Source organism: Arachis ipaensis, chromosome B3 (genome assembly GCF_059453495.1).
Source record: "Arachis ipaensis isolate K30076 ecotype BB chromosome B3, ASM5945349v1, whole genome shotgun sequence".
In the NCBI taxonomy this organism is placed as follows: Eukaryota; Viridiplantae; Streptophyta; class Magnoliopsida; order Fabales; family Fabaceae; genus Arachis; species Arachis ipaensis.
The window spans coordinates 82,768,381-82,840,469 of record NC_142438.1 but is presented as its reverse complement, the minus strand read 5'-3'; the positions used below and the strand labels follow the sequence as shown (position 1 = coordinate 82,840,469).

At 38.8% G+C, this 72,089-nt stretch overlaps 4 non-coding genes across 4 annotated transcripts; 2 read left to right on the top strand and 2 right to left on the bottom strand.

Moving 5' to 3' along the window:
• Positions 1 to 9,989: 9,989 nt before the first annotated feature.
• LOC148571356 (small nucleolar RNA R71) lies at positions 9,990 to 10,093 on the bottom strand. Its single transcript, XR_015907825.1, has one exon. It is a non-coding gene; the product is annotated as a small nucleolar RNA R71 (small nucleolar RNA).
• A 13,671-nt stretch (positions 10,094 to 23,764) lies between these two features.
• Positions 23,765 to 23,872, top strand: LOC148571355 (small nucleolar RNA R71). The gene has a single exon (XR_015908449.1). It is a non-coding gene; the product is annotated as a small nucleolar RNA R71 (small nucleolar RNA).
• Positions 23,873 to 49,010: 25,138 nt separating this feature from the next.
• On the top strand, positions 49,011 to 49,117 carry LOC148571354 (small nucleolar RNA R71). Its single transcript, XR_015908526.1, has one exon. It is a non-coding gene; the product is annotated as a small nucleolar RNA R71 (small nucleolar RNA).
• Positions 49,118 to 55,876: 6,759 nt separating this feature from the next.
• Positions 55,877 to 55,984, bottom strand: LOC148571353 (small nucleolar RNA R71). Its single transcript, XR_015908878.1, has one exon. It is a non-coding gene; the product is annotated as a small nucleolar RNA R71 (small nucleolar RNA).
• Between the last annotated feature and the right edge of the window lie 16,105 nt (positions 55,985 to 72,089).

Sequence of the window (72,089 nt, the reverse complement as noted above, 5' to 3'; positions counted from 1 at the left end):
GCTTCAAGCCGACAATCTCCGTGGGATCGACCCTTACTCACGTAAGGTTTATTACTTGGACGACCCAGTGCACTTGCTGGTTAGTTGTGTGGAGTTGTGACAAAGAGTTGAGATTACAATTGTGCGTTTGTTAGTGCCATTGATGATCACAATTTCGTGCACCAAGTTTTTGGCGCCGTTGCCGGGGATTGTTCGAGTTTGGACAGCTGACGGTTCATCTTGTTACTTAGATTAGGTAATTTTATTTTATTTTTAAGCTTTTTATTTCTTATTTTCAAAAAAAATACAAAAAAAAATTTTCTTCTTTTTTGTTTTTCCCAAAATAATTTTCAAAAAAAAACCAAAAAAATTAACATAATCATAAAAGCAACAAATTTTTATGTTTCTTATTTGAGTTTAGTGTCAATTTTTAAGTTTGGTGTTGACGTGGCGGAAATTGGCGAGTCAAGAAATTGTTATAAGAGATACGTTGCAAGTACAGTTCTTAACCAACCAAAAATCCACTTATCAATTTAGATGGGTTGTCACAAAATTAAAATTAAAATACTGGGAGTATGAATCCCAGGTCGTCTCCCAACGAGTTGCAGAAAAACGTGCTATTTTATTAATCAGATGTTTTCAAAAATGGTTTGAGTTGATAAACAGGAAATTAAATTAGAGAATTTATGTAATTTTAAATAAAAACCTTGACCGGGAGTAGATTAGTTGGAAGCCCTATTCTTGTTGGAGTACTCTCAAGATTAATTGATGATTGAAGGTTGTTCTGCTTAGTTATCCCTTACTAGGTAGAGAAAAGTCAAGCAAGTTGGAAAGCTATTTCTATTCACAAGTTCCAATCCTCTCCCTTGGAAAGGATTAGTGTCAGTGACTAGAGGACAATCCAACAATAAACCCAATTACAATTTTTCTCTTGAGCATTCCAACTCAAGGTCCTCCTTTCAATCAACTCCCAATCAAGTTATGGAACTACTCGCTCATTATGAATGTAAACTTCACAAAATAATAAAAAGAAATAGAGAAAGACATGAAAGATAATAATCAAAAAGATCAATTAAAAATAAAAATAGATTTTGTATTAATAAATTCTAAAAATAATCCAATAGTAATCTGAATAAATTAAGGACATGGAAGAGTAAGAGACAAATAAGGAAAACAAACTAGAGTAATGAAGTCTTGGCGGAGGTAATAACTCTTCTCAATATCCCAGTCTAAGTAGCAAATAAAATCAAAATCCTAAGAACTATGAATGTGTAAAGAGAAAACCTAGAGGAGGAGTAAAATCAGATCTAAAACTAAAATTATGTGGAATGAATATTGTCCTGTCGTCTGGTGTGCGAAATCGTGATCATTCCATTCCTTGGTAACGGCGCTAAAAACTCAATACGCACGTTCATGATCTTATATCTGTTTCACAACTTCGTACAACTAACCAGCAAGTGCACTGGGTCGTCCAAGTAATAAACCTTACGTGAGTAAGGGTCGATCCCACGGAGATTGTCGGCTTCAAGCAAGCTATGGTCACCTTGTAAATCTCAGTCAGGCGGATTAAATTGTATTAAGAAATTATAGTGGATGAAAATAAATAAAATATAAAATAGGATAGTGGTACTTATGTAATTCATTGGTGAGAATTTCAGATAAGCGTGTAGAGATGCTTTCGTTCCTCTGATCTCTGCTTTCCTGCTGTCTTCATCCAATCCTTCCTACTCCTTTCCATGGCAAGCTTTATGTAGGGCATCACTGTTGTCAATGGCTACATCCCATCCTCCTGTGAAAATGGTCCAATGCGCTGTCACTGCATGGCTAATCATCTGGAGGTTCTTGATCATACTGGAATAGGATTCACCCTCCTTTTGCGTCTGTCACTACGCGCAGTACTCACGAGTTTGAAGTTCGTCACAGCCATCCCTTCCCGGATCCTATTCGAAATACCACAGGCAAGGTTTAGACTTTCTGGATCTCAGGAATGGCCATCCATGGGTTCTAACTTATACCACGAAGACACTAGTAACTCGGACTCGGTCCCCTGTATTAGATATCCAAGAGATATCCATTCAGTCTAAGGTAGAACGGAAGTGGTTGTCAGGCACGCGTTCATAAGTTGAGAATGATAATGAATGTCACGATCATCACATCCATCATATTGAAGTACGAATGGATATCTTAGAAGCGGAATAAGTTGAATTGAATAGAAAAACTGTAGTACTTTGCATTAATCCTTGAGGAACAGCAGAGCTCCACACCTTAAGCTATGGTGTGTAGAAACTCTACTGTTGAAAATACATAAGTGATAAGGTCCAGGCATGGCCGAACGGCCAGCCACCCTAAAGGTCTAAGATAGCATAAAACTAATCAAAGATCCTCTACAAAGATAGTAAAAAGTCCTATTTATACTAAACTAGTTACTAGGGTTTATAGAAATGAGTAAATGATGCAGAAATCCACTTCTGGGGCCCGCTTAGTGTGTGCTTGGGCTGAGCTAAAAGTTTACACGTGGAGAGGTCATTCTTGGAGTTGAACGCCAGTTTGTAACGTGTTTCTGGCATTGAACTCCACTTTGCAACTTGTTTCTAGCGCTGAACGCCAGACTGCAACATGGAACTGGCGTTCAACGCCGGTTTGCGTCATTTAAACTCGGGAAAAGTATAGACTATTATATATTGCTGGAAATCCCTAGATGTCTACTTTCCAACGCAATTGAAAGCGTGCCATTTGGAGTTATGTAGCTCCAGAAAATCCACTTTGAGTGCAGGGAGGTCAGAATCCATCAGCATCTGCAGTCCTTCTTCAACCTCTGAATCTGATTTTTGCTCAGGTCCCTCAATTTCAGCCAGAAAATACATGAAATCACAGAAAAACACACAAACTCATAGTAAAATCCAGAAATGTGAATTTTAATTAAAAACCAACAAAAATATAATGAAAACTAATTAAATCATACTAAAAACATACTAAAAACAATGCCAAAAAGCGTATAAATTATCCGCTCATCACAACACCAAACTTAAATTGTTGCTTGTCCCCAAGCAACTGAAAATCAAATAGGATAAAAAGAAGAGAATATACTATAAATTCCAAAATGTCAATGAAACTTAGCTCCAATCAGATGAGCGGGACTTGTAGCTTTTTGCCACTTGAATAGTTTTGGCATCTCGCTTTATCCATTGAAGTTCAGAACGATTGGCATCTATAGGAACTTAGAATTCAGATAGTGTTATTGATTCTCCTAGTTTAGTATGTTGATTCTTGAACACAGCTACTTTATGAGTCTTGGCCGTGACCCTAACCACTTTGTTTTCCAATATTACCACCGGATACATAAATGCCACAGACACATAACTGGGTGAACCTTTTCAGATTGTGACTCAGCTTTGCTAAAGTCCCCAATTAGAGGTGTCCAGGGTTCTTAAGCACACTCTTCTTTTGCTTTGGACCTTGACTTTAACCGCTCAGTCTCAAGTTTTCACTTGACACTTTCACGCCACAAGCACATGGTTAGGGACAGCTTGGTTTAGCTGCTTAGGCCAGGATTTTATTCCTTTAGGCCCTCCTATCCACTGATGCTCAAAGCCTTGGATCCTTTTTATTTCCCTTGCCTTTTGGTTTTAAGGGTTATTGGCTTTTTGCTCTTGCCTCTTGGTTTTAAGAGCTTTTGGCTTTTTCTGCTTGCTTTTTTCTTTTTTTTTTTCTATTTTTTTTGCCATTTTTCTTTTTTTTTCTTCGCAAGCTTTCTGTATTCACTGCTTTTTCTTGCTTCAAGAATCAATTTTATGATTTTTCAGATTATCAAATAATATTTCTCCTTATCATCATTCTTTCAAGAGCCAACATATTTAACATTCTTAAACAACAACTTCAAAAGACATATGCACTGTTCAAGCATTCATTCAGAAAGCAAAAAGTATTGTCACCACATCAAAATAATTAAACTAGTTTCAAGGATGAATTCAAAACCATGTACTTCTAGTCCTTTTGTAATTAAAACATTTTTCATTCAAGAGAGGTGATGGATTCATAGGACCTTCATAACTTTAAGGCATAGACACTTAAATACTAGTGATCATGAAGACAAAAACATAAACAGACATAAAGCATAAAAATCGAAAAACAGGAAAATAAATAAACAAGGAGATTAAGGAATGAGTCCACCTTAGTGAGGGTGGCGTCTTCCTCTTCTTGAAGAACCAATGGTGCTTTTGAGCTCCTTGATGAGCGGATACTTTATACGCTTTTTGGCATTGTTTTTAGTATATTTTTAGAATAATCTGGTTACTTTTAGGGATGTTTTCATTAGTTTTTATGTTAAATTTACATTTCTGGACTTTACTATGAGTTTGTGTGTTTTTCTGTGATTTCAGCTATTTTCTGGCTGAAATTGAGGGACTTGAGCAAAAATCAGATTCAGAGGTAGAAGAAGGACTGTTGATGCTGTTGGATTCTGACCTCCCTACACTCAAAGTGGATTTTCTGGAGCTACATAACTCAAAATGGCGTGCTTCAATTTGCGTTGGAAAGTCCACATTCAGGGCTTTCCAGCAATGTATAATAGTCCATACTTTGGCCACGTTTAGATGACGTAAAAGGGCGTTGAACGCCAGTTCTACGCTGCTGTCTGGAGTTAAACGCCAGAAACAAGTCACAAACCAGAGTTGAACGCCAGAAATACGTTACAACCTGGCGTTCAACTCCAGAAAGAGCCTCTGCACGTGTAACATTCAAGCTCAGCCTAAGCACACACCAAGTGGGCCCCGGAAGTGGATTTATGCATCAATTACTTACTTCTGTAAACCCTAGTAACTAGTTTAGTATAAATAGGACTGTTTACTATTGTATTAGACATCTTGGGACGTCTGGTTCTTAGATCATGGGGGCTGGCCATTCGGCCATGCCTGAACTTTTCACTTATGTATTTTCAATGGTAGAGTTTTTACACTCCATAGATTAAGGTGTGGAGCTCTGCTGTTCCTCAAAGATTAATGCAAAGTACTACTGTTTTTCTATTCAATTCAACTTATTCCACTTCTAAGATATTCATTCGCACTTCAACCTGAATGTGATGAACGTGACAATCATCATCATTCCCTATGAACGCGTGCCTGACAACCACTTCCATTCTACCTTAGATTGAATGAGTATCTCTTGGATCTCTTAATCAGAGTCTTCGTGGTATAAGCTAGATTGATGGCGGTATTCATGAGAGTCCGGAAAGTCTAAACCTTGTCTGTGGTATTCCGAGTAGGACTCTGGGATTGAATGACTGTGACGAACTTCAAACTCGCGAGTGCTGGGCGTAGTGACAGACGCAAAAGGAGGGTGAATCCTATTCCAGTATGATCGAGAACCTCAGATGATTAGCCGTGCTGTGACAGAGCATTTGGACCATTTTCACAAGAGGATGGGATGCAGCCATTGACATGGGTGATGCCTCCAGACGATTAGCCATGCAGTGACAGCGCATCGGACCATTTTCCAGAGAGGATTAAAAGTAGCCATTGACAACAGTGATGTCCTTACATAAAGCCTGCCATGGAAAGGAGTAAGACTGATTGGATGAAGACAGCGGGAAAGCAGAGATTCAGAGGAACGAAAGCATCTCTATACGCTTATCTGAAATTCTCACCAATGAATTACATAAGTGTTTCTATCCTTATTTTCTATCTATTTATTTTTTATGTTCGAAAACTCCATAACTATTTTATATCCGCCTGACAGAGATTTACAAGGTGACCATAGCTTGCTTCACACCAACAATCTCCGTGGGATCGACCCTTACTCACGTAAGGTTTATTACTTGGACGACCTAGTGCACTTGCTGGTTAGTTGTATCGAAGTTGTGAATGAAAAACGATTTATTAAGACGTGCGTATAGAGTTTCTGGCGCCGTTGCCTGAGATCACAATTTCGTGCACCAAGTTTTTGGCGCCGTTGCCGGGGATTGTTCGAGTTTGAACAACTGACGGTTCATCTTGTTGCTCAGATTAGGTAATTTTCTTTTTGTGTTATTGTCAAAAAAAAAAAATTTTTCAAAAATCTTTCAAAAATTTTTCCTTTGTTTTCGAAAAAAAAAAAATTTTAAATAAAAATGTTTTCAAAAATATATTTTTCTTCAGAATTTTTAAGAATGAATTCTAGTGTTTCATGAAGCATGTTGAAGCCTGGCTAGCTGTAAAGCCATGTCTAATTCTTCTGGATAGGAAATGTCAGGCGTGTCATGTCTGAGTTACATACTAAAGCTTGGCTGGCTATTAAGCCATGCCTGACCCTTTGATTGGAGCTTTAGACTAAAGAGCATAAGATTCCTGGAATTCATATTAAAAATTTTGGAATCCTTATTTTTCTTTTTCAAAATGATTTTCAAAAAAATTAAAAGAAAATACAAAAAAATCATAAAATCATAAAAATCAAAAAAATATTTTGTATTTCTTCTTTGAGTCTTGAGTCAGATTTAATGTTTAGTGTCAATTGCATGTTCATCTTGTATTTTTCGAAAAAAATTCATGCATTCATAGTGTTCTTCATGATCTTCAAGTTGTTCTTGGTAAGTCTTCTTATTTGATCTTGATGTTTTCTTGTTTTGCATCTTTTCTTGTTTTTCATGTGCATTTTTGCATTCATAGTGTCTAAACATGAAAGATTTCTAAGTTTGGTGTCTTGCATGTTTTCTTTGCATATAAAATTTTCAAAAATATGTTCGTGATGTTCATCATGATCTTCAAAGTGTTCTTGGTGTTTATCTTGACATTCATAGCATTCTTGCATGCATTCCTTGCTTTGATCCATAACTTTCATGCATTGCATTATTTTGCATGTTTTTCTCTCTCATCATTAAAATTTCAAAAATAAAAAAAATATCTTCCCCTTTTTCTCTCTCAAAAATTCAAAAATTAGATTTGACTTTTTCAAAAATTTTTAAAATCCAATTGTTTCTTATGAGTCAAATCAAATTTTCAATTTAAAAATCTTATCTTTTTTAAAATCCTTTTCAAAAATCAAATCTTTTTCATTTTTCTCATTTAATTTCAAAAATTCCAAAAAATATTTTTCAAAAATCTTTTTCTTATCTTTATCTCCTAATTTTCGAAAATAACATCATCAATTAATGTTTTGATTCAAAAATTTAAAGTTTGTTACATGCTTGTTAAGAAAGATTCAAACTTTGAGTTCTTGTGAATCAAGTCATTAATTATGATTTTAAAAATCAAATCTTTTTCAAAACTAATTTCAATCATATCTTTTCAAAAATATCTCTTTATCTTATCTTTTTCAAAATTTGATTTTAAAATATCCTTTCTAACTTCTTATCTTCTTATCTTTTCAAAATTGATTTTCAAATTTGTTTCAACTAACTAACTAACTTTTTGTTTGTTTCTTAGCTTTTTCAAAACTACCTAACTAACTCCCTCTCTCTCTAATTTTCGAAAATATCTTCCCTCTTTTTCAAAATTTCTTTTTAATTAACTAATTATTTTAATTTTTTATTTTAATTCTCGAAAATTACTAACCTTTTTCAAAAACTATTTTCGAAAATCACTAACTCTTTTTCAAAAATTATTTTCGAAAATTCTCTCTCTCTTATCTCCTTCTATTTATTTATTCATCTACTAACACTTCATCTCACCCAAATTCGAACCCCCTCTTCCATCTGTGTTCGATTTTTTTCTTCTTTTTTTCTTCTACTCACACAGGGACCTCTATACTGTGGTAAAAAGGACCCCTATTTATTATTATTATTATTATTCTGTCCCTCTTTTTCATATGAGCAGGAGCAAGGACAAGAATATTCTTGTTGAAGCAGATTCAGAACCTGAAAGGACTCTGAAGAGGAAACTAAAAGAAGCTAAATTACAACAATCCAGCAAGCACCTTTCAGAAATTTTTGAACAGGAAGAGGAGATGGCAGCCGAAAATAATAATAATGCAAGGAGGATGCTTGGTGACTTTACTTAACCTAATTCCAATTTACATGGAAGAAGCATCTCCATTCTTGCCATTGGAGCAAACAATTTTGAGCTTAAACCTCAATTAGTTTTTCTGATGCAGCAGAACTGCAAGTTTCATGGACTTCTGATGTTTGAACTTTTGTTGATATAGAATTTTCCTCAAATGAATGAATCCTCGTTGCAAGTATAGTTCTACACCAACAAAGAGTCCTCACATGCAAAAATATTGGTTGTCACATGTAACAAACCCCAATGAAAATTAACCGGAGTATTAAGACTCCGGGTCGTCTCACAAGGAGTTGCAATGAAGTGCTTAATTATTGGCTATGAAAATGCAAGGGGGGTTGATTTGATATTTGACAAGAAAATATAAATGACAAGAAGAGTAAATCAAGCAATTAACTAAAGAAAGCAATTAATAAAGAGAGACATTCATGGCAAGGGTTGAGATCATAGGCTTTCTATCCTAGTCATGCATGATTAACTCGTCTTATTTAGTCAACTCCAACAAATTAGGAGAATGTCAAACAAGATTAACCAATCATGTCATAATAATAAACAAGAATTTATCTCATTACGTCAACTCCAACAAAAAGGGAGAAAGTCTAACGAGACTAGCTAATCTCAATCCAAAAGTCCTAACCAACTTACTAATTAAACTAGCAAAAGATTAGCGTCAATGGAAATAATCTTCCATAAGTCCTAATCAACTCACTAATTAAATTAGCAAAAGATTAGCGTCAATGGAAACAATACTAGCTAACAACTCTAGATCACCAACATGAGTTAGGTTTTCATGACTCAAGATTGCCTAATTACTCTTTCCAAGCCAAGAATGCTCAAAATCTACTCTAACATCCTACCAAGCATTTTATCAAACACTTGGTAGGCATAAAAGTAAAGCATAGTAAATTGATGACAAGAGTAAAATCTAACAATAATTGAATGTAAGAAATCAAAAATAACAATCAAAGGAAATAAGATCTAAATGAATTACTTCAAATTACACTAAAAGAAAATAGGATGAACAAAAGTAGATCTACAAACAAAGTAGAAGAAAGTAATAACAACAATGGAAGTATGATAAATGTTACAACAAGGACTTAAGAAGAAGGAGTAGAAGGAAACATGAATTAAAACTTAGATCTAAGAACTAAACCTAATCCTAATCCTAATTCTAGAGAGAAATGAGAGCTTCTCTCTCTAGAAACTAAACTAAAGCATAACGAAACTAGACTATGAATAAGTGTGTTGACTCCCCTTCAATCCTTGGCTTGAATAGCATCAGAAATGAGTTGGGTTGGGCTCAAAGTGCTTCAGAAATCGCTGGGGGCGATTTCATCTTTAGTGGGCCGAGCAGCATCGGCGCGTGCGCGCCCCTATACTCGAAGCAACATATGGCAAATTTTATATCATTTCAAAGCCCCGGATGTTAGCTTTCCAACGCAACTAAAACCGCCTCATTTGGACCTCTATGGCTCAAGTTATGGTCGTTTGAGTGCGAAGAGGTAAGGCTTGACAGCTTTACGGTTCCTTCATTTCTTCATGAGTTCTCCCACTTTGAATGCTTTTCTCCTCACTTCTTCCATCCAATACTTGCCTTATAAACCTGAAATTACTCAACAAACACATTAAGACATCGAATGGAATTAAAGTGGATTAAAATCATCAATTTTAGGGCCTGAAAAGCATGTTTTCACATTTAAGCACAATTCAAGGGAGAATTACAAAACCATGCTATTTTATTGAATAAATGTGAGAAAAGGTGATAAAATCCCCCAAAATAAGCACAAGATAAATCACAAAATCGGGGTTTATCAACTTCCATCTGAAGATCCTTTTCAGTTCTTAACTGAATTCTTGCAGATATGTGATACTGTTAAGACTAATGGAGTAGATCCTGAAGTCTACAGGCTCATGCTTTTCCCTTTTGCTGTGAGAGACAGAGCTATAATATGGTTGGACTCTCAACCTAAGGATAGCCTGAACTCTTGGGATAAGCTGGTTAAGCCTTTCTTAGCCAAGTTATTTCCTCCTCAAAAGCTGAGTAAGCTTAGAGTGGATGTTCAGACCTTCAGACAGAAAGAAGGTGAATCCCTCTATGAAGCTTGGGAGAGATACAAAGAACTGACCAAAAAGTGTCCTTCTGACATACTTTCAGAATGGACCATCCTGGATATACTTTATGATGGTCTGTCTGAATTGGCTAAAATATCATTGGATACTTCTGCAGGTGGATCCATTCACCTAAAGAAAACGCCTGCAGAAGCTCAAGAACTCATTGACATGGTTGCTAATAACCAATTCATGTACACTTCTGAGAGGAATCCTGTGAGTAATGGGACGTCTATGAAGAAGGGAGTTATTGAAATTGATACTCTGAATGCCATATTGGCTCAGAATAAAATATTGACTCAGCAAGTCAATATGATTTCTCAAAGTCTGAATGGAATGCAAGCTGCATCCAACAGTGCTCAAGAGGCATCTTCTGAAGAAGAAGCTTATGATCCAGAGAACCCTGCAATAGTAGAGGTAAATTACTTAGGTGAACCTTATGGAAACACCTATAACTCATCATAGGGAAATCATCCAAATATCTCATGGAAGGATCAAAAGCCTCAACAAGGCTTTAATAATGGTAGAAGAAATAGGTTTAACAATAGTAAACCTTTTCCATCATCCACTCAGCAACAGACAGAGAACTCTGAACAAAATACTTCTAATTTAGCAAATTTAGTCTCTGATCTATCAAAGGCCACTGTGAGTTTCATGAATGAAACAAGGTCCTCTATTAGAAATTCGGAAGCACAAGTGGGCCAGCTGAGTAAAAGGATCACTGAAATCCCTCCTAGCACTCTCCCAAGCAATACAGAAGAAAATCCAAAAGGAGAGTGCAAGGCCATTGATATAACCAAAATGGCCGAACCCAAAGAGGGAGAGGAGGACGTGAATCCCAAGGAAGAAGACCTCCTGGGACGTCCAGTGATCAATAAGGAGCTTCCCTCTGAGGAACCAAAGGAATATGAGGCTCATCTAGAGACCATAGAGATTCTATTAAACCTCTTTATGCCATTCATGAGCTCTGATGAGTATTCCTCTTCTGAAGAGAATGAGGATGTTACTGAAGAGCAAGTTACCAAGTACCTTGGTGCAATCATGAAGCTGAATGCCAAACTATTTGGTATTGAGACTTGGGAAGATGAACCTCCCTTGTTCACTAATGAACTGAGTGATCTGGATCCACTGACATTGCCTCAGAAGAGACAGGATCCTGGAAAGTTCTTAATACCTGTACCATAGGCACCATGACCTTTGAGAAGGCTCTATGTGACCTTGGGTCAGGGATAAACCTCATGCCCCTCTCTGTAATAGAGAAACTGGGAATCTATGGGGTGCAAGCTACTAAAATCTCATTAGAGATGGCAGACAATTCAAGAAAAGGTTGAAGGCCTTTACATCCCTGCTGATTTCATAGTTCTAGATACTGGGAAGGATGAGGATGAATTCATCATCCTTGGAAGACCCTTCCTAGCCACAGCAAGAGCTGTGATTGATGTTGACAGAAGTGAATTAGTCCTTCAATTGAATGGGGACTCCCTTGTGTTTACAACTCAAGGTTATCCTTCTGTAAACATAGAGAGGAAGCATAAAAAGCTTCTCTCAAAACAAAGTCAACCAGAGTCCCCACAGTCAAACTCTAAGTTTGGTGTTGGGAGGTCACAACCAAACTCTAAGTTTGGTGTTGAACTCCCATATCCAAACTCTAAGTTTGGTGTTGGGAAGTCTCAACAATGCTCTGAACATCTGTGAGGCTCCATGAGAGCCCCCTGTCAAGCTATTGACATTAAAGAAGCGTTTGTTGGGAGGCAACCCAATTTTTATTTAATTATATTTTTATTAGTTATATGTCTTTATAGGTACATGATCATGTGGATCCACAAAATAAATAAAAAAATTGAGAACGAAATAAAAAATAGAAGAAGAAAAATCACACCCTGGAGGAAGACCTTACTGGCGTTTAAACGCCAGTAAGAAGTATCTGGCTGGCTTTCAACACCAGAACAGAGCATGGTTCTGGCGCTGAATGCCCAAAATGGGCAGCATCTGGGCGTTTGAACGCCAGAATTGCACCCTGGAGAAGAGCTGGCACTGAACGCCTAGAACAAGCATGGTTCTGGCGTTGAACAACAAATGGGCGTTCAACACCCAGAACAAGCACCAATCTGGCGCTGAACGCCCAGAGTTGTGTGCAAGGGCATTTTGCATGCCTAATTTGGTGCAAGGTTGTAAATCCTTGAACACCTCAGGATCTGTGGACGCCACAGGATCCCCACCTACCTCCACGCACTTCTTCTCACCCCTCTTTCACACAACACAACCCTCTCTTCCCCTTCTTGGCCAAAACACATCTCTCTCTCCCTCTCCTCCATTTCTTCTTCTTCTTTATCTCTTCTTTCTTCTCTTGCTCGAGGGCAAGCAATATTCTAAGTTTGGTGTGGTAAAAGCATAAGCTTTTTGTTTTTCCATTACCATTGATGGCACCCAAGACCGGAGAATCCTCTAGAAAAGGGAAAGGAAAGACAAAATCTTCCACCTCCGAGTCATGGGAGATGGAAAGATTCATCTCCAAAGCTCATCAAGACCACTTCTATGATGTTGTGGCCAAGAAGAAGGTGATCCCCGAGGTCTCTTTCAAGCTCAAGAAGAATGAGTATCCGGAGATCCGACATGAAATCCAAAGAAGAGGTTGGGAAGTTCTAACAAACCCCATCCAACAAGTCGGCATCCTAATGGTTCAAGAGTTCTATGCCAATGCATGGATCACTAGGAACCATGATCAAAGTAAGAATCCAAACCCAAAGAATTATATTACAATGGTTCGGGGGAAATACTTAGATTTTAGTCCGGAAAATGTGAGGTTGGCTTTTAACTTGATTATGATGCAAGGAGATGCACGCCCCTACACTAGAAGGGTCAACTTTAATCAAAGGTTGGACCAAGTCCTCATGGACATATGTGTGGGAGGAGCTCAATGGAAGATTGACTCCAAAGGCAAGCCGGTTCAACTAAGAAGACTGGACCTCAAGCCTGTGGCTAGAGGATGGTTGGAGTTCATCCAACGCTCCATCATCCCCACTAGCAACCGATCTGAAGTTACTGTGGATCGGGCCATCAAGATCCATAGCATCATGATTGGAGAGGAAGTAGAAGTTCATGAAGTCATCTCCCTTGAACTCTACAAAATAGCCGAAAAGCCCTCTCCTTGGGCAAGGCTAGCTTTTCCTCATCTTATTTGCCATGTATGTTACTCAGCTGGAGCTTCCATAGAAGGAGACATTCCCATTGAGGAAGAGAAGCCCATCACTAAGAAAAGGATGGAGCAAGCAAGAGAGCCCATTCATGGATCTCAAGAGACGCATGAAGCTCATCACCATGAGATCCCGGAGATGCGTCAAATGCATTTTCCTCAACAAAACTATTGGGAGCAAATCAACACCTCCCTAGGAGAATTAAGTTCCAACATGGGACAACTAAGGGTGGAACATCAAGAGCACTCCATCATCCTTCATGAAATAAGAGAATATCAAAAAGCAATGAGGGAGGAGCAACAAAGACAAGGAAGAGACATAGAAGAGCTCAAGGACATCATTGGTTCCTCAAGAAGGAAACGCCACCATCACTAAGGTGGACTCATTCCTTGTTCTTACATTCTCTGTTTTTCGTTTTCTCTATGTTAAGTGCTTATCCATGTTTGTGTCTTCATTACATGATCATTAGTATTTAGTAACTTTGTCTTAAAGTTATGAATGTCCTATGAATCCATCACCTCTCTTAAATAAAACTGTTTTAATTCAAAAGAACAAGAAGTACATGAGTTTCGAATTTATCCTTGAACTTAGTTTAGTTATATTAATGTGGTGACAATGCTTCTTGTTTTCTGAATGAATGCCTGAACAGTGCATATGTCTTTTGAAGTTGTTGTTTTAGAATGTTAAATATGTTGGCTCTTGAAAGAATGATGACAAGGAGACATGTTATTTGATAATTTGAAAAATCATAAAAATGATTCTTGAAGCAAGAAAAAGCAGCAAAGAACAAAGCTTGCAGAAAAAAAAAAGAAAAAAAATGGCAAAAAAAAAAATATAGAAAAAGAAAAAGCAAGCAGAAAAAGCCAAAAGCTCTTAAAACCAAGAGGCAAGAGCAAAAAGCCAGTAACCCTTAAAACCAAAAGGCAAGGGTACTAAAAAGGATCCCAAGGCTTTGAGCATCAGTGGATAGGAGGGCCTAAAGGAATAAAATCCTGGCCTAAGCGGCTAAACCAAGCTGTCCCTAACCATGTGCTTGTGGCGTGAAGGTGTCAAGTGAAAACTTGAGACTGAGCGGTTAAAGTCAAGGTCCAAAGAAAAAGAAGAGTGTGCTTAAGAACCCTGGACACCTCTAATTGGGGACTTTAGCAAAGCTGAGTCACAATCTGAAAAGGTTCACCCAATTATGTGTCTGTGGCATTTATGTATCCGGTGGTAACACTAGAAAACAAAGTGCTTAGGGCCACGGCCAAGACTCATAAAACAGCTGTGTTCAAGAATCATCATACTGAACTAGGAGAATCAATAACACTATCTGAACTCTGAGTTCCTATAGATGCCAATCATTCTGAACTTCAATGGATAAAGTGAGATGCCAAAACTATTCAAGAGGCAAAAAGCTACAAGTCCCGCTCATTTAATTGGAGCTATGTTTCATTGATAGTTTGGAATTTATAGTATATTCTCTTCTTTTTATCCTATTTGATTTTCAGTTGCTTGGGGACAAGCAACAATTTAAGTTTGGTGTTGTGATGAGCGGATAATTTATACGCTTTTTGGCATTGTTTTTAGTATGTTTTTAGTAGAATCTGGTTACTTTTAGGGATGTTTTCATTAGTTTTTATGTTAAATTCACATTTTTGGACTTTACTATGAGTTTGTGTGTTTTTCTGTGATTTCAGGTATTTTTTGGTTGAAATTGAGGGACTTGAGCAAAAATCAGATTCAGAGGTAGAAGAAGGATTGCTGATGCTGTTGGATTCTGACCTCCCTGCACTGAAAGTGGATTTTCTAGAGCTACAGAACTCAAAATGGCACGCTTCCAATTGCATTGGAAATCAGACATTCAGGGCTTTCCAGCAATGTATAATGGTCCATACTTTGGCCGAGTTTAAATGATGTAAAAGGGCGTTGAACGCCAGTTCTACGCTGCTGTCTGGAGTTAAACGTCAGAAACAAGTCACAAACTAGAGTTGAACGCCAGAAATACGTTACAACCTGGCGTTCAACTTCAGAAAGAGCCTTTGCACGTGTAACATTCAAGCTCAGCCCAAGCACACACCAAGTGGGCCCCGGAAGTGGATTTATGCATCAATTACTTACTTCTGTAAACCCTAGTAACTAGTTTAGTATAAATAGGACTGTTTACTATTGTATTAGACATCTTGGGACGTCTGGTTCTTAGATCATGTTGCTGGCCATTCGGCCATGCCTGAACCTTTCACTTATGTATTTTCAACGGTAGAGTTTCTACACTTCATAGATTAAGGTGTGGAGCTCTGCTGTTCCTCAAAGATTAATGCAAAGTACTACTATTTTTCTATTCAATTCAACTTATTTCGCTTCTAAGATATTCATTCGCACTTCAACCTGAATGTGATGAACGTGACAATCATCATCATTCCCTATGAACGCATACCTGACAACCACTTCCGTTCTACCTTAGATTGAATGAGTATCTCTTGGATCTCTTAATCAGAGTCTTCGTGGTATAAGCTAGATTGATGGCAGCATTCATGAGAGTCCGGAAAGTCTAAACCTTGTCTGTGGTATTCCGAGTAGGACTCTAGGATTGAATGACTCTGACGAACTTCAAACTCGCGAGTGCTGGGCGTAGTGACAGACGCAAAAGGAGGGTGAATCCTATTCCAGTATGATCGAGAACCTCAGATGATTAGCCGTGCTGTGACAGAGCATTTGGTCCATTTTCACAAGAGGATGGGATGCAGCCATTGACAAGGGTGATGCGTCCAGACGATTAGCCATGCAGTGACAGCGCATCGGACCATTTTCCAGAGAGAATTAAAAGTAGCCATTGACAACGGTGATTGATGGACGGAAAACTGTCTCTCAACAAATCTCCCTTCGGCAAGTGTACCGAATTTGTCGTCAAGTAAAAACTCACAATAGAGTGAGGTCGAATCCCACAGGGATTGATTGATCAAGCAACTTTAATTAGAAGAATGTTCTAGTTGAGCGAATCCAGAATTTGGGTTGAGAGTTGCAGAAAATAAAATGGCGGGAATGTAAATAACAGAAAAGTAAATGCTAGAATTAAAGGACTGGAAGTAAATGACTGAAAATAAATTGGAGAATTGTAAATGGGAATAGGAGATTTGCTCATAAAAGTAAATGGCAGAAATTAAAGAGAATGGGTAAGATCAGAGATGGGGAGTTCATTGGGCTTAGGAGATGTTGCAATTCTCCGGATCAAGTTCATTTTCATCTCTTCCTCAATCAATGCACTCATTGATCTCCTTGGCAATCTTAATTGATTGAATTACAATTTCTTGTAATTCAATCTCTCAAATCTTGATCAATAGCCAATTCCTTGGTCAATTGCTCATGAAAAGAGATGAAGTATGGTCACTGATTATACCACATGCATTTCCCAAATCAAGTATTGAGAGGGTTATAGTCACATACCCATCCAAACCCAATTTGGTCCAGCATGAGAAAGCATTTCTAGCTTGATCTCTTCATTCCTCTTTCAAGGTTCAGAAGAGATCGAAGTTTGAATAGCTTCTTTTCCAAGATAACTACTCAATTGGATGAAGATCGAAAGCTTTCAAGTGAAATCAAGAGAAAAGATAGAAGAAGAATAATGAAAAATCCATCAAATTGCAATAGAGCTTCCTAACCCAATGAAAGGGGTTTAGTTGTTCATAGCTCTAGAAAATGAAAACAAAGATGGAGAATACATCATAAGACTAGAAATTGCAGAGAAGGTAAAATACAGAGAGTAGTTCTCTTTTCCAACTTTCAGAACCCCCCCCCTTTTAACAATTCAAAGCTACTCCTATATATATTACTTCTCTCAGCTTCTAGTTGGCTCTTCAAGTCTTGGGCCTTTGGATCTTGAGTTTGAAGCAGTTCTCTTCTTTATTTGGGCTTGGCTTTACTTGCAGAGAGAAAATGTGAAGTGGGCAGAGACTTTAGCTCAGGACGTTAGGGGTGTTAACGTTTAGTGAAAATAGAAGTTCGAGAACGTTAGTGACAATCAACTTTCTCACTAACGTTACTAAGTAAAAGCCACGTTAACTTCAACGTTAGTGGCATAAACGTTGCCAATAACTTTGAAAAGCCCCCTTTGTTCCCACGTTAGAGCCCACGTTAACTTAGTTAACGTGGCTTTTTAACGTGGGCTTGCCATCCTTCGAGAACGTTAGTGACACTCAACATTGTCACTAACGTTCCAAGGTGCCCCTATGTCTCACGTTAGAGTCCATGTTAACTAGGTTAACGTGGCTTCTAACGTGGCCATGCTTAGCCATCCCCAATGTTAGTGACAATGTTTAGTGTTACTAACGTTGGCCATTCTTTCACTCATCAACGTTAGCTTCCACGTTGACTAAGTTAACGTGGAAGTTAACGTGGCTCCTTGGGGGGTTATGTGGTTGCTTCCAACGTTAGTGACAATGTTGGGTGTCACTAACGTTGTCGACCACTCTTGCTTCTTACGTGGTATATTTCTCCTTAGGCCAATGTTAGTGACAATGTTGAATGTCACTAACGCTAGCGTTCCTTCCCCTTTTTAACATTAGAGGCCACGTTAACTAAGTTAACGTGGACTCTAACGTGGCCACTTATGAGCATTTGCCAACGTTAGTGACAATGTTCAGTGTCACTAACGTTGGCTCAACTTCCCTTCTCCACGTTAGAGTTCACATTAACATAGTTAACGTGACTCTTAACGTGGTCAATGATGGCTTTGAGAGCGTTATTGGCAATCACTTTTCTCATTAACTTTACAAGTTACCTCCCATTCCTTGCTTCCTTTGGTCCTGAAATCAAGCAATAGAGCGCATCAAAGTTCTAGTCCAAGTCATGGGCAATGCAACATACAATTTGTCACTAAACTTATGCAAAACCCTCATGAAATAATGTAAAATGCACAATGTATGCTTGAATCAAGGTGTAAGTGAATATCTACCCAAAACTAGCTTATTTCCTAAGAAAATGCATGAAACTAACCTAAAAACAGTAAAGAAAAGGTCAGTGAAACTGGCCAAGATGCCCTGGCATCACAACACCAAACTTAAAGCTTGCTTGTCCCTAAGCAAGTACTGGAACAAGAGAATGATGAATGGAATGCCAAGAGCAATGAGTCATTCTTGTGGAAGTCATATCACTGATTTTATGGTGGTTTCATGCATAGCAACTTAGGTTCATTCCTGGCTTTCAGACCTTTATCATGTCTTAAAACACTCACTTTGCTTACATCCCATGAGACTTTTATTCATTGATCCCTTTATTGTCATTTTAGAGGTTATTGGTGTTCTTAGGCTAACTGCTCTGTAAGGGGGCAACTTTTTAAGATAAGCTTTCAGCCAACACTCCCGAACCAGTTGGTTCAAGGTGCTAGGTGTTGAAGCACCCCTAAGGACTTACTCCCTCAAGTCTCTCCCCCATACATACACACCATAGGCATATAGTTCATTTATTTTCCTTCTTGAGACCTTAGTGTCCAGCACCTCTTTGGGTTACTAAATGCTCTGTGGTGAGGGTTACTCTTGATAATGGACTTTCAGCTGATAATCCCGGGTTAGTTAACCCAAGTTACCAGGTGATAAAGCACCCCTAAGAGCTTATTCATCCAAGTAGATCCCTCACACAGGAACACCACAGACACATATCTTAAGATCAAAACCATTGGTGCCTAGCCTTATTGCTTACTCTTTTTCTTTTGTTTTTCCACTTTCATTATTCTTTTCTCTTTCTCTTATTAGGATCTTGTCATATACTTAGTCTCATGAGTATATTCAAAGTAAATTATTCAGGCCAGATAGTTGTCATCCCACCTTATGGTTGAACCAACTTAGCTAACTTATGATCATACCACAAACTCATGAATGTACTCCATAGTGTGAACTCCACTCTGGTCTTTTGAAACATAAACATTCTCTCTTCATTTGATTAAAAGGGACAAGCATACAAGTAAGTAAAGTAAGGATGCAGTGACATAAAGACTAGCACACAGAGACTTTCTTCAATAGCAAAAACTTAAAAGACATAATTGAAAAAGGTTTAAACATAACATGGAAGCAAGTTCTATTTCATACAAGATCTTCCTTATTTAAAGCATAGAAAACATGGACCAAAAAGAACTCCACCACCTGTCATTCATGTGGATGCCCATGCTCCCATCCTTGCTTGTCCTCATTGTGTCTCTCTTGAGTGCTTGTACTTCCACTTCCCTTGCCTTTTCCAAGCAGCTTCTTCCAGAAACCACCATCTTCCATCTTCTTCTTGAGTGTCTCCTTTTGCTGTTTCACTTTCCTCTCTTCTTGTTCTACAAAATCTTTTTGGACCTCATCATATGTAGGGATGGCATAGTGTAGCTGATGCATATTACTGGTCATGTAGTTCAACTTGGCTTGAGTGTTCACATAGAACTCCTCCCTATGTAGTTTCCTTCCTTCATTGAGTACACTGAACTCATTGAAAGTTTTCATTTGGGCTATCTGCCACTGGTTGAGTTCTTGCAAGTGCTTCTCTTGAAGCTCTTTCCTCTCATTCACTTGGTTGATGGCTTGAGTGAGCCGGGAGTAGTGTTCCTGCTGCTGCTCCATTTGTTGTTTTTGCCATGCTTCCTGTTGGCTCAGCCAGTTGGTTTGAAGGTTCAGTATTTGCTCTTGTCCTTCCATATGTCTCATCCCCAGATCCTCAATGGCTCTTAGAAGGTGATTCATGTTCAAGTTAGCTGGATCATAATACTCTCCTTGTTGATATTCCTCCTGATGAAGTTCCTCTTGGTGAACTCTTTCTTTTGCTTTTGGTTTCCTTATTTGTGGCCTTCTTTGTTGCTGAGTAGGTGTAGTATAAACCAATCACTCGAGTGTAACTGGCCTCCTTGGGTTCACCCAGTCTGGGTTGCTGTCCTCAAATACTACCTTGGCCTTGTTGCATAAGCGGAAAATGGTGCTGGGGTACCAAAGCCTGGCACCTGAATCAACCTTCTCAGCCGAATCTTGAATCCCCTCGGCGATGAGCTCATTCACATTGATTTCCCCACCTTGTATTAAGCAATGCACCATAGTATCTCGATTGATGTTTACCTCTGAATTATTTGCAGCTGGTAGAATGGACCTCCTTACGAGTTCAAACCACCCCTTGGCTTCAGGGCTCAAGTTTCCCCTCTTGATGAACTTGGGTCTCCCATCTGTGTACCTCTCCCAGTCAGCTGCTATAACATAGATGTCTGACACTATCTCTGAGAGCTCATCATTATCAGGGCTTCTACTTATCCTTGCCTGATAACTGTCCTCATCAAAATGAGGTGATTTCAGGTGAAGAACTCTTGTTATGGCATTTGGGCTGAAGTCCACCTCCTTTCCTCTCACGTAACTTTTGAAGGTTGGGGCCTTGGTTTTATCTTCTCTTACTACATTTGCATAAAATTCTTTGATGAGGTTTCCATTGATCTTCCCCTCTGGACTTGTGAGCAATTGCCACCCCCTCTATTCGATTTTCTCTAGAATTTGTGGTAACTCATTTGCATTGATTTGGAAGATTAACTCTGGCAATATCTTTCTGGCCCTTATCCGTTCGAATTCACGTTCATGAAAGGAAGTTTTGAATTTCTTCTCATCGAAAGGAACACTCTCCATGGGTTCCTTCCTCTTTTGCCTCTTTGAGCTTGATGATGCCATGAATTTAGTTGCTGTTTTGAGGGGGGGTTGGAGGATACGGATAGATGAGGAATAGGTTGGCTAGGACAGAGTGTGATGAAGGGGGTTGAGCAAGCCGAAAGTATGAAGTGTGGAGAGTGGGAATTTGAGTGTGAGGAATGACCATATACTAAGGTTCACTTATATAGGGAGATCATGAGTGGATGGAAGGTGTGGATTGTAAGGATTTTTGCTTGATGGACGGTCGGGGTTGTGTATGAAGGAAGGACAAGGATCATCACTTAATGAGAGTGATTGGTTCGGTCTTCAAGGATCTTCCTTCTCCAATGTTGCAAGGCAACGTTTCCCCATGCGTTCCCTCTTGAGACATGTGTGTAGTGCTCTTTATTAAGTGGCGGACTCTCCCACCATTTAATTGTCCAATCCATCCCTTTTTATGCTTCTTTTCTTTTCCTATAATGATTTAAAATAAGGAAATTAATATCATAAAAATCAAACTCTACGGCTAGAATAATAAAGAGAAGAAAAAGAGTTTGTTTATTTATGAATTTCAACTAACTAACTACTTGTGTATCCTTATGCATTTTGGTGGCACCATGGGGTGACACCAAACTTAGTTTGAAGCAATGTGATGAAAAGTTTTGTTCAAAGCTCCCAAGACTAGCATGCATCTTGGTTTGCTTTGAACACCAAACTTGTTCTTCACTATATACTGCATGATAAAGATTTCACCAAGTGTTTGTCAAGTTTGAGTTGAAATTCATAAACATTGATTTATCCATTATTTTAAAAACATATAAAACATGGGTTGCCTCCCATGAAGTGCTTCTTTAGTGTCACTAGCTTGACGTTTTTCCCTCATCAGGGTGGTTGGTAGTGCTTAAAGTCCTCCCCCCTTGCTGTGGACTTATATCCATTGGTTGGATCAATGATCTCCACATGTTCCAGGGAAAGAACTCTGTTGATAGTGAAGACCTTAGGTAACTATGATGGTACAGTGGGGAGATTAGGGGGAATATCTGGGAAGTAGGCTGAGACAACTCTATCCCCTGGAGAGAAGTCTTCTGTAGGGATATTCTTGTTCCTCCACCTCCTTGGTACCTTCTTCTTTGTTTCTTTTGAGGTTGCCTTCCCCTTGGTGACCTCTTTTTCTAAAGGAGTTATGATGCTGTCTTTACCTGCCTCTAGAGGTTTAGGTTCCTCCAATTTTTTCTTGAGCTGTGGCAATTACTGTTTTTCTTGTTTATCAATTAAGGAGATCTCAGAATGAACTGGCTGTGCTTCAGTGCTTGTCTCCTCCTTCAGTGTCTCATTATCATTTGTGCTTAGTTCCTTGTCCTCTTGATCTGTTTCTTGTGAGAGTTTGAAAACATTGAAGCTGAGTCGTTCATCATGGATTCTCAATATTAGCTCCCCTTTCTCTACATCGATAAGTGCTCTGGCCGTAGCTAGGAATGGTCTTCCCAATATGATTGGGTGAGTGTGACTCACTTCCATATCCAGGATGACAAAGTCTGTTGGGAGAAAGTATTTCCCAGCCTTTAGCAAAACATTTTCCACCACTCCTATTGGTTGCTTTTGAGTTTTGTCAGCCAGTCTGATGATTACATCTGTGGGCATCATCTCATTGATCTGCAGCCTCTTCACCAGGGATAAGGGCAGTAAGTTGATGCTGGCCCCCAAATCACAAAGTGCTTTATCGAACATAATTTCACCTATGGCACAAGGGATGTGAAAACTCCCTGGGTCTCTTCTTTTTGTAGGCAACTCAGGTTGAATAAGGGCACTACATTCCTTGTTCATCACTATAGTCTGGCCTCCTTTGAGTGAGCTTTTCCTGGGAAGAAGTTCCTTCATATACTTGATGAATGCAGGCATTTGTTGAATTGCCTTGATGAATGGTATGTTTACATGCAGAGATGCAAACAAGTCTAGGAACCTTGAGTATATTCTCTTTCCTACAGCACCATTGAGCAGTTGAGGGAAGGGAGCATAGAGCTTCAGCAACTCTTGTTGTGAAATTTCTGGTCCTTGGTGATTTCTATCCTCCTCCTTTGTTGAGTTGTCTTCAGGTTGTTTGCAAAGTTTTCCTTGCTTGTCTTCAGTCTCTTGATCACTCGTAGTGACCATTTTGCAATCTTCCCATCTTACTTTCTTTGCTTCTCCCTTGGGGTTTTTCTCCGTGTCACTTGGGAAGCTATCGGTGGGTTTAGAAATCTTCTCAGCTAAATATCCCACCTGGAATTCCAGCTTCCTAATGGTCTCTCCCTGGTTCTTAATATTGGCTCACACTTCCTCTTTGAACATCTTATTTTCTTGAATCTCTTGGCATATTCCTTCAAGTAGGGCTTCAATCTTAGAGAGCTTGTCATCAATTGATGGATGATTCGGAGCAGATGTGTTATTTTGGTTTTGATAAGCATATGAAGAAGTGTTGTTGTGGGGGTGGGTGTTGAGACGTCCTCTGTGTTATTTTGCTTCTCTGTGTGGAGTATGGATCATAGTTTTTCCTTGGTGAATTCCCAATGTAGTTGGCCTGCTCCTGACTCCCCTCTGCTTCTTCATTCACTCCTTCTTGGGTTGTTGCTGAAGTTGAGATTGCTGCTACTTGGTTCATCTCCATCTTCTTGGTGAGGTTAGCCAGCTGCTAGGTAATGAGATTATTTTGGGCCAACAGAGCATCTACATTGTTTAGCTCCATTACTCCTCTTGTGTTCCCTCTTTCGGAAGCATAGAAGTAGTCGTTCTCTGCTACTGTTTCAATAACATCTATGGCTTCCTCAATAGTCTTCTTTTTGTTCAAAGATCCTCCGGATGAATGGTCTACGGCCTTCTTTGACTCATAAGAGAGCCCTTCATAGAAAATGTGCAGCTGCACCCATTCGTTAAACATGTCTGGTGGGCACCTCCTTGTTAGGTCTTTAAACCTCTCCCATGCTTCATATAGAGTCTCACCATCTTGTTGCCTGAAATTTTGGACCTCAGCTCTCAGCCTATTGATTCGTTGAGGAGGGTAAAATCTTGCTAGGAATTTGTTCACCACGTCTTCCCATGCTGTCAAGCTTTCCCTTGGGAAAGATTCCAACCACTTGGCTGCCTTGTTCCTAAGTGAGAATCGAAATAAGAGCAGTCTATAGGCGTCAGGATGAACACCATTAGACTTCACTGTGTCACATATTCTCAGGAAGGTGGTTAAATATTGATTGGGGTCTTCTTGAACACCTCCTCCAAACGAACAGTTGTTCTGAACAAGGGTGATGAGCTATGGTTTAAGTTCAAAGTTGTTGGCATGGATTGTTGGCTTTTGGATGCTACTTCCACAATTGCCTGGGTTTGGATTGATGTAAGAGCCCAAAACTCTTCTATCCTTCCCAGCATGATTTGCTATACCTCCTCCCCCATGGTTGTGATCCTCTTCTTCATGATGGTTTTCCATGTTGTCTTCCATGTTTGGTTCAAATAATTCCTCTTCTTCCATAGCACCAACCACTTTCTTTCCTCTTGCCTCCCTCCTTAATCTAAGGAAGGTCCTCTCAGGTTCAGAATCGAAGGAAGTTGAAGCCCCGCTTCTTCTCTCTGTCATACAACCATCAAGTGCAAGCAAGAAAAGATAGGTGCAGAAAGTATTTTTGTTAGAATTACTGTTAGTTGTGGGTAATGCAATATATCAAACAGTTAGTGGGTTAGCAAACAGAATTAAAAATAACAAAGAAAAACAAAAGAGTAGATGGGGAAGGGAAGAAGTTTAACTAAAACAGAAAGTAAATCACTCAAACAAAAAATGAAATTCACAAAATAAAAATGCTCAATCTAGTGATCTTCCAATTTAATCATTGTTGATGCACAATCAATCCCCGACAACGGCGCCATAAACTTGATGTACGGAAAACTGTCTCTCAACAAATCTCCCTTCGGCAAGTGTACCAAATTTGTCGTCAAGTAAAAACTCACAATAGAGTGAGGTCGAATCCCACAGGGATTGATTGATCAAGCAACTTTAATTAGAAGAATGTTCTAGTTGAGCGAACCCAGAATTTGGGTTGAGAGTTGCAGAAAATAAAATGGCGGGAATGTAAATAACAGAAAAGTAAATGCTAGAATTAAAGGACTGGAAGTAAATGACTGAAAATAAATTGCAGAATTGTAAATGGGAATGGGGGATTTGCTCATAAAAGTAAATGGCAAAAATTAAAGAGAATGGGTAAGATCAGAGATGGGGAGTTCATTGGGCTTAGGAGATGTTGCAATTCTCCGGATCAAGTTCATTTTCATCTCATCCTCAATCAATGCACTCATTGATCTCCTTGGCAATCTTAATTGATTGAATTACAATTTCTTGCAATTCAATCTCTCAAATCTTGATCAATAGCCAATTCCTTGGTTAATTGCTCATGAGAAGAGATGAAGTATGGTCACTGATTATACCACATGCATTTCCCAAATCAAGTATTGAGAGGGTTATAGTCACATACCCATCCAAACCCAATTTGGTCCAGCATGAGAAAGTATTTCTAGCTTGATCTCTTCATTCCTCTTTCAAGGTTCAGAAGAGATCCAAGTTTGAATAGCTTCTTTTCCAAGATAACTACTCAATTGGATGAAGATCGAAAGCTTTCAAGTGAAATCAAGAGAAAAGATAGAAGAAGAATAATGAAAAATCCATCAAATTGCAACAGAGCTTCCTAACCCAATGAAAGGGGTTTAGTTGTTCATAGCTCTAGAAAATGAAAACAAAGATGGAGAATACATCAGCTTTTGAGGAGGAAAGAACTTGGCTAAGAAAGCCGTGACCAGCTTATCCCAAGAGTTCAGGCTATCTTTGGGTTGAGAGTCCAACCACACTCTAGCTCTGTCTCTCACAGCAAATAGGAAAAGCATAAGCCTGTAGACCTCAGGATCAACCCTATTGGTCTTAACAGTATCACAGATCTGCAGAAATTCAGTTAAAAACTGAAAAGGATCTTCGGATGGATGTCCATGAAACTTGTAGTTCTGTTGCATCAGAGAAACTAATTGAGGTTTATGCTCAAAATTGTTTGCTCCAATGGCAGGAATTGAGATGCTTCTTCCATGTAAATTGGAATTAGGTGCAGTAAAGTCACCAAGCATCCTCCTTGCATTATTATTATTTTCGGCTGCCATCTCCTCTTCCTGTTCGAAAATTCCTGTAAGGTTGTCTCTGGATTGTTGTATTTTAGCTTCTCTTAGTTTCCTTTTCAGAGTCCTATCAGGTTCAGGATCTGCTTCAACAAGAATCTTCTTGTCCTTGCTCCTGCTCATATGAAAAAGAAGAAAATAGAAAATAATAGGGATCCTCTTTGCCACAGTAGAGAGAGGTTCCTTTGTGTGAGTAGAAGAAGAAAAGAATGTAATGTAAAGAAGAGAAGAGGAAAAATTCGAACACAGAGAGGGAGGTGGTGTTCAAATTTTTGGATGGGAGAGAAGTTCGAAATTTAATTAAAATAAAAATTAAAATTGAAAGTTAGATTTCGAAAATTAAAGTTGAAATTAAATTAAAATTAAAATAATTAGTTAATTAAAAAGAAATTTTGAAAAAGGAGAGAGGAAATTTTCGAAAATAAGAGAGAGATGATTAGTTAGGTAGTTTTGAAAAAGATATGATTGAAACAAAAAGATAAGATTGATTGAAAAAGTTTTGAAATTTGTTTTTGAAAAAGATATGATTGAAATTTAAAAAGATATAATTGAAAGAAAAAGATAAGATTTGAAAATCAATTTTAAAAAGATAAGAAGTTAGAAAAGATTTTGAAATTGAATTTGAAAAAGATATGACTGAAATTTTAATTTGAAAAAGATTTGAAAAGAAAATTAAAAAGATTTGATTTTGAAAATTAAAGTTGATTACTTGAGTAACAAGAAACTAAAAGATATGATTCTAGAGTTTAAAGATTGAATTTTTCTTAATAAGCAAGTAACAACTTGAAATTTTTCAATCAATCATATTAAATGTTAGTAAAGATTTTGAAAATTAAGAAATAAAATAAAAAAGATTTTGAAAATCAAATTTAAAAAGTTTTTGAAAATATGAAGGTAAAATGAAAAAGATTTGATTTTTGAAAAAGATTTTGAAAAGATAAGATTTTTAAATTGAAAATTTGATTTGATTCATAAGAAACAATTAAATTTAAAAACTTTTTGACTAAATCAAATCATATTTTCGAAAATTTTGAGTAAAATAAGGAAAAGATATATATTTTTTTTATTTTTGAATTTTTAATGAAGAAAGAGAAAAACATGAAAAAGACTCATAACATAAAAATTATGAATCAAAACACACAATGCCTGCAAGAACACTATGATTGTCAAGATGAACACCAAGAACACTTTGAAGATCAAGATGAACATCAAGACTTATTTTTGAAAATTTTTAATGAAAGAAAAACATGCAAGACACCAAACTTAGAAATTTTCAAACTTTAGAAACTAACAACACTACAAGAAAACACGTTTTTTGCCACGCTTTTAAAGCGTGGCGAAAAGCTTAAAAAAGCGTGGCGATAGCTTTTCGCCACGCTTTTTGAGCTACCGCCACCCTTATGAAAGGGTGACCTATCAAAGGGTGGCGGTTGCTCTATCGCCACGCTTTTTGCAGCCTATTGCCACGTTTTTTGTTTGCCACACTTTTTTACAAACTGCCACTTGTAAAAGCGTGGCTATGGGTGGGAAATACGGCCACGCTTTTAAAGCGTGGCGATAGGCATAGATATGGCCACGCTATAAAAGCGTGGCAATAGGGTAGATCTGGCCACGCTTTTCAAGCGTGACAGTAGACCAGATATGGCCACGCTATAAAAGCGTGGCGATAGGGTAGATTTGGCCACGCTTTTCAAGCGTGACAGTAGACCAGATATGGCCACGCTTTTAAAGCGTGGCGAAAGCGTGGTAGTAGAGGAGATTTGGCCACGCTTGAAAAACGTGGCGAAAAAGCTTAGATATAGCCACGCTTTCTAAGCGTGGCAATAAACAGAGATATGGCCATATATGGCCTCATTTTTAAAGGGTGGCGAAAAAGATGGCCAGTAACCTAATTCCCTTTTTAATCTCCATAAATATATAAAACCTAGTATGAATTCATAGATAATTTTATAATTTAGTCAATAACCAATTATCAAGTAATCCAACTTTCATAAAATTGTCACCAAAATAAGTGTGTGATCACATAACAACATACACTAACAAAATACCAAAAGTGAAAATCATAACTACTCATGAATTCCTAATACATGAATTAGAATTCCTAACAACATACACTAAAAATGCATATGAAAAACAAGAAAAGACACAAAACAAGAAAATATAAAGATCAAACAAGAATACTGGCCAAGAACAACTTGAAGATCATGAAGAATGCAATGCATGAAATTTTCGAAGATAATTTTTAGAAAATTATAAAGAAGCAATTGACACCAAACTTAAAACTTGACTCAAGACTCAAACAAGAGACACAAAAATATTTTTGATTTTAAAATTTTGTAAAGTTTTCTTTTTTTTTTGAAAATTAATTGGGAAAAATGAAAAGGAAGAATTTTTTTTTGTATTTTTCGAAAATAAGAAATAAAAAGCATAAAAATAAAATAAAATTACCTAACCTGAGCAACAAGATGAACCGTCAGTTGTCCAAACTCGAACAATCCCCGGCAACGGCGCCAAAAACTTGGTGTGCGAAATCGTGATCATTCCATTCCTTGGTAACGGCGCTAAAAACTCAATACGCACGTTCATGATCTTATATCTGTTTCACAACTTCGTACAACTAACCAGCAAGTGCACTGGGTCGTCCAAGTAAGAAACCTTACGTGAGTAAGGGTCGATCCCACAGAGATTGTCGGCTTGAAGCAAGCTATGGTCACCTTGTAAATCTCAGTCAGGTGGATTACATTGTATTAAGAAATTATAGTGGATGAAAATAAATAAAATATAAAATAGGATCGTGGTACTTATGTAATTCATTGGTGAGAATTTTAGATAAGTGTGTAGAGATGCTTTCGTTGCTCTGATCTCTGCTTTCCTGCTGTCTTCATCCAATCCTTCCTACTCCTTTCCATGGCAAGCTTTATGTACGGCATCACCATTGTCAATGGCTACATCCCATCCTCCTGTGAAAATGGTCCAATGCGCTGTCACTGCATGGCTAATCATCTGGAGGTTCTCGATCATACTAGAATAGGATTCACCCTCCTTTTGTGTCTGTCACTACGCCCAATACTCGCGAGTTTGAAGTTCGTCACAGCCATCCCTTCCCGGATCCTACTCGGAATACAACAGACAAGATTTAGACTTTCTGGATCTCAGGAATGGCCATCCATGGGTTCTAACTTATACCACGAAGACACTAGTAACTCGGACTCGTCCCCTATATTAGATATCCAAGAGATATCCATTCAGTCTAAGGTAGAACGGAAGTGGTTGTCAGGCACGCGTTCATAAGTTGAGAATGATGATGACTGTCACAATCATCACATCCATCATATTGAAGTGCGAATGAATATCTTAGAAGCGGAATACGTTGAATTGAATAGAAAAACAGTAGTACTTTGCATTAATTCTTGAGGAACAGCAGAGCTCCACACCTTAAGCTATGGTGTGTAGAAACTCTACCATTTAAAATACATAAGTGATAAGGTCCAGGCATGGCCGAATGGCCAGCCACCCTAAAGGTCTAAGATAGCATAAAACTAATCAAAGATCCTCTACAAAGATAGTAAAAAGTCTTATTTATACTAAACTAGTTACTAGGGTTTACAGAAATGAGTAAATGATGCAGAAATCTACTTCCAGGGCCCACTTGGTGTGTGCTTGGGCTGAGCTTAAAGTTTACACGTGGAGAGGTCATTCTTGGAGTTGAACGCTAGTTTGTAACGTGTTTCTGGCGTTGAACTCCACTTTGCAACTTGTTTCTGGCGCTGAACGCCAGACTACAACATGGAACTGGAGTTCAACGCCAGTTTGCGTCATCTAAACTCAGGCAAAGTATGGACTATTATATATTTCTGGAAAGCTCTGGATGTCTACTTTCCAACTTAATTGAAAGCGTGCCATTTGGAGTTCTGTAGCTCCAGAAAATCTACTTTGAGTGCAGGGAGGTCAGAATCCATCAACATCTGCAGTCCTTCTTCAACCTCTGAATATGATTTTTGCTCAGGTCCCTCAATTTCAGCCAGAAAATACCTCAAATCACAGAAAAACACACAAACTCATAGTAAAGTCCAGAAATGTGAATTTTAATTAAAAACTAATAAAAATATAATGAAAACTAATCAAATCATACTAAAAACATACTAAAAACAATGCCAAAAAGCGTATAAATTATCCGCTCATCATCATCTCTGCGTGTTCCCTGGCTCTAATATGCTTTTTTGGGCCGAATACTGGGTCAAAACAAGGCCCAAAATCACCCCCAGCGAATTCCACAGATTCTGCAGATCGCGTACGTCACGCGATCGCGTTATCCAGCGTTTTGCCTTGCCACGCGTGCGCGTCGTCCTCGCCTTCACGTCACTTGTGCAGTTTCCAATCCGCACGGTCGCGTGAGCCATGCGTCCGCGTCACTTCTCGCTGGTCATCTCCTTAATTTCTTGTGTTCCTTCCATTTTTGCAAGCTTCCTTTCTAATCTCCAAGTCATTTATGCCCTATAAAGCCTGAAACACTTAACACACAGATCACGGCATCGAATGGAATAAAGGAAAATTAAAATACAAAACTAAAAGTCTCTATGAAGGAAGTTTTCACCCATGAAGTATTTTTAGGGAGGAATTATAAATGCATGCTAATCATATGAATAAGTGGGTAAAGATTTGATAAAACCGCACAATTAAGCACAATATAAACCATAAAATAATGGTTTATCAACCTCCCCACACTTAGATATTAGCATGTCCTCATGCTTAGTTGAAGGAGATTAAATAAATGAGAAGGAACATGTAAAACTCATGCAATGCAATGCAACCTATATTTGTGAATGCAACTATATGATTTTTGTCCACTTGGTCAAAAGTAAATAAGCTCTTCAAGACAGTCACGGATCAAATTCCACTAATTCAATTCTTATACAGTAAGAACAGATAAAAATGCAATAAGGTAGCTCATGAAAGCAGGGAACATAGAATTTAAGCATTGAACCCTCACTGATGATGTATGTATGTTCTAATCTCTCTAGTGTATAGGGTAATCACTCTATCCTTCTCTAATCATGCTTTCTAGTTTTTGTTTTTCACCTAACCAATCAACAACATTTAATATACCAATGGAAACATCATGAGGTGTTTTCAAGGTTGTAACGGGGCCAAGGTAAGGGTACGGGCATATATATGGCTAAGTAAGATTATAAATTGAATCTTTAATTAACCCAAGCTTTCACCTAACACACATATATAAATTCTATATAACTTAAATTTCATACCTAGCTACCCAAAATTTCTCTTTCACATTCCATGCTCATGTATCAACTTTTATTTTAAGGTTATCATATATGCATTGATCCTTGAATTTTTAACTTAGCATTGGGGTAATTTTGTCCCCTTATTTATTTATTGACTATTTTTGGATTTTTTTTAAACATAAACATAAAAATAAACATAGGTTATCAATGCACATAGATTTTTTATTCTTATAGTTTCACATGAGTAGGTACCCAAATTTCCATTATATCATCATGACACATTCCCTCATTATCTTTTGTTCCCACAATTTCTCATACTTAATTAACACACACAATTCTATCTTAAGCCAACCAAGGATTCAATTGGGATATATAATTGTTTTTCCGCTTAAGGCTAGTAATGTGGTAAAATGCAGAACAAATGGGATTTAAAGGCTCAAAGTGGCTAATAAAGGTAATTGAAAGGGTAGCTTAATTTGGATAAGTGAGCTAAACAAATAATGGCCTCAATCATATGGCAGGCATATAAATATATTAAACATTGGACATATAGGATGAAACAAAATTTAGATTACAATCATAGAGAAGTAAACACACAAAAATAAAATAATTATGGTTAAATAATGTAACCATGTATAAAGGCTCAAATCTCACAGGTTGTGTGTTCTTTAGCTCAAAAACCATGTTCCAAATATAACATCAAGCAAATTTAATATAAAAGTTTAGATTAAAATTAGTGAAATTTGTTCTAAAAATAGGGTCTTAGAAGAAATTACTGTCTTTTCAATCAAGTAGAACATGCATGTAACTAATCTATTACTATGCAATTTATCTTATTCTATAAAAGAAAAACTAACTAAATATCCTATTTTATTGGTGTTAGGGAAGAGAAATTACCTCCGGAAGTCAGGTACTGACCGACCTCCCCACACATAAGGCTGGTAGCAGTATCTCCACAGTCGGGACCGTCATGGCTCCATGTGCTGGTAAAGGAAGTGGAGTCCGGGGTGTGTGAGTCCTTGAAATTTTCCATAATCAGCTCCTTGAGGTATGTGAATTGGCACTTGTTACGGCACTCTCTAAGCTTTGCTTTCTGTTCCTGCCGATCCAACCTTTCAAGAATCTGATGGAGCAGTTGGTTGGTTGTAGGTGCTTGTAGTGTTGAAGGAGGAATGTCTTCAGCCGGTTCAGTAGGCTGGCTTGTAGTGACTGCTGGAGGTCTGATATATTTCCCGTTAGGGACATACTGATCATCCCGTGGAAGCATGGCTTTGGTGTCCCCAGCTCTGTAGGAGATTCTGGCTACTGAGACAAGATCTGAGACCAGGGCGGGAAAGGGTAAGTTGCCCGCAATTTGTACGTGTCCCATAGCATTCTGGATGTGTCTTGGTAGGTTCAGAGGTTGATCTGTAAGGATGCACCATAGTAGAACGGCCATGTCTGCAGTAAAGGAGGACTCGTGAGTGCTCGGAAAGACGTAATGGGACATAATCTGTGCCCATGCGTGAGCCTCCAAGGTAAGTGCAGAAGCCAATATTCCCTTAGGATGGGAACGATGGTATCCGTAGATCCATCTGCTGCCAGGTAGGGCGATAACTCTGAGAACAGCGTCCCAGTCAAATTGGTACATCTGGCGCTTGAGTGCGGCTTCTTGAAATGCGTCCAATCCTTCTGGAGCAGGGGGAAGATCTAAAGCTCATTGAATGGCCTCCTCTGTAATGGGGACTTGCTTCTGTCGGACATAGACAGACTGCAGGGTTGGCAGGTGGAAATTGGAGTAGAACTCAACTACCCAGGAAAGATTAACCTGCCGTGGTTATCTCTGTAGGAAACCCCATTGTCTTCGTTCGATTTGCGGCTCAACAAAGGTAGCAATATTGGGCGGGAGGATAAGAAGGTATTCGTTGTTGTAACTCTGTTCTGCCAGGATGGGGAACATCTGCTCACAGTAGCGATTGGGAAATCGCGCAGTGTCCTTTGCTGGGAAGGCTTTCTCTTTTTCATCAACCTTTATAATCCTCTTAATTCTTTTTGTTGAGGGCTTTACTACAGTTGAAGAAGGCTCTACCACTAATGCTCTTTTTGTTCCTCTCCTTGCTGGTGGTTTGGGAGTAGCTTTCTCTTTTCCTTTCTTGGTGGCCATCCTGAAAAGGGAAAAAAGAAAGTAACTTTGAATTCAAAGGGATAGAGTAAGGAAGAGGATGGTATAGGTGATAATCAATGCACAGGAAAGAAGGATGTCGTTAACACAAGGTCATGACTACATGTGAAAAGTTCATCAAATGAAATAAAGTAAGTGCATTTTTTTGGTAATTAGATGCAAGATGTTTATTGGCATGCTGGCAAAGGCATGAGTAGCATAGATCAAGAATTAATTACTTAAATATGTTATCACTCGTAAAAAACTGGCCATCACATTTGTATTGACAATTATCTTCAATGAATAAAATATGAAAGGGTTTTGTGAAAAACAGGCATTAGAATAGTAGAATGGAATAATCTAGAAAAATGCATAATGCCATATGGGTTTTTTCACAAACATATAGCATGCATGATGAATAAGCTATTGAAATTGTTAAATTGAACATGCAAGCAACCCTTAAAAGTTAATATATAATTGCCAAACAATTTTGCAACAATCCACAAGCATATAATAAAAACAATGACCCAAATAAATTTCTAAAACCAATTAAAAGAAAAAGAAAGAAAAAGAAAACATGGATAAGGAAAGTAAAAAGAAAAAAAAAGTAGAAAACATTAAAATAAGAAGGATAATAAAAAAGTAAGGAAGGAAGAAGAAAAGAAAAACCTTGATAATGGTGGTGAGAGAGAAAGTAGAAAGTGAGAAAGAAGGAAGTAGGAAGGAAAGGGGAAGAAAATAATGAGGAGGGAAAAGAAAAAGTAGGATTTGGGGAAGAGAAAGATGATATTTGGCAAATTAGGATAAGCTGTGCGGCACAAGCGACGCGGACGTGTGGGGTACGCGTTCGCACGGATGGCGCTTAAATGAATCGACGCGGTCGCGTCGGTCACGCAGACGCGTGACACGTTTTGTGCTACTGGCGCGAGGGCAGCCTCGCGCTCGCACAACTCTCTGTTCAGAACTCGTTATTTCCAAATTCCAAGGTGACGCAGTCACGTGGTTGACGCGATCGCGTGAGTGGCTATTATTGGGATATGACGCAGACCATGCGTCCGCGTGGTAAGGCTTGTGCGTCTAGCACCAGTCCAGCACCACTTTAGCACAACTTTCGGTCGTGCACCCTTTCTTACGTCAATTTTCAGGCCACGCGTCCGCGTGGGTGATGCGGACGCGTGGGAGGCATGTTTCCCATGTGACACGGACGCGTCAGCAACGCAGTCACGTGGGGTGATTTGTGCCAAAGGCACGCCTCCAGCCACGCTCCTGCGTGATTCTCTTTTCGATTTATTTGCTTTCGTACTATCCTGCGACGCGGACGCGTCGGCGACGCTGTCGCGTCGCGACCCAATCTTTCTTTTTTTTTATGCAAAATGCAGATGAAGATGCAAACTAAATGTGCTAATATCGAGAAGAGTTATTGAAAAACAAAACTTAAGAAGAAGGAAAGGAACGATCATACCATGGTGGGTTGTCTCCCACCTAGCACTTTGCTTTAACGTCCGTAAGTTGGACGCTCCACTAGCTCAGTCTTCAGCTATAGGTGGATCTTCCAAGAGGAAGAACTCGAGTTCCTTGTTTTTCTTCAGCTTCTCGCCATGATATAGCTTTAAATGATGTCCATTAACTTTGATGAATTCAGAGCTTGAAGGATGACTTAGGTGAAAAACTCCGTACGACTCAGCCTTCTCTACTCTATATAGACCTTCCTATCTTGATCTCAACTTGCCTGGCATTAGCCTCAGTCTAGATTTGTAAAGGAGGACTAAGTCCCCAGGTTGGAACTCTCTCCTCTTGATGAGCTTATCATGTACAGCCTTCATCTTTTCCTTGTACAACCTTGAGTTCTCATAAGCTTCTAAGCGAAGGCTTTCCAATTCTTGCAGTAGTTGCAACTTCTTTCAGCTCCGGCTTTCTCAAATCCCATGTTGCAGTCCTTTACTGCCCAAAAGGCTTTGTGCTCTACTTCAACTGGGAGGTGACAGGCTTTTCCATAAACTAAGCAGAAGGGGCTCATCCCAATGGGTGTCTTGTATGCAGTTCTGTATGCCCAGAGTGGATCTTGTAGCCTGGTGCTCCAGTCTCTTCAATGAGGTTTGACTATCTTCTGCAATATACGCTTTATCTCTCTGTTTGACACCTCGGCTTGCCCATTAGTCTGAGGGTGGTAGGCTGTTGCTACTTTATGAATTATCCCATGCTTCTTCAGTAATCCTGTTAGTCTCCTGTTACAAAAATGGGTGCCTTGATCGCTCACGATTGCTCGTGGTGATCCAAAGCGACAAATAATATGGTTTCTAACAAAGGAAACAATAGTGTTAGCATCATCAGTGTGGGTAGGAATTGCTTCCACCCATTTAGAAACGTAATCTACCGCTAACAATATATAAAAGTAACCATTAGAATTTGGAAATGGACCCATGAAGTTAATGCCCCAAACATCAAAAATTTCACAGAAAAGCATAATTTGTTGAGGCATCTCATCCCTCTTAGATATATTACCAAATTTTTGGCATGGAAAACAAGATTTACAAAATTCAGTAGTGTCTCTAAAGAGAGTAGGCCACCAGAATCCACAGTCTAAAATTTTTCTAGCTATTCTTTGAGGGCCAAAATGTCCTCCACTCTCAGATGAGTGGCAGGCCTGCAAAATGGACTGGAATTCTGATTGAGGCACACACCGTCTAGTTACCTGGTCAGCGCCATATCTCCATAAATACGGTTCAACCCATATATAATATTTAAACTCGCTTTTCAGCTTGTCTCTTTGATGCTTAGTAAAGTTTGGAGGAAAAGTGCGGCTAACTAGATAATTAGCTACAAGTGCATACCAAGGGACTACCTCAGGTACTTCTTGTAGGTTATCAAAAGGGAAATTATCAGCTATAGGAGTGGAGTTATCCGTAATGTGCTCAAGGCGACTCAAGTGGTCTGCCACTAGATTCTGGTTACCACTCCTATCCTTAATTTCTAAATCAAATTCTTGTAGTAGCAGTATCCAACGTATAAGACTTGGTTTGGATTCTTTTTTAGCTAATAAATACTTTAGAGCTGCGTGGTCCGAGTACACTACTACTTTCGTACCAAGTAAATAGGCTCGGAATTTATCCAGAGCAAAAACAATAGCAAGAAGCTCTTTCTCAGTAGTAGTGAAATTAGACTGAGCGGTGTCTAAAGTCTTAGACGCATAAGCAATTACAAAGGGGTCCTCACCTTCACGTTGAGCCAGCGCTGCTCCTACTGCATGGTTGGAAGCATCGCACATGATCTCAAATGGCTGGCTCCAGTCAGGTCCTCTCAGAATTGGAGCTTGAGTCAGGGCAGTCTTCAGCTTATCAAACATGTGTTTGCAATCCTCACTGAACTCGAACTCAATATCTTTCTGCAGTAGTCTGGATAAGGGAAGTGCTACCTTACTAAAGTCCTTAATGAGTCTCCGGTAAAAACCTGCATGGCCAAGGAACGAACAGACTTCCCTCACAGAGGAGGGGTAAGGTAAACTAGAAATAACATCCACCTTTGCCGGATCTACAGAAATTCCAGTATTGGACACAACATGTCCTAGTACAATACCTTGTCTTACCATAAAGTGACACTTTTTAAAATTCAATACAAGGTTTGTACTGACACATCTATCTAATACTCTAGATAAACTATCCAAGCAAAGGCTAAATGAATCACCATAAACGCTAAAATCATCCATAAAAACCTCCATACAGTCCTCAATAAGGTTAGAGAAAGGACTCATCATACACCTTTGGAAAGTAGCTGGTGCATTGCACAAGCCAAAGGGCATTCTCTTGTAAGCATAAGTCACAAAAGGACATGTAAAAGTGGTCTTCTCATGAACTTCAGGAGCTATATGAATCTGGAAATAACCTGTGTAACCATGTAAAAAGAAATATTGTGATTTACCTGACAGGCGATCCAGCATTTGATCAATGAATGGAAGAGGATATTGGTCCTTACGAGTGGCCTGGTTTAGGCGCCTGTAATCAATGCAGACCCTCCAGGCGTTCTGTACTCTGGTTACTATGAGCTTCCATGCTCATTCTTCACTGTAGTGACTCCAGAATTCTTGGGCACCATTTGTACTGGGCTTACCCATTCACTGTCTGAGATGGGGTAGATGATATTTGCCTCCAGTAGTCTGGTCACTTCCTTCTTAACAACCTCTAAGAGAGTGGGGTTCAGTCTTCTCTGGGGTTGACGAACAGGCCTTGCTCCCTCTTCTAAAAATATTCTATGTTCACAAACTTGAGGGTTGATGCCTACTATGTCTGCCAAACTCCACCCAATTGCCTTCTTGTGCCTCCTCAGCACACTGAATAACTGCTCTTCTTGTTGAGAAGTGAGTTCCCTTGCAATGATAACTGAAAACTTCTTCTTGTCCTCAAGGTAAGCATATTTGAGGTGTGGAGGGAGGGGTTTCAATTCTAACTTCTGCTCATGGTCAGGCTCTAGATTGTTTGGAGCTGGTGACAATGGTAAAGTACTTTCATTGTCCCTAGAAAGTGTCCCCACACTCGGACCTTGTCCTATGTACTTCTCTTCGAACTCCTCCTGGTGAACTTCAGCCACAGTTTCATCTATGATGTCACACTGGAAGATAGAATGATCTTCCGGAGGGTGCTTCATAACTCTATTTAGATTGAAGCTTACTACTCAGCCGTCTATTTCAAAAGAGTATGTTCCTGAAAAAGCATCCAATTTGAACTTCGAGGTCCTCAGGAATGGTCTTCCGAGTAGGATTGATGATGGCTTCTCTGAGTCATTTTGGGGCATCTCTATGATATAAAAATCAATGGGAAATATGAGCCCCTCAATGCCCACTAATACATCTTCAGCAACTCCAACCACTGTAATAATGCTTTTATCTACTAACACAAAACGAGCTGCCGACCTTTTTAAGGGAGGGAGCCTCAAAATATCACATATAGACAAAGGCATTATACTCACACATGCTCCTAAATCACACATGCAGTCAGAAAATACCACACCACCAATAGTACAATTAATCATACATGGACCTGGATCACTACACTTTTCAGGTATACCTCCCATTAAAGTAGATATAGAACTACCTAAAGGAATGGTTTCTAATTCATTAATTTTGTCTTTATGTATACATAAATCTTTTAGAAACTTTGCGTATTTAGGTACCTGCTGAATAACATCAAAAAGGGGAACAGTTACCTCAACCTTTTTGAATATTTCTACCATTTTGGGATCAGGTTCCAACTGCCTCCTGGGCTTCCTTGCATGTTGTGAAAATGGAATAGGAATAGCGTTTTCTGCAGTGTCTGCGCCCTTTGGTGCTTCTTCCTGTGATTGAGCTTCTTCTTCTTCAGCCATGTCCTGTATGTCCTCTTCCTCCTCAACATCTTCTATTTCCACTACCTCTTCAGCTGAGGCGTGTTCTGGTTGGTTTGGCTCCTCCTGATTCCTCTCTTGCAATGTGGTTCCGGACCTTAGGGTGATGGCATTGATGCCACCCTTTGGATTGGGTAATGGTTGAGAGGTGATTCCACTGGAGCTCAAAGGCTGGTTATTGGAGTTATTCAGTGATCCAATCTGTGAGACAAGAGCTTGCAAGGTAGAGTTTAGACCATTTAGAGTAGAAGTAAGGTTGTTTTCCATGGCCTGCTGTCTCTGATCAATAGATTGTAGTAACTCATCATTAGAAGATGAAGAGGGATAAGTGATCTGAGAGGTCTGCTGTTGGTTATTCTGTGGTCTTTGGGATTGCCTCAGGTGAGGTGCTCTGTAAGGCTGGTTCTGGTTCTCCTGCCTATTGTTGTTATTATTCCACCTCTGATTTTCCAGATTATCTCTGCCTCCTCTGTTATAGTTGTCCCTCCAACTCTGATTAGAATTATCTCTACAACCTTGGTTGGAATTGTCCTGCCATCCTTGGTTGTAACTGCCACCTTGATTGTATCCTTGATTGGGGCGGTCATAGAAGTTATGAGTGGCTGCCACAATGTTGTCTTCCTTCTGAAGCTTCGGACATTCATCAGTATAATTGCTATAATCAGCACAGATCCCGTATACTCTTTGTGGAACCAACTATTGGCTTTGTTGTGGTGGAGAAGGTTGAGCTTGCTGAGCTTGTTGTTGATTCAACTGCATCTGCCTCAGTAAGTTGGTCATCCCGCATAAACTCTGAGTCAGAGAAGTAGTCTCTTTGTTAGAAGATACCTCTGCAACAGCTTTTGACCAGCTTTGTTTCTGCCTGTGATTCCGAGTATATTCAGCTAAGTCGCTGATCAATTGCCATGCCTCATCAGTGGTCTTGTACTTTTTCATAGACCCATTGCTGACACTTTCCAATGTGGTCTTATCTTGAGGCCTCATGCCCTGTGTGACGTAGCCGAGCAATACTATCTTGTCAATCATATGGTGTGGGCATGCTTCCAGAAGATTGTTAAAGCGCTCCTAATATTCATAGAGAGTCTCGAATTCGTCCTGGACAATCATGGAAATGTCTTTCCTCAGTTTATCAGCAACTTTAGCTGGAAAGAAATTTTCCAAAAATTCTCTTCTAAGTGTATCCCAGTCAAAAACAGTTGCTGCGGGTTGAGTGTAGTACCACTCTCTCACCTTTCCCTCAAGAGAGAACGGAAAAGCTTTCAACAAAATAGAAGTTTCATCTGCACCATCACGCCTGACAGTAGAACAGGCTGCTTGGAAATCTCTAAGGTGCTTGATAGGCTTTTGAGCAGGTAAGCCATGAAACTTAGGCATCAAGTTGAGCAGTGCAGTCTTTATTTCAAAATCTGTAGCCACCGCTGGGTGATGCGCTTGAAACGGTTGCATTGTGAAATCAGGGGCTCCAGCCTCCTGGATAGTAATTCTCCTAGGTGCTACCATGTCACCTGCATGTAAATCAACCGAATCAGCAGAAAGGGAGCTTGTTTCTTCCTCAAGTGACGCTTCAGATTCGCCCTCAGAGAAGACTAATCGACACCAAGCTTGTGATGCACAGAAACTTGTCTCTCAACAAATTTTCTTCGGCAAGTATACCAAATTGTCGTCAAGTAAAAACTCAAAGTAGAATGAGGTCGAATCCCACAGGGATTGATTGGTCAAGCAACTTTAATTGGAAGAATGTTCTAGTTGAGCTAAGCAGAAAGTCAGTTGAGAATTGCAGGAAATTAAATGGCAGGAAAGTAAATAGCAGAAAATAAATGACGGGAAGTAAATTGAAGAATCTTAAATGGAAAGGGAAGTTTAGCAAGAAAGTAAATGGCAATAAGTAAAGAAAATGGGTAAGATCAGAAATGGGGAATTCATTGGGCTTAGGAGATGTTGCATTCTCCGGATCAAGTTCAATTTCATCTCTTCCTCAATCAATGCATTCATTGATCTCCTTGGCAATCTTAAGTGATTGAATTCCAATTCCTTAGTAATTCAATCTCTCAAATCAGATCAATAGCCAATTCCTTGGTCTAATTGCTCATGAGAAGAGATGAAGTGTGGTCACTGATTATACCACATGTATTTCCAAATCAAAGTATTGGGAGAATTATATGTCACCATATCCGCCCAAACCCCAATTTGGTCCAACATGAGAAAACATTTCTAGCATGATCTCTTCATCCCTTTTCCAAGGTTCAGAAGAGATCCAAGTATGAATAGCTTCTTTTCCAAGATAACTACTCAATTGGATGAAGATTGAAAGCTTTCTAGTAAAATAAAGAGAAAAGAAAGAAGAAGGATTATGAAAACTATTATTGATCCATCAAATTACAACAGAGCTCCCTAACCCAATGAAAGGGGTTTAGTTGTTCATAGCTCTGGGAATGGAAAGCAAAGATGGAGAGTACATTCTGAATGTTAAACTAGAAGTGCAGAGAAAGTAAAATACAGAGAGTAATTCTAATAATGCCAAAAGCTCTCTTTTCTAGTTCAAAGCTCTCCCTATTTATACTACTCTTCTGATCTTCTAGTTGGCTCTTCAAGTCTTGGATATGGGCCTTTGGATCTTGAGTTGAAGCAGTTATCTTCTTCAAAGGGCTCAGCTTTACATGCAGAGAAAGTGTGAAGTAGGCAAGGACTTTAGCTTAGGCCGTTAGTGGTGTTAACGTTAAGTGAAAATGTGGGGTTGAGAACGTTAACTTCAACGTTAGTAGCACTAACGTGACCACTAACGTTGACCCTTGGCCCTTCGCAAATGTTACTGGGGTTTACCTTTTTCAATAACGTTGAGAGTACCCCTTTCTCCCTACGTTAGAGTTCACGTTAGAATAGTTAACGTGGCCTTTAACGTAGGCTTGCCAAATCTTCGAGAGTGTTAGTGACACTTACCTTTGTCACTAACGCTTCAGAATGCCCCTACTTTCCACGTTAGAGTTCACGTTAACTAATTTAACGTGACTTCTAACGTGGTATTGATAGCCATCTCCAACGTTAGTTACAAAGGTGAGTGTCACTAACGTTGGCTCATCATCCCTCTTCTCCACGTTAGCTTCCACGTTAATGTAATTAATGTGGCAACTAACGTGGCTCATAATGGCTCAATCCAACGTTAGTGACAAAGGTGAGTGTCACTAACGTTGGTGATTCTTTCTCCCTCCACGTTAGAGTCCACGTTAACTAGGTTAACGTGGCTTTTAACGTAGCCAATATGGGCTTAGTCCAATGTTAGTGAAAAAGGTGAGTGTCACTAACCTTGGCATCATCTTCTTCTTCCACGTTAGAGCTCACGTTAACTAAGTTAACGTGGCTCTTAACGTGGCCAATTGCCCCTTTTGGAACGTTAGTGGCACTTACTTTTACCACTAACGTTGGAGTTCTACTTCTCTTCCACGTTAGCTTCCATGTTAACATAGTTAACGTGGAAACTAACATGGGCTATGATGGCTCACGAAGGCGTTATTGGCAATCACTTTTCTCATTAACGTTGCAAACTAGCCTTCATTCCACGTTAGTGGTCACGTTAGCTAGACTAACATGGCTACTAACGTGGTTCTTCCTTGCTTCCTTTATCCTGAAATCAAGCAATAAATTGCATCAAAACTCTGATCCATGTTGTGAGACATGCATCATTCAATTTGTCCTTTAATTCATGCATAATTCTCATGAAATCATGTAAAATTCACAATGTTTGCTTGAATCAAGATGTAAGTGATTATTTACCCAAAACATGCTTATTTCCTAATAAAATGCATGAAACTACCTTAAAACCATAAAGAAAAGGTCAGTGAAAGTGGCCAAAATGCCCTGGCATCACAACACCAAACTTAAAGCTTGCTTGTTCCTAAGCAAGTACTGGAACAAGAGAATGATGAATGAAATGACAAGAGGAATGAATCATTATTGTGGAAGTCATGTTCTTGGTTTTATGGGGTTTCATGCATAGCAACTTAGGTTCATTCCTTTACTGGCTTTCAGACCTTTATCATGCCTTGGAATACTCACTTGATTTCACCCTTTGAGACTTTTATTTATTGATCCCTTTGTCTTTCCAAGGTTTATTTCTTCCTTAGGCTAAGTGTTCTGTGAGGGGGCGACTCTTTAAGATAAGCTTTCAGCCAACACTCCCGAACCAGTTGGTTCAAGGTGCTAGGTGTTGAAACACCCCTAAGGACTTAATCCCTCAAGTCTCTCTCCCCCCATACATGCACACCACAGGCACATGATTTGTTATTTTCTTTCCTTGAGGTCTTGGTGTCCAGCACCTCTTTGGGTTACTAAATGTTCTATAGCAAGGTTGCTCTTGATAGTGGATTTTCAGTTGATAATCTCGGGTTAGTTAACCCAAGTTACCAAGTGATGAAGCACTCCTAAGAACTTATTCATCCAAGCAGATCCTTGGTACAAGAGCACCACAGACACATCCCTCAAGATTCAAGCCCTTGGTGCCTAGCCTTATTCTTTATTAACTTTTCTTTCTTTTTCAACTCTTATTGTTCTTTTCCTTTTTCTTATTAGGATCTTATTATTTAGCTAGTCTCATGGGGTGTGTTTCAAGCATATGATTCAAGATAGATAGTTGCCTTCCCACCTTGTTGGTGAACCAACTTAGCTAAGTGATTACTACACCACAAATTTAAGGACCTACTCCACAACTTGAACATCACTCTGGTCTTTCATAACATCTCTTTTTATTGGACTTAAAAGGACAAGCATACAATAAGCAAGATGAAAATGAAAAAAGGCAACTTGACTAGCAAGCATAAACCTAAGCAAAAACAAACATCAAATTCTAGTCCATTAAGCTTAAAGAGTGACTATTAATCAAGGGCACATTCAGACTTCCAAATTGATTATTTCCAAGCATATGGAATCAAGTAACAATACAACCTTTTGGTGATGCCTTCCAGCTACCCATTTGTTGTCATCCTCCATAGCTTCTGCATCTTTCCTCGCTTCCTTGGATGATGGTGCACTATTTTTCCAAAAGATTGATTGAATCCCTGCAAAGTTATTGGAAGTTGCTTGTCCCCAAAGCACTTGAGAGATAGTTAGTATGCATGTATGCTTGTGCATTTCAGAACTTAACTTGGTGTGTGAACACCAAACTTAGTTCCTTGCTTAATACAGCAGGTTGAATGCATGCAGAAAATCTCATGTGATGTTATCAGCAAGACAACTAGAAACTAACTACTGTTAAGTGGTTCCCCTGATTGGTTGGATCTAGCAATTTGCCCTTGAAGGAGTGTAGTGTGATTCTAACTGAAATCTTTGGTGGAACACAAACTTAGAATTACACACTCACTCTTGTATTGTTTTGGTGTGTAACACCAAACTTAGCTCCTCACAATACGGGGGAAACTACTTGTGATTTTTATTAAAATGCAAATGAAAAGAGAACTACCTTAGGTTGGGTTGCCTCCCAACGAAGCGCTCTTTTAGCGTCGCTAGCTCGACGATTCCTCCATTACTTGAGGTGATACTTCACTTTGGGGTTTTTCCCCATGTTGCCCATGTAGTGTTTGAGCCTCTGTCCGTTAACAGTGAACTTCCTCTTTGAACTTTCCTCCATGATTTCTAAGTGCCCATACGGCGAGACCTTTGTGACAAGAAAGGGTCTTGACCACCTTGATTTGAGTTTCCCAGGGAAGAGTCTTAATTTGGAATTGTAGAGGAGCACTTTCTGTCCTTCTTCGAAGCTTCTGGGTGTTAAATGGAGGTCATGCCTTCTCTTTGCCTTTTCATTATAAATCTTGGCATTTTCATAGGCTTGAGATCTGAACTCCTCCATTTCTTGTAGCTGCAAGACCCTCTTTTCACCAGCAGCAGTGCTATCAAAATTTAGCAGCTTGAGAGCCTAGAGAGCTTTGTGTTCCAACTCCATTGGTAGATGACAAGCCTTTCCATACACCAGTTGGTATGGGGACATCCCGATTGGTGTTTTGAATGCCGTTCTGTATGCCCAAAGAGCATCATCCAGCTTCTTCGACCAATCCTTCCTTGATGCTTCCACAGTCTTTTCCAGAATCCTTTTTAGCTCTCTGTTAGATATCTCAGTTTGCCCACTTGTTTGGGGGTGGTAAGGCGTGGAAATCTTGTGTTTCACTCTGTATCGTAGGAGGAGAGCTTCTAGTGGTCTGTTACAAAAATGCCTCCCTCCATCACTGATGAGTGCTCGTGGAACTCCGAACCGGCTAAAGATATTCTTTCTGAGGAAGTTCATGACCACCTTGTTATCATTCGTTGGGGTTGCAATAGCCTCTACCCACTTGGAAACGTAATCCACTGCTACCAAGATGTACTTGTTTGAATATGAGGTTGGGAAAGGTCCCATGAAATCGATTCCCCACACATCAAACAGTTCCAGTTCTAAGATGAAATTTTGTGGCATCTCATTTCTTTTGGGTAAGTTTCCAGCTCTTTGACATTCATTACAATTCTTTACCAGTTCTTTGGCATCCTTGAAAAGGGTGGGCCAAAAGAATCCGCTTTGTAATACCTTGGCTGCAGTTCTGTCCCCACTAAAATGGCCTCCATAGCATGAGCTGTGGCAGTTCCACAAGACCTCTCGTCCCTCTTCTTTCGAGATACATCTTCTCAGAATTCCATCTGAACACTTCTTGAAGAGATATGGTTCATCCCAGACAAAATACTTTGCGTCATTGATGAGCTTTCTTTTCTGGTGTTTGTTGATGTCTGGATGTAAAGCCCCAGTTGCCTTAAAATTGGCAATATCTGCAAACCAGGGTGCTCTGTGAATCGTCATCAATTGCTCATCTAGGAAGAACTCATTTACATTTGTATCATGTGTTCCTCCTTTATCATGAGGGATTCTGGATACGTGATCTGCTACCTTGTTCTCCACTCCGTTCTTGTCTTTGATTTCAATATTGAATTCCTGCAACAATAAGATCCATCTTATTAGTCTTGGTTTTGATTCTTGCTTGGCAAACAAATATTTAAGTGCTGTGTGATCTGTGAAGACAATCACTTTGGCACCAATGAGGTATGATCTAAACTTGTCAATTGCAAAAACTATTGCCAGTAACTCCTTTTCAGTAGTGGTATAGTTTCTTTGGGTATCATTGAGGACTTTGCTGGCATAGTATATCACATGGACCAGGTTATCTTTCCTCTGTCCTAACACTGCCCCAATTGCGAAATCAGATGCATCGCACATCAGTTCAAATGGTAGGTTCCAGTCAGATGGGGAAATGATAGGGGCAGAGGACAACCTCTTTTTCAAGTTTTCAAATGCCAGCATGCACTTTTCATCAAAGATAAATGGTGTATCAGATACAAAGAGATTGCTTAAGGGCTTGGCTATCTTTGAAAAATCCTTAATAAACCTTCTGTAAAAGCCAGCATACCCTAGAAAACTCCTAATTGCCTTGACATCACTTGGTGGAGGTAATTTTTCAATGAGTTCCACCTTGGCTCTGTCCACTTCAATGCCTTGGTTAGAAACCTTATGACCAAGAACTATTCCTCCTGTCACCATAAAGTGACATTTCTCCCAGTTCAAGACCAAATTAGTTTCTTAACATCTTTTTAATACCAGGGCTAGGTGATTTAGGCAACTAGGGAAGGACTTTCCAAATACCGAGAAATCATTCATAAAAACTTCAATGAATTTCTCTATCATATCTGATATGATAGAAAGCATGCAGCATTGGAAAGTCGCAGGTGCATTACATAGCCTAAATGGCATGCGCCTGTAGGCGAACACTCCATATGGGCATGTGAATGAGGTTTTCTCTTGGTCTCTCGGATCAACCACTATTTGATTGTATCCTGAATAACCATCGAGAAAACAGTAATATACGTGTCCTGCAAGTCTTTCCAGCATCTGATCCATGAATGGAAGGGGGAAATGATCTTTTCTTGTAGCTTCATTCAGTTCTCTGTAGTCTATGCACATCCGCCATCCTGTGACGGTCTTGGTGGGGATCAGTTCGTTCTTCTCATTGGGGACTACAGTGATTCCTCCCTTTATTGGCACAACATGCACGGGGCTGACCTAGGGGCTGTCTGAGATCGGGTAGATTACCCCTTCCTGCCATAGCTTCATAACTTCTTTCTGTACCACTTCCTTCATGACTGGATTCAGCCTCCTTTGGGGTTGAATGGATGGTTTGGCATCATCTTCCAACAATATCTTATGTATGCATATAGCCGAACTGATTCCTTTCAGGTCAGCGAGGGTCCATCCAATGGCATCCTTATGCTTTCGCAACACTTGGAGTAGTTCCTCTTCCTGCCTGTGGCTGAGGGCTGAGTTAATGATCACTGGGTAACTTTCATTCTCCCCTAAGTATGCATATTTGAGGGTGGGTGGCAGGGTTTTGAGTTCAAGTTTAGGTGCTTCCTTTCCTTCACTCTTCCCTTCTAATGTGCCTTGAATGTGAACCTCTGCTGCTGTAACCTCTTCGCTTGAAGCTGACTCTTCTTCTGTCAACCCCTCAAATTCTTCCTCTACGAGAGTATCTTGTGCTAAATCTTCTAGTGAATCCAACCTCATACACTCTCCCATTGGTTCTTGTGGGTAACTCATGGCTTTGAATACATTGAATATCATCTTCTCATTGTGTAACCTCATTGTCAGTTCACCTTTCTGGACATCAATGATAGCTCCAGCAGTGGCTAGGAATGGTCTGCTCAGAATGATAGAAGCTTTGGCTCCTTCCTTCATATCCAACACCACAAAGTCTGCTGGGAAGATAAAGTCTCCTACCTTCACTAGCAAGTCTTCTACTATGCCGTGAGGAAACTTGAATGATCGATCTGCCAGTTGTAGGGCCATTTTTGTTGGCTTGGCCTCCTCAATTTTCATTTTTTTCATCATGGCTACTGACATCAAATTTATGCTGGCTCCTAAATCACACGGAGCCTTCTCCACCGTGATCTCTCCTATAATACAGGGGATCTGAAAGCTCCCAGGATCCTTCAATTTCTCGGGTAGCTTGTGCTGAATGATGGCACTACATTCCTCGGTTAGTATCACCGTTTCGTTGTTCTTCCAACTTATCTTTTTGGTCATCAATTCCTTCAAGAACTTGGCATAGAGCGGCATTTGCTCTATTACTTCAGCAAAGGGTATGTTAATCTGTAGTTTCTTGAAGATTTCTAGAAACCTTGAGAATTGGCTGTCATCCCCCTTTTTCCTCAATTGCTGAGGATATGGGACTCTTGGAACATATGGCTTCAGCTCTTCTCCCTTTTTACGTGAATTGGAGATGGGAACTTGAACTTCCTCTTATTCCTCCTTCCTTTCATTTGGGTCCTCCTCTTGTGGTTTCTTGGAGGTCTCCTTCAACTCCTTACCACTTCTGAGGGTGATAGCTTGACACTCCTTCCTTGGGTTTGGCTCAATGTTGCTACCAAGGTTATGAACAGGAGTTTGCTGGAGTAGGTAACCAACTTGTGTCTCAAGTTTCTTGATGGCAGCCTCTTGATTCTGCATGTTGGATCGCACCTCTTCTCGGAACATCTTACTTTCTTGAATCTCCTTACATATGCTCCCGACTAGGGTCTCAATCTTTGAGAGTCTATCCTCGGATGGTGATGGTGAGTTGAGATTGGAGGGATGAGAATGGCTAGTTTGGTTTTGATATGGATGTTAAAAAGGGTTGTTAGGTGGGTGCTGATATAGTCTCTGTGTGGCATGTTGGTGAGCTGTGTTGTTGGGGTCGGGACGTCTCTGATCTTGGCCTTGGTCTTGTTGATTTCCCCACCCAAAGTTTGGGTGGTTTCTCCAACCAGGATTATATGTTTTGGAGTATGGGTCATGGTTCTGCCTAGGTGAACTCCCAATGTAGTTGGCTTGTTCCTGATCACCCTCTACTTCTTCATTCACTCCTTCTTGGGTTGCTGCTGAAGTGGTGATTGCTGCTACTTGATTCCTCTCCATCTTCTTGGTGAGGTCAGCTAATTGCTTGGTAATCATCTTATTTTGAGCTAGCAGTGCATCCACATTGTTCAGCTCCATCACTCTTCTAGTATTGCCTCTTTCAGAAGCATAGAAGTAGTCATTCTCTGCTACAGTCTCAATGACATCTATGGCTTCTTCAATGGTCTTCTTCTTGTTCAGAGATCCCCCGGATCAGTGGTCTACTGCCTTCTTTGATTCATACGAAAGGCCTTCATAGAAAATGTGCAACTGCACCCATTCATTGAACATATCTGGCGGGCATCTTCTTGTCAAGTCTTTAAACCTCTCCCATGCTTTATATAGAGTCTCACCATCCTGCTGCCTGAATGTTTGTACCTCAACTCTCAACCTGTTGATCCGTTGAGGAGGATAGAATCTTGCCAAGAACTTGTTCACCACATCTTCCCAGGTTGCTAAACTCTCCTTTGGAAAGGATTCCAGCCATTTAGATGCTTTGTCCTTGAGTGAGAAGAGAAACAGAAGTAGTCTATAGGTGTCAGGATGAACACCATTAGACTTCACAGTATCGCATATCCTCAGGAAGGTGGTTAGATGTTGATTGGGGTCTTCTTGGACACTTCCTCCGAATGAACAATTGTTCTGAACAAGGGTGATGTGCTGTGGCTTTAGTTCAAAGTTGTTGGCATGTATGGTTGGCCTTTGGATGCTACTTCCACAGTTTCCTGGGTTTCGGTTGATGTAAGAACCCAGAACTCTTCTCTCTTGTCCAGCCTGATGCGCTGGACCTTCTCTACCATGGTTGTGAGCCTCTTCTTCATGATGGTTCTCCATATTCTCCTCCATGTCTGGTTCAAAGTACTCTTCCTCTTCTTCAGTACCAACTACTCTCTTTCCTCTTGCTTCCCTCCTTAATCTAAGGAAGGTCCTCTTAGGTTCAGAATCAAAGGAAGTTGAAGCCCCGCTTCTTCTACCTGTCATACAACCAACAAAGTAAAAGCAAGAGAGATAGATGCAGACAAAGCAAAAGCAAGGGTTTAGGGTTTAGGGTTTAGGATTTAGTGTGAGTGATGCAATATATCAAACAGTTAGTGGGTTAGTGACTGAATTGTAAACAACTAAGAAAATGGGTAGGGGAAAGGGAAGGAAATAGCTAAACAGAAAGTAAATTACTCAAATGAACTTAAATCAAACAAAATAAAAACAAATGCTCAATCTAGTTATCCACCAATTTAATCATTGTTGATACAAAATCAATCCCTGGCAACGGCGCCATAAACTTGATGCACGGAAACTTGTCTCTCAACAAATTTCCTTCGGCAAGTATACCGAATTGTCGTCAAGTAAAAACTCACAATAGAGTGAGGTCGAATCCCACAGGGATTGATTGGTCAAGCAACTTTAATTGGAAGAATGTTCTAGTTGAGCTAAGCAGAAAGTGAGTTGAGAATTGCAGGAAATTAAATGGCGGGAAAGTAAATAGCAGAAAATAAATGACGGGAAGTAAATTGTAGAATCTTAAATGGGAAGGGAGGTTTAGCATGAAAGTAAATGGCAATAAGTAAAGAGAATGGGTAAGATCAGAAATGGGGAATTCATTGGGCTTAGGAGATGTTGTATTCTCCGGATCAAGTTCATTTTCATCTCTTCCTCAATCAATGCATTCATTGATCTCCTTGGCAATCTTAAGTGATTGAATTCCAATTCCTTGGTAATTCAATCTTTCAAATCAGATCAATAGCCAATTCCTTGGTCTAATTGCTCATGAGAAGAGATGAAGTGTGGTTACTGATTATACCACATGTATTTCCAAATCAAAGTATTAGGAGAATTATATGTCACCATATCCGCCCAAACCCCAATTCGGTCCAAGATGAGAAAACATTTCTAGCATGATCTCTTCATCCCTTTTCCAAGGTTCAGAAGAGGTCCATGTACGAATAGCTTCTTTTCCAAGATAACTACTCAATTGGATGAAGATTGAAAGCTTTCTAGTAAAATAAAGAGAAAAGAAAGAAGAAGGATTATGAAAACTATTATTGATCCATCAAATTACAACAGAGCTCCCTAACCCAATGAAAGGGGTTTAGTTGTTCATAGCTCTGGGAATGGAAAGCAAAGATGGAGAGCACATTCTGAAAGTTAAACTAGAAGTGTAGAGAAAGTAAAATACAGAGAGTAATTCTAATAATGCCAAAAGCTCTTTTTTCTAGTTCAAAGCTCTCCCTATTTATACTACTCTTCTGATCTTCTAGTTGGCTCTTCAAGTCTTGGATATGGGCCTTTGGATCTTGAGTTAAAGCAGTTATCTTCTTCAGTGGGCTCAGCTTTACTTGCAGAGAAATTGTGAAGTAGGCAGGGACTTTAGCTTAGGGCGTTAGTGGTAGCAACGTTAAGTGAAAATGGGGGGTTGAGAACGTTAACTTCAACGTTAGTGGCACTAATGTTGACCCTTGGCCCTTCGCAAACGTTACTGGGGTTTACCTTTTTCAATAACGTTGAGAGTACCCCTTTCTCCCTACGTTAGAGTTCACGTTAGAATAGTTAACATGGCCTTTAACGTAGGCTTGCCAAATCTTCGAGAGCGTTAGTGACACTTACCTTTGTCACTAACGCTTCAGAACGCCCCTACTTCCCACGTTAAAGTTCACGTTAACTAATTTAACGTGACTTCTAACGTGGCATTGATAGCCATCTCCAACGTTAGTGACAAAGGTGAGTGTCACTTATGTTGGCTCATCATCCCTCTTCTCCACGTTAGCTTCAACGTTAATGTAATTAACGTGGCAACTAACGTGGCTCATAGTGGCTCAATCCAACGTTAGTGACAAAGGTGAGTGTCACTAACGTTGGTGATTCTTGCTCCCTCCACGTTAGAGTCCACGTTAACTAGGTTAACGTGGCTTTTAACGTAGCCAATATGGGCTTAGTCAAATATTAGTGACAAAGGTGAGTGTCACTAACGTTGGCATCATCTTCTTCTTCCACGTTAGAGCTCACGTTAACTAAGTTAACGTGGATCTTAACGTGGCCAATTGCCCCTTTTGGAACGTTAGTGGCACTTACTTTTACCACTAACGTTGGAGTTCTACTTCTCTTCCACGTTAGCTTCCATGTTAACTATAGTTAACGTGGCAACTAACGTAGACTATGATGGCTTACGAAGGCGTTATTGGCAATCACTTTTCTCATTAACGTTGCAAGCTAGCCTTCATTCCATGTTAGTGGTCACGTTAGCTAGACTAACGTGGCTGCTAACGTGGTTCTTCCTTGCTTCCTTTATCCTGAAATCAAGCAATAAAGTGCATCAAAGCTCTGATCCAAGTTATGAGACATGCGTCATTCAATTTGTCCTTTAATTCATGTATAATTCTCACAAAATCATGTAAAATTCACAATGTTTGCTTGAATCAAGATGTAAGTGATTATTTACCCAAAACTTGCTTATTTCCTAAGAAAATGCATGAAACTACCTTAAAACCATAAAGAAAAGGTCAGTGAAACTGGCCAAAATGCCCTGGCATCAGCTTGCCTTATTTGTGAGATAGTTCTTTCAATCTCAGGATAAAAAAAATTTTTTTCTTCTTTTTCGTTTTTCCCAAAATAATTTTCGAAAAAAAAACCAACAAAATTAACAAAATCATAAAAACCAAAAATTTTTATATTTCTTGTTTGAGTTTAGTGTCAATTTTTAAGTTTGGTGTTGACGTGGCAGAAATTGGCGAGTCAAGAAATTTTTATAAGAGATACGTTGCAAGTACAGTTCTTAACCAACCAAAAATCCACTTATCAATTTAGAAGGGTTGTCACAAAATTAAAATTAAAATACTGGGAGTATGAATCCCAGGTCGTCTCCCAACGAGTTGTAGAAAGACGTGCTATTTTATTAATCAGATGTTTTCAAAAATGGTTTGAGTTGATAAACAGGAAATTAAATTAGAGAATTTATGTAATTTTAAGTAAAAACCTTGACCGGGAGTAGATTAGTTGGATGCCCTATTCTTGTTGGAGTACTCTCAAGATTAATTGATGATTGAAGGTTGTTCTGCTTAGTTATCCCTTACTAGGTAGAGGAAAGTCAAGCAAGTTGGAAAGCTATTTCTATTCACAAGTTCCAATCCTCTCCCTTGGAATGGATTAGTGTCAGTGACTAGAGGATAAGCTAACAATAAACCCAATTACAATTTTTCTCTTGAGCATTCCAACTCAAGGTCCTCCTTTCAATCAACTCCCAATCAAGTTATGGAACTACTCGCTCATTATGAATGTAAACTTCACAAAATAATAAAGAGAAATAAAGAAAGACATGATAGATAATAATAAAAAAGATCAATTAAAAATAAAAATAGTTTTTATATTAATAAATTCTAAAAATAATCCAATAGTAATCTAAATAAATTAAGGACATGGAAGAGTAAGAGGCAAATAAGGAAAACAAACTAGAGTAATGAAGTATTGGCGGAGGTAATAACTCTTCTCAATATCCCAGTCCAAGAAGCAAATAAAATCAAAATCCTAAGAACTATGAATGTGTAGAGAGAAAACCTATAGGAGGAGTAAAATCAGATCTAAAACTAAAATTATGCGGAATGAATATTGTCCTCTCGTCTCTGCATGTTCCCTGGCTCAAATCTGCTTTTCTGGGCCGAAAATTGGGTCAAAACAGGGCTAAAAATCGCCCCCAGCGAATTCTGCAGATTCTGCAGATCGCACACGTCACGCGATCGCGTCATTTAGTTCGCGTCATCCAGCATTTTGCCTTGCCACACGTGCCGTCGTCCACGCCTTCACGTCACTTGTGCAGTTTCTAATCCGCGCGGTCGCGTGAGCCATGCGTCCGCGTCACTTCTCGCTGGTCATCTCCTTAATTTCTTGTGTTCCTTCCATTTTTTCAAGTTTCCTTTCTAATCTCCAAGTCATTTATGCTTATAAAGCCTGAAACACTTAACACACAGATCACGGCATCGAATGGAATAAAGGAGAATTAAAATACAAAATTAAAAGTCTCTAGGAAGCAAGTTTTCACCCAAGAAGTATTTTTAGGGAGGAATTATAAATGCATGCTAATCATATGAATAAGTGGGTAAAGATTTGATAAAACCGCACAATTAAGCACAATATAAACCATAAAATAATGGTTTATCAGGTGTCAATTGCATTCTTTTATTTTTCTTAAAAATTTTCGAAAAATTAATGCATGGTGTTCTTCATGATCTTCAGGTTGTTCTTGATGATTTTCCTTATTTGATTTTTGCATTTTTATGTTTTGTGTCTTTTCTTGTTTTTCATATGCATTTTAGAATCATTGGTGTCTAAATATTGAAAACTTCTAAGTTTGGTGTCTTGCATATTTTTCTTTTCTTAAAAATTTTCAAAAATAAGTTCTTGATATTCATCTTGATCTTCAAAGTATTCTTGGTATTCATCTTAACATTCAAAGTGTTCTTGCATGCATTTTTTGTTTGGATTCATAATTTTTATGTCTTGTGTCATTTGTGTGTTTTTCTCTCTCATCATTAAAAATTCAAAAATAAAAAATATGTTTCCCTTATTTCACTTATAAATTTCGAATATTTGAGTTGACTTTTTCAAAAAATTTTCAAAATTTAGTTGTTTCTTATGAGTCAATTAAAATTTTCAATTTAAAAATCCTATCTTTGCAAATCTTTTTCAAAATCAAATCTTTTTTAATTTCCTTTTTATATTTTCGAATTCTTGCTTAAATTTTTTCAAAATCTTTTTCATTTTTCCTTTAATTCTTTTCAAAAATTTTAAAAATTAATTTCCAAATTCTTTTCCTTATTTTGCTTCATAATTATCGAAATTACTACTAGCATTTAATGTTTTGATTCAAAAATTTTTTCAAGTTGTTACTTGCCTATTAAGAAAGGTTCAATATTTAAATTTTAAAATCATATCTTTTAGTTTCTTATTAGTCAAGTAATCAACTTTAATTTTCAAAATCAAATCTTTTTAATTTCCTCTTCAATCATATCTTTTAAATCATATCTTTTTTCAAATTAATTGCAATCATATCTTCTCAATCATATCTTTTTCAAAATAATTTTCAATCATATCTTTTTGATTGCTAATTTCAAAATCTTTTTAAAAATCAAATCTTTTTAATTTCCTTTTCAAATCTTTTTCAAAATAATTTCAATCATTTCAATCATATCTTTTTCAAAAATCCATTTTCAAAATCTTTTCTAACTTCCTATCTTTTCAAATTTGATTTTCAAATCTTTTTTTTCAATTAACTACCTGACTTTTTGTTTGATTTTAAAAATTTTCTATTTCAATCATATCTTTTTCAAAACTACCTAACTAATTTTCTCTCTCTAATTTTCGAAAACTCCTTCCCCCTTTTTCAAAATTCTTTTTAATTAACTAATTGTTTTAAATTTTAATTTAATTTAATTGTTCTTTTTTAATCTTTGAATTCTAATTAATATTTAAAATAAAAACAAAAATATTTTTATTTTATTTTAATTAATTTTCAAATTTTTCTCTTCTCCTTCTTCTATTCTCCTCTTCTGCTACTCACATAAGGGAATCTCTATATTGTGACATAGAGGATTCCATACTTTCTTGTTCTCTTCTCTTTCATATGAGCAGGAATAAGGACAAAGGCATTCTTGTTGAAGCTGATCCTGAACCTGAAAGGACTCTTGAAGAGAAAGCTCAAAGAAGCTAAAGTACAACTCTCTATAGAGGACCTAACAGAACTTTTTTAAACAAGAAGAAGACATGACAGCCGAAAACAACAACAATGCCAACAATGCAAGAAAGGTGCTTGGTGACTTTACTGCACCCACTCCCGACTTCTATGGGAGAAGCATCTCAATCCCTGCCATTGGAGCAAACAACTTTGAGCTTAAGCCTCAATTAGTTTCTCTGATGCAACAGAATTGCAAGTTTCATGGACTTCTATTGGAAGATCCTCATCAGTTCTTAGCTGAATTTTTGCAAATCTGTGACACTGTCAAGACCAATGGGGTTGATCCCGAGGTCTACAAGCTTATGCTTTTTCCCTTTGCTATAAGAGACAGAGCTAGAACATGGTTGGATTCACAGCTTAAAGAAAGCCTGAACTCTTGGGAAAAGCTAGTCAATGCCTTCTTGGCAAAGTTCTTTCCACCTCAAAAATTGAGCAAGCTTAGAGTGGAAGTCCAAACCTTCAGACAGAAGGAAGGTGAATCCCTCTATGAAGCTTGGGAAAGATACAAACAATTGATCAGAAGGTGTCCTTCTGACATGCTTTCAGAATGGAGCATCATAGGTATCTTCTATGATGGTCTATCTGAACTATCCAAGATGTCATTGGACAGCTCTGCTGGAGGATCTCTTCATCTGAAGAAGACGCCTGCGGAAGCTCAAGAACTCATTAAAATGGTTACAAATAACCAATTCATGTACACTTCTGAAAGGAATCCTGTGAATAATGGGATAAGTCAGAAGAAATGAGTTCTTGAAATTGATACTCTGAATGCCATATTGGCTCAGAACAAAATATTGACTCAACAAGTCAATATAATTTCTCAAAGTCTGTCTAGAATGCAAGCAGCAACAGGCAGTACCAAAGAAGCTTCATCTGAAGAAGAAGCTTATGATCCTGAGAACCCAGCAATGGAAGAGGTGAATTACATGGGAGAACACTATGGAAACACCTATAATCCTTCATGGAGAAATCATCCAAACCTCTCATAGAAGGATCAACAGAGGCCTCAATAAGGCTTCAACAACAATAATGGTGGAAGAAATAGGTTTAGCAATAGCAAGCCCTTTCCATCATCTTCTCAGTAACAGACAGAGAATTCTAAGTAGAGTCACTCTGACTTAGCAACTGTAGTCTCTGATCTAATTAAAAGCACTCAAAGTTTTATGACTGAAACAAGGAGAGTGCAAGGCCATTAACATGACCCACACGGCCGAACCTGGAGAGGAGGAAGAGGCAGTAATCTCCACTGATGAAGACCTCACTGGACGTCCACTGGCCTCCAAGGAGTTCCCTAATGAGGAGCCATGGGAATCTGAGGCTTACACTGAGACCATAGAGATTCCATTGAATTTACTTTTGACATTTATGAGCTCTGATGAATATTCATCCTCTGAAGAGGATGAAGATGTTACTGAAGAACAAGTTGCTAAGTACCTTGGAGCAATCATGAAGTTAAATGCCAAGCTATTTGGTAATGAGACTTGGGAGGATGAACCCCCCCTTGCTCACCAAAGAACTGGATAACTTGACTAGGCAGAAATTACCTATAAAGAGACAAGATCCTGGAAAGTTCTCAATACCTTGTACCATAGGCACCATGACCTTTGAGAAGGCTCTGTGTGACCTAGGGTCAAGCATAAACCTCATGCCCCTCTTTGTAATGGAAAAGCTAGGGATCATTGAGGTACAAGCTGCAAGAATCTCACTAGAGATGGCAGACAATTCAAGGAAATAGGCTTATGGACTTGTAGAGGATGTCTTGGTAAAGGTTGAAGACCACTACATCCCTGCTGATTTCATAGTCCTAGACACTGGGAAGTGTATGGATGAATCCATCATCCTTGGCAAACCCTTCCTAGCCATAGCAAAAGCTGTGATTGATATTGACAGAGGAGAATTGGTCCTTCAAGTGAATGAGGACTCCCTTGTGTTTAAAGCTCAAGGATCTCCCTCTGTAACCATGGAGAGGAAGCATGAAAATCTTCTCTCACTACAGAGTCAAACAAAATTCCCACATTCAAACTCTAAGTTTAGTGTTGGGAGGCCACAACCAAACTCTAAGATTGGTGTTGAGAGGCTATCATCATGCTCTGAGTATCTGTGAGGCTCCATGAGAGCCCACTGTCAAGCTACTGATATTAAAGAAGCGCTTGTTGGGAGGCAATCCAATTTTACTTATCTATGTTAGATTTCTATTTTCTATTGTTATTTTATATTTTCTGTAGGTAGATGATCATGTGAAGTCACAAAAACAATTGAAAAGGCAAAAACAAACTAAAAAATAGAATGAAAAATAGCACACCCTGGAGGAGAAGGCTAATGGCATTTAAACGCCAGTAAGGGCAACAGAATGGGTGTTAAACGCACAGTCTGGCACCATTCTGGGCGTTTAACACCAGAAATGGACCCCAGACTGGTGTTGAACGCCAGAAAAGGGCAAGAAGCTGGCGTTAAACTCCAGAAATGGGCAGCAACCTGGCGTTTAACGCCAGGACTGGCAGCAGAGGGTGTTTTACACGCCTCATTGGTACAGGGATGAGAATTCCTTGACACCTCAGGATCTGTGGACCCCACAAGATCCCCACCAACTTCAACTCACTCTCTCTCTTCTTCACACCTTTTCATAATACTCTTCCCCAAATACCCTTCACCAATCACCTCAATACCTCTTCCCCAAAAACCCCTCACCTATCAAATCCTACCCTCTTCTCCATAAACCCTTCACCAATCCACATCCATCCATCATAAACCCCACCTACCTCACCATTCAAATTCAAACCACTTCCCCTCCCAAACCCACCCATACATGGCCGAACCATACCATCTCCCCACTCCTATATAAACCCATCTTCACCCCTTCATTTTCACACATCTTAAACACTACTTCTCCCCCTTGGCCGAAACACTAACCCCCCTCCATCTCCTCTATTTCTTCTTCCTCTAGTCGCTTCCTTCTTCTTTTGCTCGAAGACAAGCAAACCTTCTAAGTTTAGTGTGGTAAAAGCGTTGCTTTTTGTTTTTCCATAACCATTTATGGCACCAAAGGCCAGAGAAAACTCTAGAAAGAGGAAAGGGAAGGCAAAAGCTTCTACCTCTGAGTCATGGGAGATGGAGAGATTCATCTCAAAGGTCCATCAAGACCACTTCTATGAAGTTGTGGACAAGACTCCTCATTGAAGAGGACAAGCCCATCACTAAGAAAAGGATGGAGTAAACAAGAGATCCCACTCATGGACAAGAGCATGAGGAAATTCCTCATCATGAAATCCCTAAGATGCCTCAAGGGATTCATTTTCCTCCACAAAACTATTGGAAGCAAATTAACACCTACATAGGAGAATTAAGTTCCAATATGGGACAACTAAGGGTAGAGCACCAAGAGCGTTCCATCCTCCTTCATGAAATTAGAGAAGATCAAAGAGTCATGAGAGAGGAGCAACAAAGTCAAGGAAGAGACATTAAGGAGCTCAAGCACTCCATAAGATCTTCAAGAGGAAGAACTAGTCGCCATCACTAAGGTGGACCCGTTCTTTAATTTTCTTGTTCCTTATTTTTCTGTTTTTTGAAATTTTATGCTTTATGTTTATCTATGTTTGTGTCTTTATTACATGATCATTTATGCCTTAAAGCTATAAATATGAATCCATCACCTTTCTTAAATGAAAAATATTTTTAATTGAAAAAGAAAAAAAAGTACATGAATTTTGAATTTTAAAATAGTTTAATTATTTTGATGTGGTGGCAATACTTTTGTTCTTCTGAATAAATGCTTGAACAGTGCATATTTTTTATATTGTTGTTTATGAATGTTAAAATTGTTGGCTCTTGAAAGAATGGTGGAAAAGGAGAAATATTATTTGATAATCTGAAAAATCATAAAATTGATTCTTGAAGCAAGAAAAAATAGTGAAAAGCTTGCGAAAAAAAAATGGCAAAAAAAAAGAAAAAAAGAAAAAAAAAAGAGAAAGAAAGAAAAAGAAAAAGCAAGCAGAAAAAGCCAATAGCCCTTAAACCAAAAGGCAAGGGTGAAATAAAAAAGGATCCAAGGCTTTGAGCATCAGTGGATAGGAGGGCCCACAGGAATAAAATCCTGGCCTAAGCAGCTAAACCAAGCTGTCCCTAACCATGTGCTTGTGGCGAGAAGGTGTCAAGTGAAAACTAGAGACTGAGCAGTTAAAGTCGTGGTCCAAAGCAAAAAGAGTGTGCTTAAGAGCTCTGGACACCTCTAATTAGGGACTCTAGCAAAGTTGAGTCACAATCTGAAAAGGTTCACCCAGTTATGTGTCTGTGGCATTTATGTATCCGGTGGTAATACTGGAAAACAAAATGCTTAGGGTCACGGCTAAGACTCATAAAGTAACTGTGTTCAAGAATCAACATACTTAACTAGGAGAATCAATAACACTATCTGAATTCTGAGTTCGTATAGATGTCAATCATTCCGAACTTCAAGGGATAAAGTGAGATGCCAAAACTGTTCAGAAGAAAAAAGCTAATAGCCCCGCTCATCTAATTAAGACTGATCTTCATAGATGTTTTTGGAATTTATTGTATATTCTCTTCTTTTTATCCTACTTTGTTTTTAGTTGCTTGGGGACAAGCAACAATTTAAGTTTGGTGTTGTGATGAGCGGATAATTTATATGCTTTTTGGCATTGTTTTTAGTATGTTTTTAGTATATTTTAGTTAGTTTTTATTATGTTTTTATTAGTTTTTAAATAAAAATCACATTTCTGGACTTTACTATGAGTTTGTGTGTTTTTCTATGATTTCAGGTATTTTCTGGCTGAAATTGAGAGACCTGAGCAAAAATCTTATTCAGAGGCTGAAAAGAACTGCAGATGCTGTTGGATTCTGACCTCCCTGCACTCGAAGTGGATTTTCTAGAGCTATAGAAGCCCAATTGGCGCGCTCTCAATGTGTTGGAAAGTAGACATCCTGGGCTTTCCAGCAATATATAATAATCCATACTTTGCCCGATATTTGATGGCCCAAACCGGCGTTCTAAGTCAGCACAAAAATTCTGACGTCAAAAGGCCAGAACTGGCATAAAAACTGGAGTTAAATGCCCAAACTGGCACAAAAGCTGGCGTTTAACTCCAAGAAAAGTCTCTACACATGAAAGCTTCAATGCTCAGCCCAAGCACACACCAAGTGGGCCCGGAAGAAGATTTCTGTAACCCTAGGCTACTAGTTTTCTATAAATATGACCTTTTGCTATTGTATTTTCATACTTTGATAGACCTTTTCACGTTTGGGGGCTGGCCTTACGGCCATGCCTAGACCATTTTGTTCTTATGTATTTTCAACGGTAGAGTTTCTACACCCCATAGATTAAGGTGTGGAGCTTTGCTGTTCCTCATGAATTAATGCAAAGTACTATTGTTTTTCTATTCAACTCAAGTCTATTTCTTCTCCAAGATATTCATTCACAGTCAAGAACATGATGAATGTGATGATTATGTGACATTCACCACCATTCTCACCTATGAACGCGTGCCTGACAACCACTTCGTTCTACATGCAATCAAGCTTGAATATGTATCTCTTTCGTTTCTAATCTAAGATTAGAACCTTCGGGGCATAGGCTAAAATAATTGGCGGCCATTCCTGAGGTCCAAAAAGTCTAAACCTTGTTTGTGATATTCCGAGTAGGATCTGGGAAGGGATGACTGTGACGAGCTTCAAACTCGCGAGTGTTGGGCGTGTGACAGATGCAAAAGGATCAATGGATCCTATTCCAACATGATCAAGAACTGACAAAGGATTAGCCGTGCGGTGACAGCGCATTTGGAACATTTTCACTGAGAGGACGAGAAGTAGCCATTGACAACGGTGATGCCCAACATAAAGCTTGCCATGGAAAGGAGTATGAGTGATTGGATGAAGACAATAGAAAAGCAGAGGTTCAGAAGGAACAAAGCATCTCCATACGCTTATCTGAAATTCCTACGAATGAATTACATAAGTATCTCTATCTTATTTTATGTTTTATTCATATTTTAATTATCAATTCTCCATAACCACTTGAATCTGCCTGACTGAGATTTATAAGATGACCATAGCTTGCTTCATGCCGACAATCTCCATGGGATCGACCCTTACTCACGTAAGGTTTATTACTTGGACGACCCAGTGCACTTGCTGGTTAGTTGTGCGGAGTTATGACAAAGAGTTGAGATTACAATTGTGCATACTAAGTTGTTGGCGATATTGATGATCACAATTTCGTGCACCAATAACCACCCACCTGAAGAAGACCTAGACACCCTGGACTCCACTTCATTTACCAGCACAGGGAGCCATGACGGTCCCGATTATGGAGATGCTGCTACCAGCCCCCCTTTGTTCCTGACTGATGGCACCGAAGACGGTGCCAAGCTTTAAGTATGGGAAGGTCGGTCAGTACCTGACTTCCGGAGGTAATTTCTCTTTCTTAACACCAATAAATTAGTAATTTTTCTTTTTTTAGGATAGGATAGATAGCATAGTAATAGGTAGTTGCATGCATGTTCTATTTGGTTGAAAAATAATATGTTTCTTTTCAAGACTTTATTTTGAAAAATTTCACTAATTTAAATCAAAATCTTTGTGTTAAACTTGTTTGAAGATTGTATTTGGAACATGAATTATAGCGAAGAACACACAACCCGTGAGACTTGAGCTTAATTACATGGTTACACTATTTAACCATAAAAATTTTATTCTTGTGTGTTTGCTTCTCTATGGCTGTAATCTATATTTTGTCCCATCCTATATTTCCAATGTTTAATGTGTTATATGCATGCATATGATTGAGGCCATTAATTGATTATTAACTCACTTATCCCAAATAGCCTACCCTTTCAATTACCTTTGTTAGCCACTTTGAGCCTTTCTATCCCATTTGTTCTATATTTTACCACGTCACTAGCCTTAAGCGGAAAAACAAATCAACTATCCCAAAATTGAATCTTTGGTTAGCTTAAGATCGAAATTGTGTGTCAATAAATTGTGGGAAAGCTGTGGGAACATGGGTTAACAAGGGAATGTGTCATGTTTTTACAAATTGATAAAATATTGGGAATTTGGGTACCTACTCATGTGAAACTAGAAAAATTAAAAATCCAGGTGCATTGATAAAGTTATTTTTACTTTTACTTTAAAAAAAATCCAAAAATATTCAAGTAATTAAATAATTAAATAAATGTATAACGGGACAAAATTACCACAATGTTAAGTTTAATGAAAAATCAATGCATGTGTGAAACAAAGTTAAGAGAAAAGTTGATGCATGAGTATATGATACAAAAGTGGGAAAATTTTGGGTAGCTAGGCATGATTTAAAAGTATATAGAGTATGTATAGGTGAAGGCTTAGGTTGATCAAGGATTCAATTTATAGCTCACGTAGCCATATATATACTATCACCTTTACCTTGGCCCCATTACAACCTTAAAAAGACCTCATGATGTTTGCATTAGTACATTAAATACTTGTTGATTGGTTAGGTGAAGAACAAAATCTAGAAAGCATGATTAGAGAAGAGTAGAGTGATTACCCTATACACTAGAGTGACTAGAGTGCATATACACCATCAGTAAGGGTTCAATGCTTGATTCTATGTTCTCTGCTTTCATGAGCTGTCTTCTTACAAGTTTACTTGTTTTTACTGTATAATTTGAATTAGTGGAATTTGATTTATATATTCCTTGAAGAACTTATTTACTTTCAACCAAGTAGGCAAAATCGTTCTAGCGTATACTTGCATTCATAGATTGCATTGCATTGCATGAGTCTTACTTTTCCCTACTCATTTATTTTATCTCCTTGAGCTAAGCATACGGACATGCTAATGTTTAAGTGTGGGGAAGTTGATAAACCACTATTTTATGGTTTATCTTATGTTTAATTGAGTGGTTTCATCAAGTCTTTACCCACTTATTCATATGATTTGCATGATTTTATAATCCCTTCCTAGTTTTGTTTTATGATTGAAAACGTGCTTCCTAGAGATCTTTAATTTGTGTATTTTAATTCTCCTTTATACTATTTGATGCCGTGATCCGTGTGTTAAGTGTTTCAGGCTTTATAGGGCAGGAATGGCGTAGAGAATGGAGAGGAAGCTTGCAAAAATGGAAGGAACACAAGAAACTAAGGAGATGATCAGCGAGCACCGACGCGCACGCATGGCTCACGCAAGTGAGCGGAATGGAGAAATTTACAGCGACGCGTGTGCGTGCTTAACGCGTACGCATGGATTGTAGTCTGCACAAAAGACGCGCACGTGTGGATGACGCGTATGCGTGACAAGGAAATTCGCCAAATGACGCGCACACACGACTGACGCGTACGCATGACATGCGCGATCTGCAGAAATAACAGAAAATGCTGGGGGCAATTTCGGGCCACGTTTTGACCCATTTTTCGGCCCAGAAACACAGAATAAAGCCACAGAACATGCAGAGACTCAACATATATTCACATATTCTCATTAGGATAGTTTTAGGATTTTTAGATCTAAATCTAGAGAGAAATCACTCTTCCTTTAGGTTTTCTTTAAATTCACAGTTTCATAGTCTATTGCTTTTGCTTTTGGATATTGAAGAGTCATCACCTCCGTTGAAGATACTATTCTAGTTTGTTTTCTTACTTCTTTTATTTATTCCATATTCTTAATTCTTGTTTAGAGTTACAATTAGATTATTTTCATGGATTGTTAATGAAAAGGTTACTTTTACTTTTAATTAATTTGAATCTGTATTTTATTTAAATTATCATGTCTCTTTTCTATTCCAAACTCCCAATAACAAAGATGGTATCCATGTCAAGAAAGTAGATTCCCTACCTGACATCGGGATTGATTAAGAGGAGACACTTGAGTTGGAATGCTCAAGTGGTTAGTTAAATTGGAAGTTGTTGGCTAATTCTGCATTTACAAACGCTAGACCTTCCCAAGGGAGAGGACTAGGATTTGTGAATAAGAGTTAGCTCAATCACTTGACTTTCCTTTATTTAGTAAGGGTTAACTAAGTGAAAATAACAACCTCTTTATACTACACTTGAGAGAATCCCAACAAGCTAAGGATAGAACTTCGAATTAATCATTCCCCCAGTCAAGGCTTTTTATTTTGAATAATATAAATCCCTTTTAATTTTCATTGTACTTAATTACAATTATTTCTTTTCTGTCATTGAACTCTCAAAATTCTCAGAAAACTCCGTATTAATAACGTAGCACCCTTTTTAGCAACCCGTTGGGAGACGACCTGGGACTCATACTCCTAGTATTTTTATTCTAAATTTTTGTGACAACCTTTCTAAATTGATGAGGCGGATTTTTGCTGGTTAAGAGCTATACTCGCAACGCTGTTCTATTATATTATAATCTCTTAATTGTTCTAACTTCTGCCATGCATCAACAAGCAACAATTTAAGTTTTGTGTTGTGATGAGCGGATAATTTATACCCTTTTTGGCATTGTTTTTACATAGTTTTTAGTATGTTTTTGTTACTTTTTATTATATTTTTATTAGTTTTTATGCAAAAGTCATATTTTTGGACTTTACTATGAGTTTGTGTGTTTTTCTGTAATTTCAGGTATTTTCTGGCTGAAATTGAGGGACCTGAGCAAAAGTCTGATTTAGAGGCTGAGAAAGGACTGCAGATGCTGTTGGATTCTAACCCTCCTGTACGCGAAATTGATTATTTCGAGCTACAGAAGCCCAAATGGCGCGCTCTCAATTGCGTTGAAAAGTAGACATCTTGGGCTTTCTAGCAATGTTTAATAGTTCATACTTTTCCCGAGATTTGATGGCCCAAACTGGCATCTAAACGCCAGCTAGAGACCCTTTTCTGGCTAAAACGCCAGAACTAGCACCAGAACTGGAGTTAAACGCCTAAACTGGCATCCAAGCTGGCGTTTAACTCTAGAAATAGCCTATGCATGTGTAAAGCTCAATGCTCAGCCCAAGCACACACCAAGTGGACCCCGGAAGTGAATTTCTGCACTATTTGCAATTAGTTACTTATTTTCTGTAAATCCTAGCAACTAGTTTAGTATAAATAGCACTTTTACTATTGTATTCGTAGACTTTGATGGTTGGAAACCCTCTTTTCATTTTATGTTCATAATTGGGAGGCTGGCCATTCGGCCATGCCTAGACATTTTTCTCTTATGTATTTTTTACGGTGGAGTTTCTACACCTCATAGATTAAGGTGCGGAGCTCTGCTGTTCTTCATGAATTAATGCAAGTACTATTGTTTCTCTTTTAATTCACGCTTAATTCTTCTCCAAGATATACTCTCGTACTTAATTCAGTGAAGTCAAAATGAAGGGGTGACCAGTGACAATCACCCACTATCTTCGTTACTCGCTTAGCCAAGATCCGCGTGCCTGACAACCACAATCGGTCTACATGATGTTCAACGTAGTGACTGGACGACATCCAAAGTATATTCTCTTGGGTCTCTAATCCATGGACTGAGTTCGTGAGATTAGGATCTTCGTGGTATAGGCTAGAACCAATTGGCAGCATTCTTGAGATCCGGAAAGTCTAAACCTTGTCTGTGGTATTCCGAGTAGGATCTAGGAAGGGATGACTATGACGAGCTTCAAACTAGCGAATGTTGGGCGCAGTGATAGTGTGCAAAAGGATAGAGATATCCTATTCCGACGCTAGTGAGAACCAACAGATAATTAGCCGTGCGGTAGCTGTACCTGGTATTTTTCATCCGAGACGAGAAATCCGACAGTTGCTTAGCCGTGCAGAAACCGTACCTGGTATTTTTCATCTGAGAGGATCATACAGTTTGCCGTGGAAGGGAGCACGCATGATTGGAAGAAGACAATTGGAAAGCAAAGGTTCAGAAGCAATAAAGCATCTCCAAACGCTTATCTGAAATTCTCACCAATGGATTACATAAGTATCTTTATTTTATTTTATGTTTTATTTATCTTTTAATTATCAAAACCCCATATCCATTTGAGTCCGCCTGACTAAGATTTACAAGATGACCATAGCTTGCTTCAAGCCGACAATCTCTGTGGGATTGACCCTTACTCATATAATGTATTACTTGGACGACCCAGTGCACTTGCTGGTTAGTTGTGCGGAGTTGTGAAAAGTGTGATCACAATTTCGTGCACTAGTAGGCAACTCACATGTGGGTTAGAAACTCGGTTATCCAAAGAAACGGATTTAACATTGTAAGTATAGTCCTAACCCGATGAATTGGCCCCTCAAATCAAATTGGAAATTCACAAGATATGTCACAAGCAAAACCAAATTAAAACCGAGAGTATTAGACTCTCGAGTCGTCTCCCTAGGAGCACTTTAGAACAATGAGTGTGCAATTCCAGTTGTAGTGATCAACAGGTTGTGAATGTAGAAATGAACATATAAAGCCATAAAAGAACATGCAAAATTGTAATGATTGAACTAATTAAGAAATTAAAGAACCGACTATGCAATATAAACAAGTATAGTATAAAAGAAATCAACATATAAAGGTATAAAAGATTGAAAGCGTCAAAAAGAGTCTTGGCTTGGAGTGAGCTAAGGGTCCTTTCCTTTTTAGAACCACAACTATGACAATTATGATGGATTAGTCTCACTTGATCAACCCTCACATCGGAAAGTAAGTTAAATGAGCATAAGTGTCCTTAACCCACAAATCCTAAATTTCTTGCTAATTGCATTAGCAACAACTTAGCGTTAGTAGGAACAAGAACAATTAACAATCTAAGAATTGAAACTAAATGTTGGAAGTTCCAACTCTAGGAACCCAATTTCTCACTTTACCCAAGCCAAGAACCAAAAATTTAGCCTAAAACCATGTTTGACATTTTGTCAAACACTTGGTGGGCAAAAAGCTTAAACATGGAGAAAATAAGAAAAGGCTTGAAACTAAAAGCAACAATTGAACTCAATCAACAAGAATAACACAAGAAAGCATGTAACAAGCATCAAACATCAAATTCATCAACCAGAAATTGAAATTGCAAGAGAGAAGAAAAATTGAACTATAACTTGAATCAGAAGAAAGAGTAATGACAATGTAACTATAAAGAGTAATAACAAGAGAATACTTACAATGAAAGCTTGCAAAATCCAATATCAAAAATGGATAACTGAGAATAGATGGTGGTGCGACCATTGAGAATGCTTTCCTACGGTACAGATCCACACTTTATTTCTGTAAGGCAGAGGGGTTATTTCGTGCTACAGAAGTACCGCAACCACCTGTTCCATTTCTGTAGTGGCAGAGGGGTTATTTCCTGTATATAGAAGGTGTGTCGGCATACATCCCTATAATGGTAGATGTGTTATTTCCTGCGTGCAGTGGACCCTGTGGTGGCAGAGGGGTTATTTTCTGTACACAAGGGTATAGCGAACAGGAAAGCCTTACCCGTTTCAGCTGATTCGGGTTACGTCGGGAGCGGGTAGAAACCGATAAATGTGCTCATTACCTGCACTAGGGCTAGACATGCATCATACTTAGTTGTGCATTTTCTCTATTATGATTGTTGCATGAATATATGCGTTCCTTGTTTGTATTCTATTCTCTGTGTTTGTGTTCGTGTTATTTTCTTGTATTCTTCTGTTTGTGTTCTGCTATCTATTTTCTCTATCTTCTCTATTTATCTGTATTTTCTATTTATTGCTTCTCTGTAATCTGTTATTAGTCTGCTAAACAACATAGAATTAATGAACGTAACTAATAACCCCGGCCCTACTAAGAACTCTCCAGTTCTTACCCCTTCTCTCTCCCTTCCCCCTTCAGATGGAAGCATGAGTACCCTTCCGTAGTTCGCTAACGACCGTTTGCAAAAAGGATTCCACTCTAGGTAGTCTTTTGAGTCTAGGGTGAATCTCATTCTCTGTTTATATGTATATACTGTGAGACCAGCCATCGTCTGCACCCCGTTTGTACGTGAACTTTAACCTAAATCCTGTGTACGAGACTCCTGTTGTGTGGCTACTTGATGCGGTACCAGAGAGACGTCATATGGCAATGTCTGATCGTGCGGAGGAGTAGCAGATGATGTTCTACCTTTTGATGACGATCCACCTGACTTGAGTTTTGAAGACTTAGAACGTATTTTCCCTCGCTTTAGAAGTTTAGAGGGACTAAGTGAGTATAGAGTCTAGGCTAGCCTAGGTGCCAGCTTAGGGACCTCTTGAACAGGTCAGGACCTGGGATGTTGTATCTATGTATATGTATATAGTTATTATCTAGCTATATCTAGGGGTGTTCTAACTAAAGCTCTAAACTCTAATAAAGGCTGGATAACTGAATGTTGCTAGCTACTTGTGATGTATTTATGTGTGGTTGCTTATAATTGTTTTATCTGTTATCAGTTGTGAGTTGATTACGAATGATTCCGTCTATTAATCCAAACGTTTTAAAAAAAATATACCTTGCAAATTAACTACGCTTTTAACAATGAATCAGGCTCGTATGATAAATAATAGATAATAATTAGGAAGACAAATTGGTAGCGCTCGGTTTCCGGTATGATCTAGACATATTGAAAACTGGGTCGTTACACGCTCGAAGCACTCCACGCGCTCTGCTTGGGTGGCTGTGCGTACGCACAGGTAGCTGTTCGCACGCACACGTCTCTGAGCTCATCTCCTTTGATTTCTCTTGCTTTCTCCACTTTGTATGATCTTCTTCCATTTTCTCCAATCCATTCCTACTTTATATACTCGAAAGCACTTACCAACAACATCAAGGTATCGAATGGAAGGTAAATGAAATAAAAAAGATTCAATTAGGTATAAAAGAGCATATTTTCATGATCAAGCACAATTTGGAAGGAAAGTTCAAAAGCATGCTATTCGAGGGAATAAGTGTGAGTTTATGTGATGAAAATCCATTCAATCCTAACCAAAAATCATCATCAAATATGGATTCATCATATATATATTCAAGAAATAAGAGTAGAGGGTCAAGAGTACAGAATAACAAGCTCCAAACCTAGCCTGCGAAGCTAAGGCTGGTCGAAGAATATTTATATATATATATATATATATATATATATATATATATATATATATATATAACCCGTAATCCAAAATACATATATAAAACCCTAGTTTTCCATACGCCTCTAAGAGGTACAAAAGTATAACCAGTTCTCAGGAGAGTTCTATACATATAACAATATATAAAATATACAAAATAAAGTCCCAAAAGATCCACTTCGCTGCAGACCTCCAGATGCCTAGCGAGATACCTAGCGAGGTGCCTCTCGACTTGCATCTGAAAAATACATGTTCGTATGGAATGAGAACCAGGGGTTCTCAGTACGGTAAAGGTTCCACGTACATAAGATATAAGGTCCCGGAAAAGCCAGAGGCAATCCTAGAACTCTGACACTCAATTTATAAATCTTAAAGAACTAAAACAGAAACCATAGGCGAGTGGTTCCCTAAGGATTCTTAAACTTAACCAAAACCTAACTAAAACCCTTACTCACTCCGTCTTTCCTCTGTTCCTCAAACTCTGGAGAAATCCAATAGATAAACAAGCAGTCAATGGCAAACACAGGTAGAATACAAGTAATACAGATAACAAGTATAATAATTAGCATATCAAAATCACTTAGGCATTCCCAAATAATGCACAAGCAATCCATTCAAACAATATGCATATGATGCATGCCTGTCCTATGGCTGATGAGTCTCGTCTGTCAGTTCTCAAGCTAACCCTACAAGTCCGGCTGGTAAACCCTAGACTGTCTCCCGTCGCGCATCCCCAAGAGTCTAGGCATATCTTTTTCTCACATAAAATTTGCTCTTTGGGGATATCCTTCCCGGGAATTTATACGTGCCCACCCTTACGATGTAGGGTCAACAGAGTATCAAGTCTCTACCTAAAACACGTGGTGGCAAGCCACGGTACTTTACCCAAGAAAATTTGTATCTCTAATAATTGAGTGCATAAGCTAATAAACATTCATAATCATTTATAATCATTGCATAACCATTCTTTACAGCCATGGCATCATATATACTTCATTTTTTTGCATTTTTCATACATAATTCATCATTTTTCAACCTTACTTCACCCCCAAGTTACTGCCTTTTCCTAGCTTCATCTTATTACTAGGCATACTATTAAGATCTACGGTTAGAAGAATGAAAGTAGAGGTTTAGAGGTTCAAAATTAAGCTTTAAAATACAAAATTCATGTTTTCTAAAACAGGGGCCACGCGTACGTATGGGCCACTTGTACGCATGGGCGTGTGTTTTGCCATGCTCGCGTACGCCAGCACCTTGCTCGCGTATGCGAGATACCCAACCCGAATAGGTTGGTTGCATCACGTGCAGGTGGTCGCATACGCAACCCCTTGAAAACCACTACTCGCGTACGCAAGCCCCTTGCTCGCGTACGCAAGCTGTGCAGAATAGCAAAAGTGTTGAATGCTGCAGAATTTTCAATTTTGCAATCCAAACTTTTGACTCACATAACTTTTTTGTTTTAAAACCTTTTTCATCCGTACTTCGAACGACGTAAACTTCACGGACCCAATTTTCATATGAAATAAGTTAGAAACAATTTGGGGCAAAAAAACCAAGTTATGGCTCGCCGAAGTTCGGCCAAAAATAAATTTTACACAAAAATCCTCAACCTCTATTTTCATTAAGAATCAAAGTCAAACCTCAACATTCCATATATATAATCAGCACCACAACACACCATATACAATACCAAAATCTCCACATCCTACCACAATCAATCATACCTCAATTCCTCACTTTAAACAACATGATCATCAACAATCCATCATCTATGCATAATCAATGTTATCAACTTGTCAATCATTAATCAATCACCATTTAGCATTGTATTTCCATTATAACAATGATCACCAACACATGCTCAATCCATATCATCAATTATTATCAAAAGTACTAAACATTTAACATACTTTATCATTTCAACCTATCCTATGGTCATCTATCCTAAGTTTTCACAAAACATTATAAATGAAATACAAGAAACCAAAACCGTACCTTGGCCAATTTTCTCGTATATCCCAAGACAACCCACTTAGGCAAGATTGTAAGCCTCAACACTAAAATTCAGTAACTAGTTCCAACTCCAAGATTCCAAATAAGCATCTAACATTTCCAATTGCTTCATATCACATATATACAAAATTCAATACCCACACACTTAATCAATGAACTCACTATGGGTTGAGAATTTTTACCATACATACGGACCAAATGAACCAAGCCCAATAATTCTCGCAAGCTAAATCGAACCTAAAGTACCAAAACCAACAAAATCTCAACATATATACTAACAAAGTTCGAAATTCAAGGGGTAGAGCAACTGGAGTGAGAGTGAGGCTTATCAATGAAATTGTTTCAATAGATTTGTAGAGCTCGACGTGGTGGTCACGTTGCTGTAAACGGTGCAGTGATCGGAGCTCGGAGTGAGAAGATATGGTGGTTTGATTATGGTGTTAGCATTTTGTTCTCTTCCCCCTTGTCCCTGAGCTTGCTTCAGCATTTGTGCTGAATGGGAGAAGAAGAATGAGTGTTCTTGAAATGTTTTGGGCTGATGGGTTGGGCCTTGCACCTATTTTGGGCCTGGTTCAATCGGTTCGGCGCGTTCGGCCCAATCTTGGGCCAAATTCTTTAAAA